At 50.8% G+C, this 64338-nt stretch overlaps 1 protein-coding gene, 1 long non-coding RNA gene and 3 other non-coding genes across 8 annotated transcripts; 1 reads left to right on the top strand and 4 right to left on the bottom strand.

Annotated features, from left to right (window-relative positions):
* Positions 1 to 13861: 13861 nt before the first annotated feature.
* On the bottom strand, positions 13862 to 28606 carry NCL (nucleolin). Of its 2 annotated transcripts, none has more exons than XM_075004303.1 (15): positions 28525 to 28606; positions 27305 to 27400; positions 25708 to 25936; positions 24731 to 24874; positions 23985 to 24161; positions 23661 to 23747; positions 23228 to 23363; positions 19609 to 19745; positions 18768 to 18894; positions 18417 to 18550; positions 17759 to 17885; positions 17400 to 17551; positions 16236 to 16362; positions 14604 to 14818; positions 13862 to 14351 (listed from the first exon to the last, which is right to left on the bottom strand). In XM_075004303.1, exons 1-15 carry the CDS (start codon positions 28525 to 28527, stop codon positions 14272 to 14274), a joined length of 1971 nt encoding a protein of 656 aa, XP_074860404.1. In that variant the 5' UTR covers positions 28528 to 28606; the 3' UTR covers positions 13862 to 14271. The 2 variants fall into 2 exon arrangements, with proteins under 2 accessions (XP_074860404.1, XP_074860405.1); XM_075004304.1 differs by having other exon boundaries at positions 28510 to 28542.
* LOC142018753 (small nucleolar RNA SNORA75) lies at positions 15923 to 16060 on the bottom strand. Its single transcript, XR_012646923.1, has one exon. It is a non-coding gene; the product is annotated as a small nucleolar RNA SNORA75 (small nucleolar RNA).
* LOC142018740 (small nucleolar RNA SNORD82) lies at positions 23442 to 23504 on the bottom strand. Its single transcript, XR_012646911.1, has one exon. It is a non-coding gene; the product is annotated as a small nucleolar RNA SNORD82 (small nucleolar RNA).
* On the bottom strand, positions 23833 to 23910 carry LOC142018741 (small nucleolar RNA SNORD20). Its single transcript, XR_012646912.1, has one exon. It is a non-coding gene; the product is annotated as a small nucleolar RNA SNORD20 (small nucleolar RNA).
* Positions 28607 to 28837: 231 nt separating the features above from the next.
* Positions 28838 to 38806, top strand: LOC142018513 (uncharacterized). Of its 3 annotated transcripts, none has more exons than XR_012646844.1 (3): positions 28838 to 28934; positions 33401 to 33528; positions 37434 to 38806. It is a non-coding gene; the product is annotated as an uncharacterized LOC142018513 (long non-coding RNA). The 3 variants fall into 3 exon arrangements; XR_012646842.1 differs by having other exon boundaries at positions 37429 to 38806; XR_012646843.1 differs by lacking the exon at positions 37434 to 38806 and adding an exon at positions 33930 to 34052.
* Positions 38807 to 64338: the final 25532 nt, after the last annotated feature.

Here is a 64338-nt window from a genome sequence, read left to right as displayed (position 1 = left end):
CAAATATACACTTTACCACAGTCACTCTAACGCAGGGACCCATCCATGCAACAAACCTCGTTGCCAGCTCTGCCCACATATCTACACCAGCAACACCATTACAGGACCTAACCAGATCAGCCACACCATCATGGGTTCATTCAGCTGCACATCTACCAATATAATTTATGCCATTCGCAGGCTTTGTTTAACCCTGAGCTGAGGGCGTCGAATTTTCAGATGAATTGTAGCTCAGAAATTTCTCTTTGGAATCTGGTCCTGAAATTTCTTTGCTGTAGGATAGCTGCTTTTAAGTCTGCTACTGTGTGGCCTGGGAGATTGAAGAGCTCTCCTATGGGTTTTTGTATATTGCCATTTCTGGTATCTGATTTGTGTGCATTTATTCTTTTACATAGAGACTGTCCAGTTTGTCCGATGTATATAGCAAAGGGGCATTGCTGGCACATGATGGCATAAATTATATTGGTAGATGTGCAGCTGAATGAACCCATGATGGTGTGGCTGATCTGGTTAGGTCCTGTAATGGTGTTGCTGGTGTAGATATGTGGGCAGAGCTGGCAACGAGGTTTGTTGCATGGATGGGTCCCTGCGTTAGAGTGACTGTGGTAAAGTGTATATTTGCTGGTTAGGATTTGCTTCAGGTTGGCAGGTTGTCTGTGAGCAAGGACTGGTCTGCCTCCCAAGGCCTATGAAAGTGAGGGATCATTGTCCAGGATGGGTTGTAAATCCCTCGAGGCCCTCAGCTCAGACTTAAATAGAGACTGTGGGTGGCTGGCTAAGTACAAAAGCAGCTTCCCCTCCCTCGGTGTTCACACCTCCAGATCAACTGCTGGTAGTAAGCCTCACCCTTGCTGACTGAGCTAACCTTGTTATCCCCACCCTTGCTCTGGCTTATTTATACCTGGCCCTGCAGATTTCCAAGACTAGCATCTGATGAAGTGAGTCTGTGCTCACGAAACCTCATGCTCAAAACTTTTCTGTTAGTCAAAAAGGTGCCACAGGACCCTTCATTGCTATATTATATTAGTAGATGTGCAGGTAAAGGAGCCCCTGAGGGACAGTTGGTGTTAGGTCCTGTGATGGTGTCACTGGTGTAGATATGTGAGCAGAGTTGGCAGTGAGGACCGTTGCAGAGGCTGGTTCCAGGCCTAGAGTCACTGGTTTGTGATGTGTAGTGGCTGGTGAGGATTTGTTTAAGGTTGGAGGCTGTTTGTAGGTGAGGACAGACCTGCCTCCCAAGGTCTGTGAGAGTGAAAGATCATTGTTCAGGATGGGCTGCAGATCACTGATGATGCGCTGGAGAGGCCTAAGGTGAGGGCTGTACGTGATGGTCAGTGGTGTTCTCTTGTTTTCCTTGTGAGGCCTGTCTTGCAGCAGGTGGCTTCTGGGTTCCCGTCTGGCTCTATCAATCTGTTTCCTCACTTCCTTAGGGGGGTATTGCAGTTTGAGGAAAGCTTGGTGAAGGCCTTGTAGCTGTTTGTCTCTGGCTGATGGATCAGAGCAAATAAGGTTGTACCTTAGTGCCTGGCTGTAAACAATGGATTATGTAGCATGCCCTGGGTGGAAGCTGGAGGCGTGTAGATAAGCATAGCCGTCTGTGGGTTTTCGGTATAGGGTGGTATTTATGTCACAGTCACTTATCTGCCCAGTCGTGTCCAGGAAGTGGATCTCTTGTGTGGACTGGTCCAGGCTAAGGTTGATGGTGGGGCGGAAACTGTTCACATCACAGTGAAACTCTTCAAGGGCGGAGTGTGTGAAGCCCCAGCGTCTGGGCGACCCCAGCTGCATCCCTGGGCCCTGGCTCTCCATGGCAGCCTCAGAGCTAGGGACCCCTGCACTCCCTGCTGTGGTCCTGGCCAACGGGGTCTTCAGTCATGGGGCCCGCAGTGGGTGGGTGTCACTGTGGTTTGTGAGGATCACACGGCCCCAGAGCTCAGCCGCTTGAGGCCAAAGGGGCCCTCACTCCTGGAGGCAGGCTCTCTGCAGGCACCACACAAGCACTCTGGTCTCCAGCCGCCGTGGGCACCTCTTCCCTGCACCCGAGCCAAGGAAAGGGCCGTTTGCCAGCAAACCAAGAGGAGCAGCCCTGGGGGACTTTGGCTCGCAGCAGGCAGGTGATGTTCAGCTCCAGTGGCGTCATTCACCAGCCCAGGCCCGCTGCGGGCAGCCCGGGGCCAGAAGGGAAGCACATGACCTCAATGCCCAGCCAGCTGTCACACGGGTGCTGGGCTGAAGAACGTGTGTGCGTAGGGGGGAGGACCAAAGAAATCTGATGCGGTTCAACAAGGAGAAGTGCAGAGTCCTGCACCTGGGGCAGGAGAATCCCAAGCGTTGTTACAGGCTGGGGACCAACTGGCTCAGCAGCAGTACAATGGAAATGGACCTAGGGGTTATGGTGCATGAAAGGCTGGATATAAGTAAACAGGGTGCCCTTGTAGCCAAGAAGGCTGCCGGCATACTGGGGTGCATTCGGAGGAGCATTGCGAGCTGATCTAAAGAAGTAGTTATTCCTCTTTCTTCAGCACTAGTGAGGCCACATCTGGAATATTGTGTCCAGTTGTGGGTCCCTCAGCATAAAAAGGATTTGGATTTGCTGGAGCAGGTTCAGCAAAGGGCAACAAAAATGATTAAGGGGCTGGAGCACAAGACCTATGAAGATAGGCTGAGGGATTTGGGCTTGTTTAGTTTACAGAAGAGAAGACTGAGGGGTGATTTAATAGCAGCCTTCAACTTCCTGAAGGGGAGCTCTAAAGAGGAGACTGAGAAACTGTTCTCAGTGGTGGCAGATGGCAGAACAAGGAGCAATGGGCTGAAGTTGAAGAGGGAGAGGTGTAGGTTAGCTATTAGGAAAAACTACTTCACCAGGCAGGTGGTGAAGCACTGGAATGTGTTGCCTAGAGAGGTGGTGGATTCTCCATCCCTCGAGGTTTTAATGTCCCGGCTTGACAAGGTCCTGGCTGGGATGACCTAGTGGGGGTTGATCCTACTTGAAGCAGGGGGCTGGACTAGATGACCTCCTGAGGTCCCTTCCAGCCCTATGAGTCTATGATTCTGTAACAGTACCTGCAGGCGCTAAAATGGTTGCGGGGGGTGTCTCTGTGGCTTGCGGGGGGGTGGGGGGTGTCTCCTGCAGTTTCCAGCAGAAATAAGAGGCAACCCAGTCTGGCCTTGAAATCGTCCATCTCAGGCTTCTAAAATTGGTGATGGGCACCAAGGCTGCTGGTTAACCCCTGTCTGGATCACACTGCTGCAGTGAGCCCTGCGAAATCCAGCATAGTGAGCTCAATTCTTGAGGAGGCCATCTAGGGCAAACAGATTTATTTCCCTTAAAAAAAAGGGTTGGTGCTTGTTCCTCCTGAGGTCCCTTCCAGTTCCATGAGATGTGTATCTCCACATACTTTAAATGATGGGATCTGACTTAGCTGTTACCACTCGAGAAAGAGATCTTGGAGTCATTGTGGATAGTTTTCTGAAAACAGCCACTCAATGTGCAGCGGCAGTCAAACAAGCAAACAAAATGGTGGGAATCATGAAGAAAGGAATAGCTAAGACAGAAAATGTGATGTTAGCTCTATATAAATCCATGGCACGCCCACCTCTGGAATACTGTGTACAGATGTGGTCGCCCCATCTCAAAAATGATATATTGGATTTGGAAAAGGGTCAGAAAAGGGCAACAAAAATGATTAAGGGGATGGAGTGTCAGCCATATGAGGAGGGATTAATAAGGCTGGGACTTTTTAGCTTGGAAAAAAGACAATTAAGGGGAGATATGAGAGAGTTATATAAGATCATGGCTGGTGTGGCAAAAGTAAATGTTATTTACTCCTTCTCACAATACAAGAACTAGGGGTCACTGAATGAAATTAACAGGCATCAGGTTTAAAACAAAGAATAGGAAATATTTTTTTCACACAACGTACAGTTAACCTGTGGAACTCCTTGCTGGAGGATGTTGTGAAGGACAAGACTATAGCAGAGTTTTAAGAAAGAGCTAGATAAATTCTCAGGGAATCAGTCCATCAATGGCAATTAGCCAGGATGGGCTTGGAAGGTGTTCCTAGTCTCTGCTTGCTGGAGGCTGGAAATGGGTGGCAGGGAACTGATCATGTGATGAGTCCCTGTTCTGTTCACTCCCTCCAGGGCACCTGGAATTGACCACTATCAGAAGACAGGACATTAGGCTTGATGGACTTATGGTCTGACCCAGTGTAGCTCTTCTTATGTTCCCTGAGCCCATACCCCCTTCTGAACCCTAAACTCCTGCCCACGGCTCAGTCCAGAGCCCTACCCTCCACCAGCCCTGAGCCCACACCCCTGCCCCAGCCTGGTGAAAGCAAGTGAGGATGTGGGGAGAGTGAGTGACAGGAATGGAGTGAGTGGGGCAGGGGTGTTTGGTCTGTGAGCTTAGACAGTTGGCAACCTAAGCCAAGTGTCTGCTCAAGGAACCAGCCTCCTAGCCGGGAACACAGACCTCTGCTCCCAACAGAGCCCCACTCCCTAAAACCCACCTGAATGCAGAGAAGCGGCCACTAGCACCACCCTAGGGAAGTGGCTCGGTGTGATAACTGCCAAGCAGACTCGCCCTGCTGCAGAACCTTCTCCTCCAGGCAGGCAGCAGGAGGGGGGACTGGAAAGCCTCTGAGCCAGGAGGGGAGGGGGCACTTTTGGGGAGCAGCCCCTGTGTGGGATGCCAGCTGCTGCGGGGAAGCAGGAAGAACCCGGAGGGAGTTGCACAGAGCAGGTTGCAGCAGAAGCTCGGGAACCACAGTGAAGCAGGATGCAATGTTGCAGACAGCGCTGGACCAGGTACGTAAGTACTAGAGACACTGGGAACAGCAGCGGCTGTGCGAGCAGTGGGGCAGAGACAAGCAGACACACCCCGCAACCTGAGCCTGGCCCGGAAACTGGCTATTTGCTTGCTTAGCGACCGGACCAGACCGGAGCGGCCAGCCCAGGCACTGGGTGTCAATGTTTAGCTGGACTGCCCCGAGGGGGGCCAAACAGGGACACCCACAGCACACGCTGAGCTGTGCTTGTAGAAGGGGTTTGCAGAGTTTCCCACCAGGCTGCTAAACCCTTGGGTGGTTACTGGGACTAGGCCTGAAACGGGGGCAGTTGCCTTAGGGCCTGGCCCTTTAAAAGGCCCAGGTTGGCTGGTCACCACCACCTCTACAGCAGCAAAGGCTGGAATCCTGGGCCCTTTAAATCACCACTTGAGCCCTGAGTGGTGCTGAAGGGCTGGCGGAGGACAAGCTTCCAGCCCTACCCCGTCTGCCTGAAAACCTGCCCCCTCCCTGATGCTTGGGGCTGACACCGCCCCCCCCCCCCGCACCTTGCTGAGCCAGCAAAGTTGTCAGCCACCTTGATTAGGCCCCACTAGGGCCAGTGCCTAGCAGCTGGCATGCCTGCGGTGCATGTGACGGGCATCGGGGAGGGTCAGTGTGTGCCCCCGTGCAGTGGCTCCATGACTCCCATGGGTGCAGGCAGCGGCATCTCTTGCTCCCAGCTGTACGATGGGCAGAGGGCACAGGCCTCTAAGCACATGTTGGCTTTTGCTGTGCAGGTTCTTTTGGCCGTATGCAGAAGCCGCAGTCAGCTACTGGCTTATGCAGCATCATTATTACAGGGGATCATACGCGAGCCATGAACCCTGCTGGGCAAGGCAGCACTGAGGGCAGCTAGCCAAATGTTCCTAATCCTGTGGTAGGCACAGGTGACCTGGCCCCAGAAAGCCCAGGGGCTGCCACAGAGCTGGTTTGAGACATGCGGGCTGGTTGTCTTTGGGGTCATATTCAGGGCCCCCTCTCACATGGGCCCTGGAGTTACTGGCATGCTGCCTCAGGGCAGAGCCAGGGGACCTTCTCATCCGCCAAGCCTACACTGCCAAGCGGCCGCCCAGTCGAGCCATTTTCCACTGTATGTGGCACATTCCCACAACACCCCTTCCCTTCCTGGCCCTGCTCCAACCCCTCTTTCCCCACTGCATCCTTCCTCCCCATGCTGTGCAACCCAGGGGGCCTGACTCCAGCTGCAGCATTCAAGACCCAGCCCCGCCCAACTCCCTTTCGACAGGCAGTGCAGGGGGCACAGTGTGCCCGTGCCCCGGCTACTCAAAGATACGAGTCCTGGCAGAATTTGGCAACTGTTGCATTTGGAACCATAATAAACTTGCAGAATTCAACTGCACTGACTGAGGCACCAAATTCCCATAGATCTCAATGGGCATTAGGCATCTACGGGTTTTGAGGGTCTGGAGCTAAAATACTTGGACAAGACCACAAGGAGAAGCTGTCCCAGACTAGCCCCTAAGGGCTCCAGCGCTCATTTGCTGATGGCTAGCACCCCTAGAGCCCCACCCCACCAAAATCACAGCTGGCAGAGCAGACCCTGGCATCCACCCAGATGCTGACTTCTCCAGCACCTGCTGGGGGGAATCTGATTGCAGGAACTGGGCCTTAGGTTGGGGGATCTGCCACTGCAAGTCCTGACAGAGCCACAGCGGAAGAGACAGGAGCTTTTTTGCAGAGTGAAAAGTTACAAGGCAGCACTAGCAGCCACGGCTCTCTCCGCTGCTTCAACGATCGGTTACTGCCCCGCTCCCTGCCAAGACCCAGGAGTCCTACACATGAGCATGTGGGGCACCTCACGGGCTGTCCCAATAACTGGGGGGGCTGAAACGAGACCCTCACTCTCAAATGTCACATGCCGAGCCACAGAACCAGCATCACTGAGCCACAATGCCAGCGCTGACCACAGCAGCAAAGGAACCTGCGCTGCACTTTCGCCCGGCGAGCCTGGGAACATACGTTCCTAACCTCTAAATGGCCCAGCCTGAATGAAGACACTTACTCGTTGTTTACCCACTAATCCCCCTGCACGTTAACTGCCCTCTGCATGGTACGAGGTCCATTGCGATGCCCCATCACTTCCGGCCTTGCATTTAGCTGTGACGCGTTGGACACCTTTCCCAGACCTGCTGAGTGCTGTGAGAGCTTGAAAGCTTGTTTCTCTCCCCAGCAGAATCTGGGCCACTAGAACCTCTCGGCTGTCTAATACCCTGGGTACAACATGACAACTGCACCCTTTTGCCTCCCTCGGAAATCGGGGACATTCCACTAACTAGTAATCAGTGGCTAATGCTGCAGCGGACTGAGGCCCCGGATGTACCGTGGAGATCTCTGACCCCCACCGTGATGGGGCTGTTTAGCCAGGAGCAGCTGCTCCTTGGCTCAAGCCTGGCAGTGGCTGCCTGGCTGAAGAGCACGTCAGACCTTAAGGCCATCACCTGCCTGCAAAGAGAGTTGCAAAGGGCATGGGGGCAGGTACAGAAGGCAAGGATGGGACAGTGCCTTTGAAGTCCCTTGTGTCCCATGGTGGCGTTCAGCTTGCACAGACCCTGTGGGGGAGCAGGCGTTATAAAGCCCCAGCTAGGAGCTGAGAGCAGCAGGTGAGAGATGTCACTTAAGTTGCAGGGGGATGGCACCATGCTGCAGCCAACACCCACCCCACCCTTGCCCCTGCACACCCCCACTACCTCCCTTCCCTTCCTGGCCCTGTTCCAACCCCTCCTCCCCCTCAAGCCATGCAACCCAGGGGACTAGTGGGGGGCCTGGCACCAGCGGCAGCATTCAGGACCCACCCCCAACTCAGTGTGGCAACAGGGAGCAGAGGAACCCAGCCTGTCTGCTCCACGTCCCCAGCCACATTCGGGAGAGCAGAGCAGGCTGGGGGTGGGTCTCCACTTCTTGCAGAGTGCAGGGCCACCCTGTGCTGCTGGCACCAGGCACCCCAAAAATGGCCCAGGCTGCCTTGGACCCCTCAAAGTATGGGGACCCAGGTGGCTTCCCTGAACTGTCCTGTGGAGGGGACAACTTTGGCTGTTGAGAGGCGACAATTGAATTCTGTGAACCTGATTCACCATAGCCTTGGTGAACTTTCACGACAGTCCAGTAGTGTCAAGGACCCAAGGTCAGCCGCTGGCAAGTAGCAACAGTATCCCTTCTATGAGAGCGGGGCTAACATTTAATCCTCTGCACTCCCTTGCTGGGGGCTGTGAACATTTCTTGCCCTGAGCAGTGTACTTAGGTTGACCCAGAACTCAGTACAGCCATGACTAATTTGATGGAAGAACCCTTCTGTTGGTCTCAATCCAGCCTCTCAGAGAAGTGCATAAATTATGCTGCAGAAAACATCACCGCCACAAAACAACAGTTCCATCGCCATAGGAAGCAGCTGTGTCGTGACACAGCTGCAGAGGTGTACAGCTGTAGCAGACACCACCTTTTCTGTGTAGTTTCTTCAGTACCACAGAGCTTTCAAACCTCATTCTGCCAAGGTTTTGCCCTACCTCAGGGCCCAGACATACCCTGGTTTTTGGAGCAATGTTTTAAACTCAGTGCCTTAACTCAGTTTGTGGCTAAACACAGCAGAGGTCTGTGTTTTGAGCTGGCCCCTTCCTTCTGGTAAGCTCTGACAATGTCCAGCACTTCCTGTCGCTTTTGATTCTGGTTCTTGGCTTGTCATCTTTGGTGAACTTTTTAGCGCATCAGCTCCTGGAGTTTGAAAAGTTCCCAAGACTACCAGCTTTCATGTGAGCGAAATAGTAAGCACAAAGGTCTACCTGGTTGCCCAGAAAAGCTGGACTATACGGACCCTTAAGGCTCAAACACCTGAAGGCAAAAAAAGGGGATGGCTCATTCAGTGACTGAACAGTCTGTTCGTTCCCTCTGAAGGTCTATCCTGGATCAGTTGGCACAGGTCACAGAGCTAAATGGACCACTGGTTTGAAGCAGTGTCTGTTTTTATGTTTTTAAAGGGAACCTACAATTCATCTTTATTCTCCTGCTTTCTAAAACCACCAGGCGATTTTAAGAGAGGCTGACCCACCAGCTGAGCACATGGGTGTGGCAATCCTGTCTGCTCGGACTGAATTTCTAAATCCCTTCCACCTCCCACCAAAAAACCCACAATGATTTCTCTCCAGCATTGCAAAGAATCAGGAAGTTAAATGAGTGCTCCAACCAGTCCCTTGCTCTGACACGGCTTCCCCTACCCCAGCCCACCACCCGGGTTCTGCCTGCACCCCCCCCACCCCTCATGGCCCCCCCACTCACAGGCTTGGGTTGGAATAGTAAGAACCTGCGCCAAAAATCCCCAGCCAGCTTTTTCCTGCCTTGCTGAGAGCTAATGCTGCCACCTGGTGCTCTTAGAGCAGCAGAGCCTTTTCAACCATTTGAGGCTATTGCTTCTAAGCAGCTGCACATCTTCTAAAATGGCTGAAGCCTAAATTAGCCCACATTCACTAAACCCTCCTTGCAGCCTCCCTGAGGAGTAGGGGCAAAAGCACTCTACTATTTGTTAATGCTGCCACAAGCCCCCTGCAGACTGGTCTCTGCAGCAGGGAGGCAGGAAAATAAGGCAGCACTTCTCCATTCCCCCCAGGGTTTTGGAGGGGAAGACCGCTCCTCAGGGCAGCACTCCCCTCACGTTGCATGCCTGTGCTTTAAGTGCGTGTCACTTTAGTAATACCAGTACGAAAAAAACCCATGCAAACTGAAGTCAGCAGAACCTGCGCATCATCCTCATCACCCACAGGCTCAGCGCTCATTGGTGTCTAACGTCTCCCTCACTATTTTCTTCCATCTGGCCCTCTGCAGTGTGGGGTGGCTTAGTTTCAGTAGACTAGCTCTGCACCAATCTGCTATATCTCCTACCCATTCTCGGGGGGTGGGGGGAGGGGTGTCTGCCTCTCCTGTTGGAACCATCCATTATGCTAAATGCCAGGGTCTTGATTTTTAGTGCATCGTTTATTGTACGGCTATACCCAAATAGCTGTAACTTGTGTGGTAAACCTGCAGAAGGTTCTCTTGAGGCTGTATCTTCCTCTATAATTCCTCGCTGGTGACCTTCTGCATCTATCCGAGTCGTAGGCTCTTTCAATAGCTCCTCTTGAGTGCCAACATCCTTCTATTTGAAATTTTCATCGTCATCCGTGTCTCACAGCTGTATAACTTGCTGCTGAATACACATTTTCAAGCTGCTCAACTTTGTTCCTAAGCTAATCACTTTGCTTTTCCAGATCTTATCCATCACCTTCAAACTCACTCTTGCTTTTAGTGTAGATCATACATCATGTTCCTCCCGACACGTGAACTCCACGTTCTCTTATTCAATCCTGTCTACACCTATTTGCTTATCTCCAAATAAAATTGTTTTTGTTTTATCAATGTTCATGATCAGTCCATACTGCTTCCCTTTATTGTTTAACACATGCACCATTCTCACTAGCCTCTTCATCATCCACAAACCTCAAGTTAATTCTCATCACGTGCACTGATATCCCTTCTACCTCTTCAGTGACTCATGTACATGTTCACAGGCTGACCACTTCAGCTCTGGATTTTAATGGCAGTGCTTTCAGCAGGGCCAGGAGGTACACCAGCAGGTTCTTTAAAACATCGATGAAAGGTGGAGGTGTAATTTTAGCATCAGCTTGCACTAACTTACAAAGGGGAGCTGCTGTTTGAGTGGAGACAAAGCTGCTAGCAACGGTGTGACAGGTCACTCCCTCCCCAGCCCCAAGGATATGCACAGTACTGCAGCTTGCATGCAGAAGAGGCTTTCTTTCAGCACATTAAATTGCAATGTAAAAACATTAGAGATCAGATCAGGCCCTCCTGTGAAAGTCACACTGGAAATGGTATGAATACTTCATAGCGTGGGATTTCTCACAAGTTTTTGCTTTACGTTTCAGAATTTAGGTACAAGGGCAGTTTCTACCACCACTGCCCTTTTGCCGAGGGCAGAAGTTTGGAAGCTACCAGCCTAGTTGTCATTGTACAAATCCATCTGCTGCACTCACTCAGCTCGTGAAAGGAGATTCCTGGACTGGACAGCTGCAAGGCTAATGAAAGTGTCATGTTCTGTAACAGTCCAAGATGCAGCTTTTGCACAGGGAGCACAGATTTCATAGATGAGACATACATTAGTGTTAGGAACAACCCTTTTCTCCAACCCCTTGTTTCTTGCACGGCTCCCTCCCTACTAGAGATCTACACTAGAAATGTACACCAGTGAAACTCCACCCCTGCAGTGTCTCATGCTGTGGCCAGGAGTACTTGTCAGCTCACGAACTTCTCTGCTCTGAGAAGTGCTATCCCCTAGAATAATTAACTGGGTAGAGTTAATCTAAGCAAGGTGTGGATTTTTCACACCCTAGAGGAAGGTATGTTTCCCTAGACTGATATTCACATCTCCCCCTCAAGTTACATCAAATGGCCACAATCACCTTGACTCATGGCCCTGATTTACAACGGATAACCTCTCTTGTCATTTTCCTACATCCATACTTACCTTTGTATTTCCACTCTAGTTTATCTGAAGTGGGTTTTACCCACAAAAGCTTATCCCTGAAGAAACCCGTTAAGTTTCCAAGGTGTTACAGGAACTCCACCTCGTTTTACAGGTACAGCCAAGCAGTATAGACCTGCCTGTAAGCTAAGGGATCACCACATTACATCACGTTCACACCTATTATTCCAACTTCATTGTACAACTCATCTGGAGGACCTCTAAAACGGTCGTTGTATGTCACCCTACTGCGCATAGGGCTTTCAGAGGTACCTCTCAAGAAGCAAATGTACTAGGAATTGCTATGACCTAGCTTCATTGAGGCTTAGGAAAGGAAGAGTCCTTAGGTGCTTGCAGCTGAAGCAGGGGACCCTTTGTAGGCCAGCAAGTTTAGCTCAATATTTTTACACTAACACAGTACAGAATTCATTTTAATACTTAAAACAGCTTCTCTTTTAAAAGAGCTGTTAAGACATCAACACTGGAGTTCACAGAGATTCTCCCCTTACTCCTCCAAAATCGTCCACTTCAGTAGGGCCCATTTCTGATCAGGGCCAGTGTGCATCTGTTTCCAGCATGTGAGCTAATAGCCTTATCCAGCACCACTCAGATACTAGCGATAAATCCCATGAAGAGCCACAGAACATGTCTCTGAAGTTCTAGATCTCAGAGCATAAAGATGCTTTGCAGCAAATTTTATGTGCAAAGTACAGCACAGAACAGGAAACTCCCTCTCAAAATACACAGAAGCCACTTTTCAAACCCTTGGATGGTGTTGAGGAGAGCAGACTAGCCTATGATAGGGCACAGAGCATCTGCTGCTCTTACAGCTTCCATCTTTCTCTAAAACACAGACGTCTAACATTAATTGGTGAATTAAGAACTGGTACTTAAATTGCCCTTAAAGACAAGGGCACTGTGGAGGAAATGCTTAATCTTTAAAAAACAAAAACAAAAAAAAAAAGCCTGAGTACTACACCAAATAATCCAACTTTACAATGAAGCAAATGTTAATTTTACACAAGGAAACTGACAGACTAAGTGTCAGAGGGGTAGGCCAGTTAGTCTAGAAAGTGCCCACAAGGCTTCTTGTTTTTGAAGATACAGACTAACATATTTTGGAGCATAAGCTTTCGTGGGCAAAGACCCACGAAATGATGCCCCTGGCTACAAGGGAAACATAGCTGTAACTGCAAATGGCAGGAGGAATCCAGATTCCGCCACTCATTTGCTCACCCCACTCAAAGAAGATACCTTTTGGTGTTCACAGCTGTTTTTTTCAGACTTCCTATTACCTTGGAAAAGATCCTTACGTGTGGGCTGTAGGCCCAGCGCTTAACATGGGAATTCCTCTCCTTATCTATGCAAATATTAAAGCACTTTAAAATAGGTGTAGTTTCACTATCCTGCCCTGCCCTCTACACCGTGCTATACTACTCAAGTACATGAGCCACACAGAGGTATTTCAGCTCTATCTGCTTGGTATGCAAAGGAATGAAAAAGACGACTTGTTAGAAGAGATTCATGACAGATGGTCAGTCAATGTTCCAGTAAGTGGCTAGGGCAACTGACAGACCTGTCACACTGAGTTCTGCCACAGTAGTGAAAAGCATGTTTCAAGAAGTTCTAAAACTCCCATTGTGTGTTTGGTATAATCCATTAGACAACTTATCTTAACGCTACATGACATCTAAAATCTGAACAGTCTAGATTTATACAATGGATTTGCTCTGTCCAGCTGGCCAAGTTTCATTTAATCTCCATTATTTCAGTTAGGGGAATAGAGACAGGTTTCCGCTCTTCCCTTCTTCTATGTTGGTCCAGGCAGGAAGTCTCAATTCCAAGCCCCACACACTTCACTCCCTATATATTTTATATCAGGCAGTAATAAAACAGGAAAAAGACAGCTGAGGCATCATTAGCTGTCAGAATTAAAAGCAAAGAAGGCAGTGATTCTCTCAGGCATTAAATTCCACCAGTGTGCACGCTTTATATTTAGGTTCTCTTTCCAACCCAGAAGGCTAGAAACTTTCATTGAGTTCAGTTTCCGGAACTATGAATATTGTATATGGGGTATATAAAGCTGCAGCAAGCAACACCACCAGGTTCTTTCACATCAGAACGTACCTTAAAAAAAGATTTGCCCACACCCTAACAATTTTTCTTGGTTAGCTTCTTCCTCTCCTATGCTTTCAGACAGTACAGTTTTAAAATCACAGACCTCTCTCTCTCTCTGTGTGTGTGTGTATATATCTTACCCTCTATCCTGAGCTGCTACATGCCTTCCAAATCGCAACTTCACAGAGCTCTCTGACCAACTGCCACTCAAATGCCCACCCAGAATAGAGCCCTGCATGGGACAGCCTATTTTTTAATTCTGCTCCAACACACTCCTGTTATGACACTACACAGGGCTCTAACAGGAGCACCATGCAGGCCTCTAATCTGGAGCTTGCTTGCTTTCCTGTCCGATTGGTAACACAGAAGCACTTGATGAAGAATGGCAGCAAAACATGCACCAGTTCAGGCCCTTTAATCTGTCTGAGACAGGTGCCGAAGCACAAAAAAAAAAAAAAAAAAAAAAAAAGATAAAACATTCTGCATTTTTACAGCAAAAACCTACAGAAATTTATAGGGGAAAAAAATCTTTTTGTACATGGGGTAAAACGTTATAAATTCAAGACAACTCACAGACAAGGGGAACTCCCATATCTAGCACTCATTTCTTTAAAAAGTTCACTTGACTAGCCAGGTAGACAAGCTGGCTCTCTTTGAAATGATCATTACTTTTCCCAAGCGGCTCACAGTACTGCTTTGCATCTTGGAATGTCCTCAGAAGGCTCCGTGTCCAAACAAGGTGACAGAATAAAAACCCCGGAGTCCTTTCAAATAGTGGGGGAAGGAAGGAAAAGGGAACGCTTAGGCATCAAATTTTATCTTCTTCCCTTGTGGCTTGTGTTCTCCTCCTCCTCTGCCTCCCCGGAAGCCACCTCCTCTACCTGGAAATAAATTGCAGAAGAGATTACAAACCAAAAGTTGTATTTAGTTTGACTTGGAAGTCGGTATCCCCTCCAACCCCATGAGCCTGGAAAGCGACAGCACATGCAAAAGGAAGCATGTTAGTACCCTAAAGTGCCACCACAGAGAAACTGAAAGCAGGTGCCTGGCTTAGTATTGCCAGAGAACAGCTTAGATAAAGTCAAAGGCTGAAGGGGATAACATGCCAAACCTCAGTTATATTTTCTTTGTACCTCCAAATCCTCTGCCGCCGCCCCGTCCACCGAATCCACCTCTGCCACCCCGTCCTCCTCTTCCTCCACGTCCGCCGAATCCACCACCTCGCTGAATATCTCCCTTGGGCTTGGCATAGTCAAGGGTCACTTTGTTTCCATCAATCTCTCCATCCTCCATGGCTTCTTTAGCTGCTTTGGCATCTTCTGGGCAGCTGAAGTCCACAAACCCAAATCTATGCAAGGCAGTGAAAAGCAAGAGTTCACCTTCCACAGTACAGTTCTACCCTACCCCAGCATACCACAGATGCTGAAGAGCAACACAATAATGTATGCATAAAGGAAAAAAAAGGCATGCTGGGAGGTACGGGGGTGTGTGTCTGTTCAATTCAACAATATTTGAAAGCCAGACTTTTAGGATGGTGGGAAGCCAAAGTTTAGTTTGTTAACACTTGCTGCCATCTTTTAACATGCTTTAAGGAGACAGTTACAGAAATGTCTCCTGTACTTAAAAAAAAAAAAAAACACTCATTTGTACATCCATTGTGATGACATTTTAAAAATTGGAAAAGTGAGAAACAATGTAACCAGCTCGAGTGCATAAGGAAAGGTTGGGCCTAAGCTAAATTTCAAAGTAGAATGCTTGCTTCAAGTTCCATACTCAGCTACAGATTAGCTGCATCTTCACAAACCCTTCTGTCCAAATTACGGTGTGTGTAACATTGGACCAGAGATCAAAGTTGTGACACTTACATAGCCCACCAGAGGCTAGACTGGATCAACTGCTACGAACTACATGCTGCGATGGAAGGGGCCAAGAGAATATATGCAACCCCCACATAACTCAAATTTCGCATAAGGTGGGGGAGGGGGACCTCTCCCTCCTCCTCTGGTCCTTGGGGAGCCTGGAGCCAGGTGCAGGACCATCTGGCAAGTTTCCTGGCTCCCTACTCCTCCAAGCCCCCAGTAGCACCTGGGGGTCTGGCTCTCAGCTCCCTGGGACTTGGGGGGAAGCCCCTCAGCCACAGGGAGCAGGAAGCCAGATGCAGTAGTGTGTGGTTCCCCGGGGGGATGTCCCCCACAACTCCCCCCGCCCCACCCAGCAGCAGTGTCCTCCTGGCTTTCCTCAGCTGGGGGAAGCCATAGGAAAACCTTGCTCCTCCAGGCTCCAGCTGCCCATTTCCTCCAGGTGGCTGGAGCCCGGGATTTTGACATTTGTATTAAAGCAGGCATTTACTGTAAAACCAGATCCTCCATGAAAAGCTTTCGATACTAAACCTCTGGCAATTTACAATACCACCCTGCCATGAGTCACACAGTGTTATCGAAGACCACATATACAGTGTTCCACAGCCTTGGCTAATCACCCATCTAAAGCCAGAAGGGGAACATGCCAGCACTGAGCACTTGATATTCTTCTCGTGCGAATCCATAGGCTGCCACTGCTTCTATGGCAGGAAGGAGCTCACTGAGAAGACAGGATGTTATACGTTTACTGCTCACAGGTATAACCGAATATCCATAACTGCATGACCATTTCCTCATGGCAACTTGTCATGTTATGCCAACCCAAGGCCAATTAGGATTTCAATCACTTAATCTCGGCCACTTCCAAGAGGAAGTGAATTATATGACCTCAGGAGTTTACCGTACCCTTTGGATGACCCAGTGTCTCTGTCCATGACTATTCTGGCATTGATAGAGCCCTCAAATGACTCCCTCAATGTCTCTTCTGTGGTGTCCTCAGAAAGACCCTTGACAAACAGTGTTTTGGTTTGTTCTAAAAGAAAAAGAATCCACTTTGGTAAAGTTTCTGCCTTAAGCAAAACACACAAGACAGGTTCTCAGCCAAACGTACACGAAGCCCTTTTATGTTAAAGGCTAGCCAATTAAATGCTGTGGAGTATTGAGATGTCAGATAAAATCCAATATCTACACCAAAACATAAGGTTGCTTTTCTGGGCCACAGCTACAAACATAGAAAAGCCACTTTAGATGTTTTTTGGCCAACGCAGAAAAAGAAAATATATTTCTTTCGAGATTTTTAAAAGAGGGGGAAAAATTAGCAGCTTATTCTGCCAAGACAATCCTCTGGCCTCATTTCCTGACCTGGAAAGAAGCTGTCCTTTTAAGTCTTAAAGCGTCTAAAACAAAAACGGTCACAAAAAACAAGCTTAGTCACAAAAGACAATTATATTTTAGGGATGTAAAATCTCATTTAATTGGTTAACCAACTAACTGGGGCAGAGGGGCAAAGACAAACTGCCTCCAGCCCAAGAAGCCTTCCCAGCTGTACCCCCAGAGGGTGGTACTCTGGCTCAGCTGGAGCTCCCATCTGCTTGGGGTGTGGGCAGTGAGGGGGGAAGATGCAGCCCATTGTGGTCAGAGTAGCCCTGGTGGTCCCTGGCACACTGCGGGCAGAGTCACTCCAGCCCAGGCAGCCCCATCTGTGGCAAGGGGGCCTGTTCAGCTCTCCACCACCCAAACGCTGGCTAGAGTGGCCGTGAAGGGCTGGAGCAACCCCATGTCCACAGTGGGCTGCTCCAGCCCCTGCTGGTTAGCCATTAACATCTCTGTTACAATTAACACAATTTGATAAGTGCTCAACTAACCAGGAGGATTTGAGATTTATCAGTTCTCTCAGTCCTTATATCCAACTCTTAAGTCTCACTCTGGCTTCTCAGATGCTAGAACAGTGAACCAAGAGCAGGTCTAATCCACCCCATTTGTACATGTCCAATGATTTTAGGAGAACAGAACTATGTGCACATAAACTACACCTCAAAACCACGTCAGGATCAAGCATAGGGCACTTACGATTAAATCCGCCTCTCATGTTACCACTGCCTTTCTGTCCAGGTGGTGCACTGAATTCTAGTCTGATTGTTCTGCCTTCAATTTCTGTGTTGTTACAGGAATTCAAAGCTTCTTTAGCATCTTCAAATGTGGAAAATTCTACAAATGCGTATCTAGAAGAAGAGAAAAAGTCTAATCAGATTGGAGATTTGATTCCATATGGGCAGTATGACTAGTTCTGTGCTAATACTCAAATCTTTACTAGAGAGGGCAGGATCACGCAGGTTTTGTCAGTCTGCCATTTCCATTCATTCACTAAAACATAAGATCAAGTGCAGTTACTTCTGAAAGGAACAGAAACGAATCCCACTGTTACGTACCCCTTAGGCTTGCCTTGGTTATTCTGTGGCATTCTGATAGCAGATGCTTTTTCAAACAATTCTTGAAGTGCCTCCTCTGTTGCATTGTATGAAAGATTGTTCACAATTAGAGTCTTTGACTCTCCACCTATCAGGAAAGAAAGGCAGCTCAGAACTGCACACTTACAAGCAAACTATTCTGAACTAAATCAACAGCTTTCAGGAGCCACAGAGAATGGAGATTATGTATCTTCACTTACTATGGTATCTGCCACAGTTACTGCAAACAAGCACAACTCTATCCAATAATCCTCATGCTTAACTAGCATACTGCATGTCAGAGTAACTGGTACCTAGACTAGCTAAACTCTTCAGAGTTAGAAACTCAACTCAGGCAGCTTAAGTATGAGCTGATGAATAATCTCTTACCTACTACTACACAGCAATAGCCATTTGATTTAAAAAAACCCTACAACTATCTAAAATGGTATTAAATTCATAAGGTTGAAAGCTGGAAGAAAAGATGGAGACATACACAAGATTCCCTCCATGCTACCCAAAGGATTTCCAATGAACTGCCACAATTCCCCTGTGATTGGAACACAGTTTATCTAGTCACTTGTTTGTCTGTCTTGGCTATAGTGCACCTTTAGCATATCATAGTAACACGTATAAATACCTTTCTGTGTCTCCTGATAGCTCTTCTCTCCTGTGTAGTCTAAGACAATGGCACGACCCTCGATTTCAATGCCCTGCTTCTCCTCTAGTGCCTTGTCTGCCTCAGCTTCTGTTTTAAACTCTATATAGGCAATCCTAGAATGATAAAGACAGCAGAGGAACAAGCTGTTTTTTTGAAGAGCACTGAATATGCACAAAAAGCTAAAACCCAAACAATACTTTTGGGACAAGTAATATTTAGTTTCACTATTGTCAGCAGATCCCAAAGAGAGCAAAAAGGAATTGACAACACAAGCTCCAGGAAAAAGTTTACATATGAAATAAAATGCCACAAATTGTCACAGCCACATACCCTTTGTTGCTTCCATCCTTGCCAGCCACTAGCCTGATTTCTAGCGCATCTTCAAATACTTCTTTCAATTCATCCTGAGTTATACGGTAAGGCAGATTCTTCACGAAGAGTGTTCGGGCATCTCGCTCTACAAAAAGAAAAAGCTTCTCTAGTGCACTGTAACACAGTGAACTGTTTGATTTAGCCTGCCAGCTTCAGGAAAGCCAAAGTCAGTCATTTATATCACCAGACAACAAGAGAAAGATATATTTGTGCCAGGGACAGTTGTAATTTTACATGCCGAGGTCTAAATCTAGACCTAAAAGGAGAAATCTCTTTACCACATACTGGTTGCTGCTGCTACGAACATTTCCAAGATAACATGAACATTATTTTAAATGTTGTCACCATACTTGAACCATACTTCTAAAATTATCTTATACCACTTTAGTCAAAGAAAAACAGCCTGCTTAAGATTTTTTCAGTCAGCTGGGCGAGTTACATATATCTTTCACTTAAGAGGAGATCTACACACCCTAGGCATGACACCTTTGAAAATCTCAACCCTCAAAAATAACACGGCTCTCATAAATGAGTGTTGAGCTTGGATACCCAGAACTTGTTACATCAACTTTTATTACTTAGTCTAATAGCTTCTTATTAAGAACAAAGCATTTATACCAAAAGTACAATTCCTTCTTTGAATAGTATGAGAGCACAACAAAAATATGGTTTTAAGAAACTGACCATTTCTGCAGGTTTTCCACAACCAGCACTGGCCAGTGGCAGGCAGTCACTGGCCTGGTGACCATAATGTTTATTACTCAGAATTCTAGCAGATACAGGATGAAAATTTTCATACCTTTCTTTGTTTCCTTAATGAGTTCTTTACTCCTTGCTTTCTCCAGTTTGAGTTCCAAACCCATGAATTTCTTCCCATTGAATTCAAGGGATTTATCCAGATCCTCTGCTGATGAAAAGTCTACATAGCCAAACCGCCTGAAAGAAGAGAGCATTTTGTAAGAGTGTGGTTGGTAACGATTATGTCTACACTTCATTCTATACCATGGTCTATTGCAATTAGGGCTTACGGACTTACTGTTTTCAAACCCATGCTTGAGCACCCACGTGGCATTGTAAATTGGAGTTTACAATTGCTGGACTCAGGTCTCACAGACAAGCTAATGCACACACCCTGTAAGATGACCCGGGCTTGGATCAGTATCACAGTGGGACCCCACAGGGCTGAAGCCCTGCTTGCTCACTGATATGAGCCAAAGTCTACACTATGAAATAAAGTTGAACATATCACATCTGTAACACTGGATTTTAGAGTCAAAGTTGAGTATCTGCACCTGCCCATGAAGTCAATTTAGTGCGTCCCCACTAGGCACCAAAATTTGACTGCTGCAGCAGTGCATTGTGGGAACCTATCCCACAGTTCTCTGAGCCCCATTGCATTCTGGGCTTTCACTGCTGCATTATGGGAAAAAAAGTTACCTACAACCCTCTCACACTTCATTGCCTTCAAAACAAAACGCCATTCTGCAGAAGTCTCTTCCCCAGTGAGATATCTGGTTTGTCTGAATCAGACCTTCTAACCATACGTGCCATGATAGCATCTACCTTCATCTTCCCAGACTGCACTGCCCTCATTCCCTCCCTTTGAAGCCAAATGGCCCATTTTCCAAAGGAAATTAGAAGTGGTGAATCCCAGAGCACATTGGTGTCCAGTGGTTAATATCACTCAGAAGAAAAGAAAGACAGAGTGCCTCACTTTCTAGTGGTCAGTCTCTTCCCCCATTGAAAATCAGTGGGCCCCTGAGGGAAGAACACCTACAGAAATGCGTACGGCAGCCATGCGGACTGGCAACAGTGTTCAGGCTACAATAATCTGTGAACCTTTCCCAGTTCTGTGTCATGCCAACTGGAACCTCACCGGTCTCCTGGGAAAAGCACACCTGTACATTTTCTGTAGTTCAGTAGAGCTGGGGTCCCCCCTCAAGGAATATTCTGCCTGCAAATAGCAATGGTACTTTTCTCTGTTCTGACTGTGCCATGCTAAAAGGAACCTCACTGGTCCTCAGGTGAGACACCACTGTGTACAGCAGCCAAGAGGACTGGCAAAGGTGCTCAGGCTCCGAGTATTTGTGCAGCAAACAGGACACCACAAAGACTGAGCAGCTCCCCTGAGCCACGCACAGGGGGTGGGGGTGGATGGCGGCTAGCCTACAATTCACCACTGGCCAGGGCTGGCCCCTCAATCCTCTGGAGCCAGGGATCACGAGGCTCCCATTACCACAGAGTATGCACCAGGCTTGGGGTGGGGGGGGGGGGTGCTCACAATTCAGCATTGGCCAGGGCACCGTGACAACAGCCATCCAGCCCCCAAAAATCTCTGTCATGGGGAGAGACTTCCCCCTACAGACAGGCACCCCGCAAATCTTTCCTGCCTTTGGAGAGTTCACCATGCATAAGCCAGGACATGCTGCTGTCTGGAAACATGGTCCACACTGTGCGGTACACACGTGTTTTTATCATGTGGGGGTCTAGCCACATGGTGTGGTTGGGTGGAAGACAGACCCCTGACTGCACAGGAGGATGGACTGCTGCAGTACAAACATGACCCACAGAAAAGAAAGTTTCTCATCCCCTCAAACAAGCATAACCCCCACAGCCTAGCCACCATGTGGCATGATGGGGCAGGGGCTGGCCTGCCAGCTGCATGGTGCTGGGGGAGCCTAGCCACAGAGGAAGGCTACCATGTACAAATGTGGAGAACAGGGAAAAAAGCAGCTCAGTCTCTCCTGCTATATCCTGTGCAGGGAAGAACCCTTCACCCCACGAAGGACATGATGCCACACTGTCTGGTCCTCGCAGCCAAGCTGCCATGTTGGGGTGGGAGCAAGCCTGCAAGACGAAATGAGTCTCTGGCTCTCCTGATGGTTCCATGCTGGAGCTCTGTAAAGTAGCTAAATGCAATTGCCACGCTGATCATAAAGAAAAATTCAAAATGCTGGGCTTCCCGTTTCCTACTTCCTGCTCCCCTGGAGTACGGCAAAGGGCATCTCGAGGGGCATTGTGCGATGGTTTTCGGGGCTAATAAAAATCAATTTTAACCCTGATTAATCTATACTCTTTCAGCTCCGCATCACGAATTCAATTTTTTTTATTAACTTAGTTAGGAAGTCAGCGGTACAGAAGTCGGTGTTACAGCTGCTTAGAACCTATCTGAGTGCTGGGGTGTAAACACAGAAAAAACACCCAACCAACCATAAAGCCTTAATTTCAACTATCTCCTAGCGCAGACCAGGCTTCACTGACATGTGGGGGTGGAAAAGGGACTTAAATCCAGTCCTAATTCAGGTTTGAACTTGAGTGTACACATTTCATCAGAGCAGCCTTCAAAAAAAGAATTAAAGATTGAAACAGCTTTACAGCAGAAACCATAAAACGAAATGTTCCACAACTCATCGTGGTGTAGGAGCACAGCTCTTTGGACGTGAAATCTATCATGTTGATCGCTTTATTGGGACAGCAAGTTTTTAGACTGGAATTCAAATTCCTTAAGCACAGTTACAGCTCAGCTACAAGGTGAGCTAGTATATGCTTTTAATGCAGCCCTGAGTTCAAATCCAAGTCAGACAACTAGGAAGAATTGTGAAACTTTAAATAATTTCAGAATTCAGAAACTGAATTTCCCTGAGACACTCAAAAAGTAACTCTTTAGAAAGTATTACAGCTTAGATTCAGATGTGTCAAACAAGACTATATCTAAACTGCACAAAATGAAGAGTGCAGCCCTCCTACTTAGTATGACCATGTGACTTGAAGCAGGTCCTGGGACAGGTGTGGGCAAAATGCAGCCCCACCAGGACCCTCAGGCAGGCCCACTGCCTGTGGCACCCCTACACAATCTTGCAGGAAAGCATGACTGCCCACCCTGGGGCTCATAGAGCACATGGTCCTTGCAGTTGACAGTTCTGAGCCTGGCATGGAAAGCAGCGAGCCTGCCTGAGAGTCCAGTTGGTCAGGGGCTACCTTGGTAAGCACCTCTCCACTACAGCCTACACCTGGCATGCCCCCACCCAACCCCAGATCACAACCTCCTCTCCCCCCTACCTGCCCCCATCAGACCATGAACTTCCTCCCCCCAGGGTCAGAATCCCTTTTTGCACCCATACACCTACCCCATCCTGGACACTGAACCCCTCCTGAACCTCAATCCCTGCCCTGAGCTCTCTTCTGAGCCTAGCCTAGATCTCACTCCTCCTCCATTAATAGCACGGGAGAGTGCAGCTACTGACCACTTCTCAAGCTCTGGGACTGCCCCTCCCCAGGGAAAAATTATTGTCCCGGAAAGCGGCCTCTCTTGTTCAGAGTAACGTAAGGCTCAACTTGATCCAACAGTGCCACGCACCATCCAGTGACCATTAACCATACAAAGAGAAAATGGCAGCAGAAAACAGCGAAGAACTTACTTGGAGCCACCAATTCTGACTTGCAGAACTGGAAGGTTTTTCTTGCCGAAGAACTCCTTGATGGCAGCCTTCAGCTCCTCATAGTCCTTGCTGGCGTTCAAGTTTCCCATGAACAGGGAAAAAGCCGAAGCAGTTTCTTTAAGAAAAAGGTTAAGTTCCATGAGGCAAGTTGAAGGATGATTATAGCAAAATGCCTCCAATTTGAAGCAGTATAGCACATCAGACTGAAAGTCACATCAGACTTCAGTATTAAGCCCCTATATTCATCATTTGTGCTAGCAGGACCACATAAAACCCAAAGATTCAAACTGCATAGTGCAAGCTCCCCCGCTATTGCCTTCCCGTATGAAATGTCCTGGAGCACTGCAGTAAAGGGAATCTTGACTTTAGTTACAGTCAAAAGTGCAGATCAAGAAGCACCATGAAAGCTTACCTTCAGTTTTTTTCTTCTTGGCTTCTGGGACGCTTTTTTGCTTGGGCATTTCCTTCTTTCGTTTTCCAGAAACTTCCTTTGCAGATTCTGTGATTCAAGAAAATACACCAGAAGGATTTTAGAATAAAAATACGGCATTCGCTGACAACCTCCCTTTCCACTCCTTGTCATGCTGAATCAGTACTTGACTATCTTGAGAAACTTTCATTGTGATTTTCATCACATCAATTCTAACAGTTCATCACTTCCAGCTTGGGTTTGACATACTTCTTGCTGCTGTATATGGCAGCAGTGATCTATACAAATATGCAACATTCAACTCACCTTCCTCTTCTTCTTCATCATCGTCATCCTCCTCCTCGTCGTCGTCGTCGTCCTCCTCCTCCTCACCTTCGTCATCATCCTCTTCAGAATCTGCCTTTGCTTGCACCGGAACAGCTTTCACTGGAGTAGCTTTCTTTCCTTTGGCTGGGGTTGTATCCATTGCCTCATCTTCAGAGTCTGAAACATCAAAGCAAACGATGCTTCTTGGGAATGCACAACTGGGCAAGGAATGTCCACCATCATTTCCCCTCTGGTAACGTGCCATGCCTCTCACCCTTTCATCTTGTCCATTTCAATTTGTAAGTGCTTTGGGGAAGGAATTCAATGTGCGTTTTACAGAGTTTAACAACTGGATCCTGGACCTGACCGAAGTCACTTAGCCTATATCTGCAACGCAATAAAACACCTGCAGCTGGTCATCTGACACGGGCCAGGCAGGGGCATTTTATTGTCATGTAGATGCACCCCAACTTTCCATTAGGGGAAGACAGTAACAAGGATCACAGAAAATAGGAGTAGGAAATAGCTGTTGAATGCCAACAGACTCTATTTCTAGATGTCACAGATTAGTAACATTAGATCTGATATATGTAAAATAGGGAAACTGGTTTTAACATAAAGAGCTCAATATTATCATCATTTAGTGTCACACCAGCCTCTGTGGGTTCAAGCAACCTCACAATTTACAAGTTTTGTATCAGCACTGTACTAGCTAAGCCTTCTCATAACCTGTGTAGCATACATACCATCCTCCTCTTCATCATCGTCCTCATCCTCGTCCTCATCCTCAGATTCTTGTTTTGCTGGTACTGCCACAGGTTTTGCTGGTGAAGGTTTTTTGACTGCAGGCTTCACAGGCATTACCACTTCCTCCTCCTCCTCAGACTCATCTGTAATGAGAGTTTATCATTTACTTGTCTGCATGCTTTTATAAACAAGCATTTATCCTGTTAATTCAGATTTACTCAAGGAAAGTACTGTGCAATGTTGGTACAGAAAACAGTGGGGGAAAAAAAACCAAGGAATTAATTGTTGGATTGAACCATACACAACAGAGGGCCCCTTCAACTTCCTCCAGACAGCTCTCCTACTCTAACGCAGGGCTGACCCCTTACCTTTCCTATACAGTAAACTCCCGAAATGCACAATTTCAGGTTACACTTAACTCACATTAACACACATTAAGCACAATTCCAATTCCCACTTGCTCCGACCCTGGCTCAACCATTCCTGGACTTGCACCATGTCCTCGGTTCAACGCCCCTCCCCACCCACTTGTACAGCTCTGGCTCATCTCCATCCCAACCTTTTAGCCCTAACCCACCACAGTCTTAACCCTCTGCCTCCCTCCCCATGGCCTCAACCCACCACCAGGCTTAAACCTCCCCAACTGCCCACCTCCCTCCCCCACCACCGGAGCGTACCTCTCGAGAGGAGCTCCAGGTGCTCCTGCTGTTTGCCTGGCTGCAGCACATGCATGCTGCTGGGGAAAAAGCAGCCCCCCTCCTCGACTTATGCAAAATTCAAGTTATGCAAGAGTGAGTGGGAATGTAACCCTTGCATGGCTCAAGGGACTACTGTACTAACCTCATGCCTTGTTTAATAATTGCCATGTGTGCTGAGTTGCAGAATGCTTTGTAATATGGGTAACTAGGAGCTATTTGAGAGAAGGTAATTTTGTTCATAGATAAAGCACTTAACAGAAAAGTGAATTTTGACTTGCCAGAGTCATCTTCATCCTCCTCACTGTCATCATCATCATCGTCGTCCTCTTCTTCCTCCTCCTCTTCCATTTCTATTTTCTTTGCATTTTTCCCATTTTTAGCTCCTTTGGCTGGAGTGGCAACTGCCTTCTTGGCTGGAATAGCAATTGCCTTCTTGGCTTGTGTGGCAGCCTTTTTGCCAAGTGTAACTGCTGCTTTTGGAATTACTACTTTCTTCTGAGGAACAACCTTAGAGACAGAAAGCAACCAAATGAGTGCTTACAACTCATAACTTAGATTATTCTCTCCTTATAACAAATTTACTTCAGATTTACAAACCTACAGCTAGAGTTACCACTACCAAACCAATAAGACCATTCATCAAACTAGCTCCTATGCTGGAGTGTCTAGTCATATGGCAAGGATCGTTCTGTAGAGCCACGCTGGCGGCTCACCATGAACCAAAGGACTGTCCCTCATTTACATAAGTACTATAAATGTCCCTGCTAAATAAGAACTTGTGTCACTTCTACATCTGTTTTTGGCACCCCTCTGCTTCCATATAGAGAACGTTTGGAGATGGTGAGGTTAGCAAATATAAAGAAAAATCAACATATGTACAGAATACTATCAGATGCCTTTTCTGACAGAACTACCTTTTTATGAGAAGTGCCCACACTTAGCTAATTTAAAGACTCTCCCCTATCTAGATGACAAGGCTGGAGAACCCTCAACCCACAGTCCAAATCTGGACCACAGCTGGCCTGAATCTAACCCCTGAGGCTAGGGGCTCCTTTCCCCAGCATCCATCCTGTGGTGGCGTGGAGCACCAAGACTTGCAGGCTGGACAGGCAAACCAGGGTCCAGATTGGCCCCAACAGAATCTGCTGGGTGGAAAACAGGTAGAGGCCCTGCCACTGCTGCTCTTTCTTAACAACCCCAGCTGGGGGAATGGGAGCTCAGTTTGGAAAGGCTTCCCTCCATGTTTTCCCAGCAGTGGTGGGGGGGGAAGGTGGAGGAGGGGGGCAGGGACAGCATGCAGAGGTAAGTACCCCCTCTCGCCCAGATCTCCCCCATGTCCACTGATGTCCCCATGCACCTAACTTCCATTTCAGATCAACCAACCCCAGCCCACTTCTGCACCCTCTCCCCCACACCCCAAACACTAACCTGCTCCTGGCACCCTCCCTCCCATTCAGATCCCTCACCTGCTCCCTTCCTGCACACAGAAATCCCCATTTTTGGTCCCACCCCAGGCCCAAGAAGAGTTCATCTCAGCCACCTACTTCCCGTGGCATGGAAGTATGAGGGGAGTGCGGTATCTCAGTCAGGGGACACACTAACGAGGGTTTTGTGGCCCTCAATGCAAAAAAGGCTCCCCAACCCCTGCTCAATGGGGAAGGAACAAGCAGGAGAATACAATTACTTTACTAGTCAAGAATCCAGCCTTTCCCCAAAAAACTCAGAACTTTACAGTACATCTGAAATCGCTGTCTCGCCTATTGTATTTATTCCCGTATTTCATTCACCCAAAGCTTTGGGGTTGTGTCTCCCAAATGAACAATTTATTCCTTAAGTAACACAGAGCAAACTAGAATGCAGATGTAAAATGAGCACCTCTTCCTCTGAGGAGTCGTCCTCCCCACTATCTTCTACCTCCTTTGGGGGAGGAGGAACAGACACTTTTTTCTGTTTGGCTTGATTCTTCGGACTCTGACGGAGAAAACAGGAACATATATTAAAGTTCACCCACTTAAATTTTCCCCTTCGTAATTTAAAAACGTCTCAGAAGGTAACGTACACTAAACCGCAAAACATTTTGGCCAATTTCCACTTTGATCTTTTAGCAAAACTGCTTCCAAACCGTGCTTGCCCACAGGATGATTTCAGCTGTGGGGGTGTCTGAGTCAGGCGTAGCAGCACCACCTTACGGCATAGAATTTAGAAATCTACTAGACAGGCTCACGCCACTTTATGCCTCTAGCAGTGACCAACACGCTTTTCAGACCACTCAAAATCCCTGCTGGTGAACGCGAGACACGAGTGGAGCGAGGGGGTAGCGTGTTGTTGGAGCAACAGCTGCGACTGGGGGGAAAGCGGCTTTAGAGCCGCACGGAGCGGTTCCCGAGGCCGCTCGCCGTGTGCTGCCAACACGTGCGCAGGACGTTAATGAGGCAGAGCGACGGGGGAGGGAGGGACCCCTCTCCCGCGCTCGGAGCGAACCGCGCCGATCGCCAAGCCCGCCCCATGCCCCAGTGCAGCCGGACACCGGAAGTGCCGCGGTGCGCGGAGCAGGACCACAGCGCCGCGAACCACGCGGGACGTGCAAGGCCCCGTGCCCACTGCCCCGGGAACACCACGTGGCCTCCTCCCCCCCCACGCGGCGCACGCAGCCTGAGGCCTTCCCATCCGGCAGCGCGAGACGCCGGCTCCGCCCCCACTCCCACCCCCCGCGCGCGCGCCGACGGGCCAGCTTCCGCCGCGAGCTCCGAGGGGAGCCTAGAAACCCTCTCCCCGCCCCCCCCCCCCAACGGGCGAAAAGGGGCCTGGAAACCGCTCCGAACCCTGCGGTCCGTTGCGGGGGCGGCAGGCGGCAACCGGCCGCGCAGGCCGGGACAAGCCGCGCGAGGCCTCCGGGAGGGCAGGGATTTAAACCCCCCACCCCACGGGACAGGCAAACCCGGGCCCGGCCCCCGAAGAGCGGCCGCGCGCCCGCTCTGAGGTACGCGGGCTGAAGGGGCCGCCTGGGCCTTCGGCTGGCCGCGCTGGGGCCTGGCCGCGGCGCGCGCCCCTCCAGGCCTAGCGCCCCCGGCGCGCCTCACCTTGGCGATCTTTACCATGATGGCGGGTGGGCTGGTGGACAAGAGCCGTGTGCGACGAGCGGCCTCGGCGGGAGCAGCGACTCGAATGTGCCCCTGCACTGAAGTGAAAGAGCGAGCGCCGCCCTTCCCCCAGTCTCCCTCCCTTGTGCTTTGTCCCGCCCCTCTTCGCCCTGTTAGGCCAATCGACGCACATGTCGCGGTTAGCTCCGCCCGCCCACCCAATCGCCGGACTCAGAGCGCGGCATGCGGCCCAATCCTCGCGGAGGTGCCACTGACCAATTGGAGCGCGTGTTACAGTGAGCGGTCGTACCCGTTGGGTGGAGGGGCAAGGGAACCAATAGGCGACTGCGGCTCCGGCGAGGTTCGAATGCAATGGGGACCACGGGTAAAGGAGCGGCGCACAGCACGTGCTCCAGGGAAACCATGTGCGTACAGGACCTCACGCTGGGAGGAGAGGGTCGGGTCTTTACTCCCTGGCATGGGCTGAGGGCGCATGGGAGGAGTCCATGGCTGGGGCAGGAGATGCACCCACCCTTGGGGGTTTGGCAGCGGGACCACCCAACCCTGGGGATAGGACGGGGATAGAGAGAATTGTGCCAGGAGGACTGGGTTGGAAAGGGTGGTGTCTTCTCTGGTCTGCAGTCTCTTATGCTATTGCCCATCACCAGGATATCTGAATCCCTGGTACATAAAGTCAATAGAAAAGTTCCTTGCAGATTCCATAGTGTGTCAGGCACGTCTCTCACTTCCCAGAATCAAATGTTGACTTTGAATAAAATGTTTGTTTGTTTTTCTTTCAATTTGTGGGATTTTAAGAATACCCTATTTCCCTGTCTCTTCTCCAATCTCTCTTCACCATTATCTTTTTTCCTTCCTTCTCTACTCATCTGCTCTGTGCTCTTTTACTGTCTTACTTTTCTGTGGGGTAAGTGAACCATGCTAGTGAAGGCATGGTTATAGCTTTAGTGTAGATGGAATGTCATGAGTTAGCAACCAGAATACGTACCCGGGTAGCCCAGTTAGCCTAGTCTGTAGTGAAGCCTTTGCCATTACAGGCCACATGTGCCTTACTATCTTTGGCTTTCAGTTCTTCAGTCGCACTGCCCTGGCAGCACAGTCATGGCTGTGGAACATAGGTAATGAGTGTGAGTTCTGCTGGATGGAGCATGCCCTGAGGGAGTCTGGCTTCCTGTCCGGTCTCTTTCTCACCTGGGACCCTGCCCACACTCAGGTTTCACACCTGCTTTGCCCCTGCTGCTGCTCACTGCATCCCTTTTCACCCCAAGAGCTCACCTCCTTACCAGCTGCCTGCCACGTCCCTCACCTCTCCCACTGTTGGATGAAGTGTGAAGGACAAGAGGGACTAAGCTAGTGTTGGGGACCTCCAGAGGAGGCGGGGGAGTGGAATGGAGGAGACAGGGAAAAGTCACTGGACAGCATAGCTGCCACAGGAGGTAGGAATCTTGGGGAAGAGGTGAAGCCAGAATGACGTTGGCCTCTGCTCCAGGGCCTGGTTTGCTTACCTGTGCTCCATGCAATCCTGAGTTCAGACAGCACAAAGTGTAAGAGCCATGGAACATAAGAATGGCTACACTGGGTCAGACCAAAGGTCCATCTAATCTAGTATTGAAACATGGAGATATTCATATCTCATAGACCTTGAGAGGTCATCGAGTCCAGTCCCCTGCACTCGCAGCAGGACTATTGCCACGCCCCACAGATTATTTTTTTAATCTAACCAGCCCCATAACCTTGCCTCACCATGAGCTATTCCTCTACTGTCTTCTAACAGTGGCCAGTGTCAGATTCCCAAAGGAAATAAACAGAACAGTAGTCATCAAGTGATCCATCTCCTCTCACCCGTTCCAGCTGCTGACAAACAGAGGCTAGGGACACCATCCCTGACGATCCTGACTAAAAACCCTTGATTAACCTCTCCACCATGTATACTTGTCCAAGATCTGTTTTCAAACCCTGTTAGTCTTGGCCTCCTCTGGCCAGGAGTTCCATAGGGTGACTGTGCATCGTATGAAGTAGTATGTCCTTTTCTTAGTTGTAAACTTGTTGCCTGTTCATTTTCTCATTTGGTGACCCTGTAGTTCTTGTGCTATGGGAAGAAGTAAATAACTCTTTGTTACTCACTTTCTCCACATTAACCATGACTTTATAGATCTATATCATAGACACCACCACACTTACTCATGTCTTTTCATGCAGATGACAGATTCCATTATACCCGGTAAACAATCTTTGCTTTTGTTGGATCCTATTTTGTAAAAAGACACAAAATTTCACATCAGAACCGGTACAAATCCAGCACATTTTACCTGTCAGCATTATTGGATCTGTTCAGAGTGAAAGACAATCCCTGCCTTAAAGAGCTTATGCTATAAATGTTGACTTCATCTTGAAGTGCAGATATATCCTTAGAACACATGCTGTCAGTAGTTCCTATTACTTCATTTTCTGTGAAATAGTGACATCGCAACCCCCAAGATGTGTTAGTCGCTGACTGTAATCTCCAACTCTGTGGCATTAAGTCCCCACCCACTCTGCACTGGAAGGCTGCAATGTAATGACTTTAACCAAATCGGTGTGAAAGCAGAGAGTGTGATAGAGATGGGAAGGCTGACACACAAATCAGTTAAATAGGCAAGAGGCTGGAGTTTAAATCACTCTCAGTGGGAGGGGTTGTCAGAACCTTGACTTTTAATTTTACTATCATAAAAACAATTTTTTGACACAAAATATAACAGGAGTCAGAGCTTCATGAGCTGAATCATCTAAGCAGATAACTTCAGAAAAGCTGTGCCATGCAAGGTAATGTGATCATAGTCACATTCCTTTGCAGGGGTGATGTATGGGGGAGGCTCTTTTGGGCCTGGCCACTCTGGGAAATGAATAGGACCAGTGCAGTGTTTCCAGAGGATGAGGCAGGGCAGGGGTGGAGCAAGGGAGAAGGTGGGGCTTGGAACAGAAGCAGGGTTGAGGGGAGCATGGAGCTGGTGCCCCCTCTGGAACCCTCCTCACCAGTTTCTATTGTTCCCGTGAGACAAAGGAAAAAAGGAGCTCACATTTTTCCTTGTTGCTGTTATTTTAGTCTTTCTGGGGACTTATAAACTGATGGAAAAGGGCAAAACTGTAATTCACCACAGGGTCGTCTGTACTAGAACACTACATGGTATTGAACCATGCTTTTTAATTATGTTCAGGGGCGTGACACTGGTCAGGTCTGACTCATCACTGCAGAGGAGGAGAAGTTATGGTTAGTATCATGTTAGCGAGTGATGAATAAACTCAGATGCCAGTAGACTTTATCTACAACTAACCCACAAAATGCTGCATATAATTTGTCCTTGTCTATATCAACTTGTTATCAGCTGCATGTGCGTGCCATGAGCCCTCCCTCAACCCCAGGTTTCCACCTAACTTTGCCCTGCCCGTACACTTTCTTCCCTACCTTTGCTCCGCCCTTCTCTGCCCTTGCTCCTCCCCCTTCCCAGCCTTGCTCTGCCCCTTCCTGCTTCTTCTGCCAGAAACAGCATACCACTTCCAGTGAGTGTGGGACCAGTCCCACCCTTCCCCCAGAGATGCACAGCCCAGCTGCTTTAGCTTATGCTGCTCTTGGGCCATGCTAAGAGGCAGGACTGCCCCTCACTCAACGGAAGCTGTGCTGACAGTGAGTGCGGGTGTGTGCTGGGCTTAACATGACCTCCAGCGTATCCCCCCGGGTCACCACTGCTTGCCACCATCAGTCAGCTAGATGAGTGCTACCCGCGCGGAGGCTTATGAGCAGCAAGTGACTCTTTAAGGCGTCACCCGCAGCGCTGTGTGATTTAATTATTAACCAATCAGGTTGCTTTTACTATGTTAGCAATTGTACAGTAAACCCTCAAAATGCGGAATTTCGAGTTGCGCCTAACTCACATTAAAGCGAGTTAAGGGGCAGCTCAGAATCCCACTCGCCCCTGGCCCTGGCTCAACCCCCCCAGGCTCCGCGTGGCCCTGGCTCAGCCACCCCACAGCCCCACTCACCACCCGCAGGCACTCCTGGCCTTGGAGCCCTGGGGAAGCAGCAGCCACGGGTGCTCCCGGCTGTGGTTCAAGGCACCGCGGCCCTGGTTCAACCACCCCCCACTGCGCGTGACTCTGGTTCAACCCCCCTGCAGCCCTAACCCACCACAGTTTTAACCCCCCTGCCCTCCTGCCACGGCCCCAACCCACCACCACGCTTAACCCAAAAGAGTTTCAGGTGGTCACAAGGTTTTTTTAGGAGAACTGCAGTATTGCCACCCTTACTTCTTTCAGCTTTCAGAGCTGGGTGGTCACAATGGCAGCTGCTCACCAAAGGTCCAGCTCTTCAGGCAGCAGCGCAGAAGTAAGGGTAGCAGTACTTCTACTTCTCCACTGCCACTGGCAGCAGCTCTGCCTTCAGACCTGGGCCCCCAGCCAGCGGCCACCACCCTCCAGCTGCCCAGTTTTGAAGGCAGCACCCTTGCCAGCAGCAGCAGCTGCAGCACGAAACTGAGGGCAGCAGTACACAAGCTCCCCTACAAAAATCTTGTGACACCCTCCCCTGCAGCTCCTTTTTGGGTCAGGACCAGTGTTCCCAGTAAACTGTGTGCCTGGGCAGCCACCCCGGAGAGGTGCAGGTGCCCCCGCATCTGATTAGCATTGCGCCCACAGCCCTCACAACCAGCAGCCTGGGCTTCTCCTGGCGCAGCGCATCTGCACATGCTTCCGTGTACAGAAAAATTATTCTGAACAGGAAAACATGGCGGGAACGTTGGTCAGGACCCCTACAATTACCACACTCTGAAATTTCAGATTTAAATAGCTGAGATGATGAAATGTCTGATTTTGAAAAACTTACAACTGTGCAATTCACCAGAATAGGCCGTGAACTTGATACAGCTCCTGGCCCAAGCTATCAACAGAAAGTCCCTGCATGCCCTGGAGCCAAACAGCTGACACCGTTGCCTTCTGAAATCCAGCTTGCCAAGGCACAGGGTGAAAGTGGTGAGTATGGACCAGAGAGCGAACTAACGCCATCATGTGAAACCGGCTGTATGAAAACCCAGATTTGCCTTTCTCCACTTCTGCAACTGTCCCGCTTAGGAATCCTCAGACCTCAGCACTCCAGGAGCCAAGTTAGTAATTGGGACCTCAATGTCCCGAGGTGCCATTCATCCATCTTTAAATGGACAGTACCAGAGTGAAGCCCACGATGCTGCATATTGCAATTACCTTCACATCCGTGGGAGCTGTAGATCCGTTGGATTGATCGCTTTTCCACATAATTAGACTAACTGCTGGCCACGTGTGCTACGTTCACAAGCGAGTGAACTGTAAGCACACCCCAATTGGGTTGACTATATTTGTTAGTCAATCCAACTGATCTACATATATTCCTTTCCCAGAATCGATGCTGTGAACCTGTGGAGATATGGTATCATCCTTGACTATGGTGAAGGTGTCCTGGGTTTGACTCATGCTGTGGACATCAGTTTACGCACGTCTGATGAGTTCCAATAAGAACAAAACCAGTCCCGTACTAATGTGGTTTCATCGGACCCTTATTCTAACAAAGTGGGAGCTGTGCCGTGTGCTGCTGCCATTGCTAAGGGGTGGGCTGCTTTCAAAAGGGTGGGCGGCATAGCTCGGTCAGGCGTGTGATACAGCTGCTGATTTAGCATAGGGGTAGTGATAGCAGCACAAATGTTGTTTTGCCAGCTTATTTCACTCAGGGTACTGGGGTAAGCTAAACTGGTTAAAGAACTTTTTTTTACCACTCCGGGCTGGGTCTGCAGTAGGAGGGTTTGCTGGAATGGCTGTGCTGATCTAGTTAGACCGACAAACCTTTTAAGCATAGTCAACCCTGTGTCTCTTGCTGTCGCTCTCCCAGAGGCAGCAGCAAAGAATGAAAGTAACAGCCTGGCAGCCAGACAGAACTCAAGAGTGTCAGGGACCGGACTGGAGTATTTCTGACTTGATCATTTATTCATAGTGTGTTCTGAGTGGGGAGGGGCACAGACTGTTTTCATGTACCAGCAAATTGTCTTTTGTCTTCACCCAGCCTGCTCGTGAATCAGGGCAGTGAGACGTGATGCTGCTTTGGTAGGAGTGCAATACCCATGTGGAAAGGAAAAAGGTTTTCATTGATCTCCCTGCCCCTGTGTCACCGCGTTAACCCAGTTGCATTGCCTCACTGCTCCAGGCTCTGTGACACCTCTATGATGCTGTATCACCACAGTTGTATTGCACTATCTAGATGTGACTGAATTATCCCTAGGGTTGTTTTCCATTCCCTGTATTGCTGTACCCCCAAACTACTGCAATTAGGGATGTTAATGGCTAACTGGTAGGGGCTGAAGCAGCCGTCCGTGCTCCATGGGAGCAAGGCTGCTTCATCCCCAAGGGACCCATCGTGGGTGAGGTTACTCCCGTGCAGCCGGAACAGCTCCGTCCACCTTGGCAGCCCTGGGAGCATTGCAGGCAGGGCCCTCCCAGCCTGGCCAGAGCAGTTACCACGGGCAGGGGTAGCTCCAGCCCAGCTAAAGCACCCCCCAGCCACTCCCCACCCGTTTAATTGGCTAACTCATTAAATTGATCTGAGGAGGTGGGTCTGTGCCACGAAAGCTCATCACCAAACGAATCATTTTGTTTGTCTTTAAAGTGCCACATTTCTGCTGCTTTGCTTTGTTGGAGTGCAGACTAACACGGCCACCTCTCTGTTATCGTTAAACCTGGTTAGCTAGTTCAGAGGGATTTTACACCCCTAGCTGCAGTACCGCTGTAGCACTTCATTATACTCCATGGCGGTGATGCTATGTCATTACACCCTCAGCAGGGCCATTTCTCTATCTCTGCTTAATGTTATGCCTATGGCAGTACAGCTGTAATGCATAGCACCCTTCGTTCTGTCACTCTACATGCACTGTCTTAGCACCAAAGTATTACTTTACACAGCTGCCTCAAAGTGCTACACTTGGCACTTAATTACCACCATTGCATTTCATCCCTCCCATGGGCAGGGAAGCTGCTGAGTCAGCCAAACAAGCAAGCTGTGGCCGTTCAGGAATTTCCCATGCATGGGAGCATGCTACAGTCTGCTTAGAACAGACCCAGACTTGTCTGCTGAGGTGCTCAGCAGCCACTGCTACAGTTAGGAGGAGTTTGCCCAGGATGTAATGCTCATGGCAGAAGTCATGTACTGCTCAAATTCGTTTCTAAACAGTCTGGCCAAGGTGCCAGCAGGTTGATGCACGTGGTCTTTCTCTACTTGCTTCAGCTCATGTAGGCCTGCCAGACATGGGTTTCATTCTTCAAATATTCATACTTCAAAACATGCCAGTTCCCCACTGCAGGTGGCACAGCCTTTAGCAAACTGTCCTTGAGAATCCTACTGGAGTGGAATGACTGCCTGACAACAGCCATAAGAAAAACTCACAAATATCAGTGCACATCTTTGGCACCTGCAGATGAGTAAACTGAGGCACAGCAGCAAAGTGACTTGCCAATGGCCACAGAGGCAGGCAGTGGCAGTTTGTCTTGGGAGCTCCTGGCTTCCGTTCCAATGCTCAGTCCATTGAGTTACATTAGCTCTGGAGAAACAGGAGACCCGTTTAATGCAACATGATCCATGTGCATTTATACAAAAGCGGGTTATAGCAGAGATCCATTAAATTATGAATGACGTGGAGAAAGTGAATCAGGAAGCATTATTTAACTCTTCACATACAGGAGAACCATGAATCATTCAATGAAATTAATAAGCATCAGGCTTAAAAAAACAAAAGGAAGTCCTACTTCGTGCTACACTGGGTCAACTGGTGGGACTTGCTGTCAGGGGATGTGGTGAAGACCAAAACTATAACTGGGTTCAAAAAATAATTAGCGAAGTTGATGGAAGATAGGTCCATTCATGGTCTTTAGCCAAGATGGTTGGGGATGCAGCGCCATGCTCTGGTTATCCCTTAGCCTCTGTCTGCCGGCCGGTGGGACTGGATGATGAGATGGATCACTCAGTAATAGCCCTGTTCGTTCCTTCTGAGGCATCTGGCATTGGCCATTGTTGGAAGATAGGACACTGAGCTAGGTGGACCATTGGTCTGACCTAGTATGGCCATTGTTCTGTTCTTATGACCGTTGTGTCTCTGACATTATCTGCCAGCAACATCTGCCTCACTCATTCGCTCTCTAGGAATATAATTACGCTGGATCTGCAGTGCTATATTGATTTACATATTTTTGTTCTATTTGTACAGCGCCGGGCACCAGGGGCTGCCCAAGCACTACTGCATTATAAATACAGACCCATACTTTGTAACAGTTTAGGATACCAAGGGAAGAATACTGCAGGCAACTGCAGTTTTAGGGATGCAGGACAGAATTACCTGGCTTGGAATTTGTCTAAAGGAGTGGGATTAGCAGTCTGACTCTTGGAGCGAACCTATGTTAGGTACTTATTTGGCCCTCATTGCTGGAGCATCTAACCTCCCCAGCTGCAAAGTATTCATCTTCACACCACCCCTCCAAGGTAGGGTGGTGCTGTTATTGCTATTTTACAGGTGGAGGCCCAGACAGGCTAATAGACTTTCCTAATCACACAAGAAATCTGTGGCAGAGAGGAAATTGAACTTGGGTCTTCCACTGACCGCTGGTCCAACCTTCTATCTCCAGAAGCGTCAGCTGATCTATGACATCCCGAACAGATCAGGGCCTTGTTTTGATGTCCAATTTGAAAGACGGGCATCTTCATTTATGGGCTTTCTGTATTTACCTCAGTACACTGACAAGGTCTGGCACTGGGTACAAACGAACCACCCGCGGATGAAAAATGCTCACCCTCAAACTGTGTGGCTGGGTTTTTCCACCAGATGGCGACCAAGGGCTTCATTTTGTTTTTGTTTTTTTCAGTGCAGGAACCCCCACGGGGACTGAGAGGCTCAGTTGGGACCGTTTGGCAGATCTCAACTTTGATACACTCTGCAGGGGCACACATGGGGAAGAGAGTCTCCGAGCAGCCAGGCACTCACCTCTGGGAAATCTCTCATCCCACGAACCTGGGAGGGTCTGAAATCAGGGGTATGACGGAAGCGACACAGTTCTGCATTCCATCAAAAAGCAGCCAGGGTCCTGCAAACCCAGTGCCCAATCCCGGGAGCAACCCTAACCACCGTCCATTTGTACCGAACGGGCATCCTGTGCCTCAGGGCGTCTGGGAAGCTGCAACTAAAAACTTGCCACCGCCCCGAGGGCCAAGAACTAAACGAACAGCAGAAGAGGTGGGGAAATGAAAGAGAAGAACCGCTCAGACCCAGCCCTCAACACTCAAATCAATAAAACAACTGCACAGGGGGCATAAAGCTCTCACAGCAACCAGAACTGCTGCAGCCTTGCTGGGGTGTTCATCCTGGAGTGTGGGGAAAGGATAGAGCAGGGGTCATGGACCCACAATGTAGCAGGTCCTACGTCCCCTCCTTGTGGGATTATGCTGGGAAAAGAGGGATGTGCCAATGCTTCTGACCTCAGGTGCTAGGATGGGATGTAAAGAACTGCTCAGGAAGCAGAGACCTAGCTGTGTGTTAGAAATGTCCAGCCATCCGTAAGTCTGTTCAGGACCTCCTAAACAGTCCGAGGTAGGACCCGTACATTTGGTAAGCAGCTCCGTCTTATCATAACTCAAAACAAGGTCAGGGGCTGGTTGTGGCAGGATAATGGGATGTGCGTGGAACCCAATTGTTTCATACCAAACAGAAAAGGAGGTGGGGTGAGAGCGGGGACAGTTATACTCACCCATGAGCAGGGGGCGGCAAGGCCCTGGTGAGCAACCCTTGAGCCACTCCTGTCAGCCACCGTGTGGTCCCCACTTCCTCCGGCCCAGCCACTGCTCATGGAATGCCAGCAGGAGGCCTATGCAGATACCACCGACCCATGGGCCAGGCCTGGGGAGTGCCAGTGGGGGGCCTGCGTGTCTCCTTACTTCTACACCAGGCCCACCAGCAGCTCCCACCACAGGCTGGCCCTGGGGAAAAGTCAGAGGGTGGAATGTGTAGCCCATGCTGCCCTGGGCTACCCCGGTGGAGAAGCAAGTGGCCACCCTCACCCGCTACCCTGAACTCCTCCTCCCAACGCCCTACCCTGACTCCTGCAGCCCCACCCCTTGTCCTGAGCCCCTTGTCACTGCCTGCTCTGACTCCTGCAGCCCCCCCACTCCGACTTCCTGCCCTCAGCCCCCCACACCACCAGCCCTCTACCCTGGAGGACCTGAGCAAGGTCAGCATATCTTCTAGAGCTATTTATACATGCACTGCAAAACAATAAAAATAGCTTTCATCTGTCTATCTCGCCGTACAGCCCCATTTAGATCTATCCATCCCTTCCACTTCCACCAACAGGCCATCCAGCCATTCAGCTGGAACTCCAGAGGCACTGAGGCCAACCGGACCCTGGTTGAAGGCTGGGAGACTTGCCTTTCAGATTTGTGCTGGAGTTGTTGAGCCAGCACTTTACATCAGGTCAGAAATCCCCAAAAAATGAGGAGCCGGTACTCAGCCGGCTCCCCGCCCCGCTTCCCAGCCAGTCCCACGGCTGGGTCTGCTAAGGTGCCGGTACTCAGTACTGGTAAGTACCAGCGCAAAAAAAGCACCGCACAGCTGCAACAATCACATGCCACATTCCGCCTCTTCAGCACTTGGGCCGTTAGCTCGTCGGGTTAGGCTAGGCCCTCGGCTTTGTGCAGGGAAAGGGGCCACGTGCAACTATGGAGCTCTGTTGCAACAAATCAGGGGCCAGCTCTCACTTCCCGGCTGTCCCTCTGGTGACGGCTGCTGGAGCAGACCTACCGGAGCTAGCAAGTGCTAAAATCTGAGGACCCCCGCAGCCTGAGTACATGCCTGGTGCCTCAGATGAGCTCGTACCTGGAGAGGCTTGTCCATTCCGCTGCGGCAGCTGTGCTCTATGATTAGTGCCTGCTCTTGATCAGAGCTAGCAGGGGTACGTCTCCTTAGGCTGCCTATCCAGGCCACGTGAAGCCGTACCGCGACGACAGGGATAGAACCAGAGGACTCCAGGGGCTATGACACGGTTGCAATACCTCTGCTTTCCGACAGCAGTGGCGCACACCTGCTCCTCCGCTGGAACTTAAGGCCTTGTTGTCCCCTCCACGGTGATTTGCACCTAAGAGAGCAGCAGCTTGGCGCGGGGGGGGACAGGACTTGCCTTGCCATCACCTGGAAGAAGTCAGGGGTTTGGTCCCCTGAAATAAGCGGAAGCCACATCCACCGGGATTCTTTATGGAGGGGCAAAAAGCCGTGAGGGCACCAGCCTGGACTTCAGGAGACCTAGAGTCCATTCCTGGCACTGCTCCGCACTTGGTGTGACCCTGGGCAAGTCCCTTAGCCTCTCTGGGCTCCTGGTCCCCATCTGCAAGGGGAGGATAATACTGGGGGTGGGGGAGATACTGCAGGAACGAGGGCTGGATATGCTCTGATACAGCCCCACCAACTGAGCCGAGGTAGCAGGAACTCTCCTGTGTGCACACTGCTGCAATCATTAATACAGTCCCCCCTTGCACCAGGGTCAGCACCTGCTCAGACAGAAGAAGACCCCCTCCTGTGTCACTCCCCTGCCACGTGCAGCTCAGCACCCCTCTAAGATCACACTGAGTTATGACAGAGTCAGTGCAAATTTTGTTTTAGTCTGATAAAAGAGCCCCTCATCCATCGTGATGCTGAACAATGGGGCAAAGGGCCCCCAGAACCATCACCCCTGGGACCTTCCTGGGCTGGGCCCATCAGTTCATTCCCCTTACACCCCATCCCCTGCAGCCAGCATGAGTTTCAGCCCAAAGGCCTGTTCTGCTCCCAGCATGGCAGTAGAAAGGCAGGTTGTTCAGTGGTCAGGTCCCAGGAGGGTCTGGCAGGAAGAGAGGAGTGAAAGATGGCTGGACAAGCTGGCCCCAGCATAGAGACACCTCCTAAGACAGCCCTGGGGCTGGATGGTACCACTGAGGGTGCTGCTGGCCACCTTGGGGTCACCATTGTTCCTGCTCATTCCTACACTTTACAGCTGATGAGGGGCATCAGCCATTAAACCAAATTCAGTGAGGAGGTGGAAAACTCTCCAGAGCTACATCCCTCACTCCGATACTGTCCAGCCAAAGCACTGGCCAGAAGCTGGTGTTTGGTTGGTTATTTCTCTGATTTCAACAGCCAGATCCTAGACATGTGAACTCCCTCTCGTGCAAATGGAGAGGCTCTGCATGTGGGAGCGGCTGGGTCCAGGGTCCCTGAGTGGATGGGGAGTCCTAGGCAGCTGCCAAGCCAGGGCAGGATGAACGGTGCACAGGTTTCCCCTGGGGATGGAGCATTCTGATCGCTTTCAAAGGCCAAGTCTGGGAGCCTCTCTCTCAGAGACACTATAAACCTGGGGCCCAGTAAAGATACTGGATTCATGGCTCTTTACAATTTGTAACCCACTCCTCCTCCTTTCTCCCCTGACTGCAGGGCTTTTGGCAGGCCACTTGATCACAGACTCATAGAATCCTAAGGCTGGAAGGGACCTTAGGAGGTCATCTAGTCCAGCCCCCTGCCTAAAGCAGGATCAGCCCTGATCGTGAACGGTCTCTTGCCCACGTGCGAATGCCTTATGTGTGAGGATCTGTTCCACCGTGTACTGAGCTGGGGCCCGGATTTCATCTCCGAGACCTGAAGAACTCTGTGTAAACTCCAGAGTTTGTGGCTTCCACTGACAGAAGCTGATTCATGGAAAGGTTGGCTCAGTGGCCTCGTTTCAGACTGAGAGAGCTGGGTGGCTCGGGACTGACTACGCTCTACCTCCGGGTGGCACTCTTAGCTCTTGCCTTCCCTTCGGCAGCAGAGCCAGCTTCGAGCAGTGCGTTGGGCTCAGGTTCAAACCCTCCAGGGATTAAAAGTAATCTTTAATTACAGATTGTGTCACATGACGGAACCTCCAGGAACCCGTCCAACCAAACCTGGCGCCCCTCTTGTGGCCTCTTTCCTCTTGGGACCAAAGAGCCTCTCCCCTCCGTTCCAGGCAGAAAACCGACCCAGGACTTATGAGGCGGAGTCAGACGGCACGGCCAGCTGAACTCTTCTAGGGGGCCTAGGGATAGTAGATCTGGCGGGCCTTTCTCAGCTCCAGGGTGGAGGCAGACATGAGAAGGGCTGGGATGGTCTGGGCAGGAGGTGGGGGTGCAGGAACAGGCTAGAGATCTGGGTGAGATGTAGGATGCAGGATGGGGTTGGGGATGCTGAAGCTGGGTGGGTGGTGGGATGCAGGGTCTGGGCTGGAGGTGGGGTACAGGATTGGGTGGGAGGTGGGGGGCAGGGTTTGGGCTGGAGGCAGGGTTCAGGAATGGATGGAAGGTGAGGGTGTAGGATCTGGGCTGGAGGTGGGGTACAGGAGTAGATGGGAGGTGGGGGTCTGGGGTCTGGGCTGGAGGTGGGGTACAGGAGTGGACGGGAATGGGCGTACAGAGTCTAGGCTGGAGGCAGGATGCAGGAGTGGATGGGAGGTGGCGTACAGGGTCTGGGCTGGAGGTGGGGTACAGGAGTGGGAGAAATGTTCCCTGTCCTCCTGTTCCCTCTCCTGACCCACAGGAAGCACCATTCCTGCTCGCCTGGCTGCAGAGCTGGCAGTCTGTTCTACCTCACAAGCCAGTAACAGAACAGTGGGCTAAGCTCGGATTGCAGAGGCGACTGGCAGGAAGAGATGGATCCCACAGGGAGCTGGTGGTGCCAACAGCGTCAAACGACTATCTTCTCCTGGCTAGACTGGAGGCAGATTTGATCTGACTCTTTCAGGGGCCCACTCTGGTGTTTTCACCCTCACTTCTCTGGTTGCAATGGCAGGAGAGCTTCAATAATGTCAGAAATGACAGGCCAGGCAAATTACAGGCCAGGAGGGGAAGGCGCTCTTGGCTCGAGCTGCTTCCAGCCTGGGAACTCCCCATTTGCAGTAGCTGCTAATTCTTCCATTTCAAGCCACAGCCCTTTGCTCTCTGACCCCACATTCAGCATCCCATCAGCCAGCCGGGGTGCCACAGAAAGCCCAGCTGCGGAGAACACCTGGCGCCGGGAGAGAAAGAGCCAGCCTCTCAGACAGCCTGAGCAATCAGAGATAGAGGGCAGCCCAGAGTGTCAGGCGGGTAAGTGACAGCTGCTAGGAAGGGATGCTCAGAATGGCATGAAATTGACAAGCATCTAGGGGGTGGGAGGAAACACTGGCATGGAATCAAAGGGTCTGTCGGGGAACAGAGTGGAAATGATGTTTTTAGGGTTGGCGTGAGGCTGAGAGTCCCTAGTTTATGGCTCGTTCTTGAGGGGAGTGTAGGTTACCCAGGGACCATCGTGTGTATCACCAGCTGTGGTGGGAAGCATTTAAGGGAGCCGCCAGTTTCCGTTCTGGGAGCACTTCCCTTAGTCCTAGCTCAGCGGAAGCCAGGTCAGCCCGCTGCCTCCCAAACAGTATCACCCGCCATCTGTCAGCCACCTCTGCAGCTTCCGGGAGCGCATGTCTGTGCCCTCAGCAAATAATAACCGGTAATTAACCATATTCAGTGCACACGTCCTATGTCGCCTCTGTGCCTGGCCCTTCCTGCCTGCGTCTTATCTTTGCTCACCAGCATCTTGCAACACCCTCGTGATCACATGGACCGAACCTTTATCCAGGCAGCACACAAGGAAGAGTAATGCCAAGGAGCTGATGAGGAACAGATATGATGACAAGTATCAGAGAGGGAGCTGTGTTAGGCTGCATCTTCAAAACAACAAGAAGTCCTGTGGCATCTTATAGACTAACAGATATTTTGGAGCAGAATCTTTCGTGGGCAAAGACCCGCTTTGTCAGATGCATGAGTGGCGGGGGGGGGGGTGGTTCAGAGGAGGATTTAAAGAGGGAGGTATGATATGATATGATGGGAACTCCTGTGGGTCAGAATGAACCTGCCAAGAGATGTCAGCAAGAGAATGCCTTCAGGTGATGAACAAGGAACCGGGCATAGGTGGCCAAACAGTTGCAGCTGGGCTGAGGTCTACAGGGGCAGGAGATGGAGGAATCACAAGACTCCCCCATTCCTTAAGTCCACACGCCAAAGTGTGCCGTCATGACAGGCCAAAGTCTGTGTGACTGCCCAGGCAGAGGGCCTGATCCGAAGCCTACTGAACTCACCTGAAAGCTGCCATTGGCTTCACTGGGCTTCAGGTCGGATATGGGCCAGGGGCAGGAGGGAGCTGGCCCAGAGGTGACATGTGGAAGCTGGAGGAAGGAAAGGGAGTGGGACGGACAGGAGGGAAGGTGGAGGAGGTGGAGACTCACGCTATACGTTGTGCTGCTGCCAGAAAGAGCAGAGCTGGGCACAGCTGCAGGGAAGGGATCTGAGTCCCTTTTGAGTCCAGAGCTGGGTACAGCTAACACCGCCGGCCCTCGCTGAGGTCTGAGCGCAGCTTATAGGACTTGGTGCACGGAGGTGGGGACTGCAGCTGGACAACATGTAGCAGCTCAGCGCCAGGTGGACAGATCTCACCCTGCAGCCCAGACAGGAGAAGCAGGAGCTGAAACTTCACTTCCACAGGTCTGCATCCATCCAATGAATGCAGCCGAAACTGTCTGGGGAGGCTATTGAGAGTCCCTGGGCCCGGGGCAGCCAGGAAAGGGGCACAAGGAGGTCAGCTTCTCCTACACACTATGCAATGGTCATTAAAGACCCATGTGGGAAGAACCTGGGAGAGAGACCTCAGCACTGCTGTTATGTCACATAGGAGCCCCTTTGCCATTGACCTGGGTCCAGGCCCCGTTGCCCATGACTGGCAGGTGCCACCTGATGGCCGTGGTGTGGAATCTGAGTGTGAGCCCTCCACCCAACCTTAGGCCCAGTTACGTTGGGCTGGAATTTAAGGCGGTCCCATCTGCAGTGTAGTTGCCTCCAAGCAGGGCGGCCCATTCACAGCATGGCTGGCCCAGACCCGAAGACAGCTCTGTTCCGATTGGCTATGTTGATGGGACCGTGACTGGCCTGCTCAGGGTTCTGGAACACAGTGAGGACTTCAACCATGAGTTCATCAGGCCAGAGGGCAAGTCTATAAGGTGCCACAAGACTTCTCGTTGTTCTCCAGGCTGTAACCGACTCCCCTGAGCCAGGCAGAGACACGACTTCAAGCCCAGCTGCCTGACCTGGTTTTCGGTCCACGCTTGCAACAAGAACCATGCAGGCCCACAGCCCAGAGTCCCACACACAGTTACTGCTGTACAGAAGGCCCGGCCTGGGACATGTTTGCTAACCTTCGCGTGGGTCTCAGGGACCTGATCCTGTGGCCACTGAACACAGCAGCAAAACTCTCACTGAGTGGGACCAGGATCAGAGCCTCAGGGCTGAGCCCAGCTGGTGTGAATTGGCACTGCTCCATTGACTACCGTGGAGCTACCTGGATTTCCACCCTCCAAGGTCTGACCCTGTACTAGTGTGGCAGGTGCTATGCTGCTTTCCCTCCAGGCGCATGAAAAGCGACAAACACCAGTGACTAGGCGTGCATGAAGGGCAGATGGAAGGAGTGAGGGTGTGTGTGGGCAAGAAAGGAAATGGGGAATATAAGGTAGTTCTTCCAGCTCACGGGTAACAAGCTGCAGATACCTGCATCCTCCTCCACTTGGCACATGGACCAGGACGGGAGGTCGGGGGGGACAGGGTGCGTGTGTGTGTAAAGAACTGATGCAAAGAGCCGTCAGAGGAAGCCATTCGCAACCATCTTGTCTCTCATCTTTTCCATCCGCATGCAGAATAAATTTTGTGATGCACACTGAGAAATGTGCACCACCCGTAGAAACACAAACCTGGCTGTGGGAGCTCTGCTAATCAGCCAGGCACCATTGGACTCTCTCCTGAGTGGCTGCGCAAGCAGCTGGCCTATAGGGTTCCCAGTGCTCTGCATCAAACTGTACTGGGCTTGCAAACACACAGGCATGCTCCCGAGAGCCTGCCATGAGCACCACAGTGGTTAACTAACCCCTCATGTGCACCCGCCCTGTGGACAGGCTCCATGGTCTGCCCCGTGGTGGGGGCAGAGATGCTGGCTGATGTAGGCAGCGGGGTAACAGGCCCAGCCTTGCCGGTGACGAGCGGCGGAGGCACATGCAGCTGTGGCTTGTGATCTGTACGTGGTGAGAGCTGGAAAGGCCCCTCTGCTGCCGTTGGAGCCATGCACCCTCGTGCCTTTCATCTGCTCTTCGTACCACAGGCAGCAGCAGGGCCTGGCCCTGGGGGCCGGGAGGGAGTGCTCACAGCCCTGGGCTGGGTGCTTCAGACACCGCTTGTGACACCAGCAGAAGGTCTCCCATTGCCTGGCTTGGTTTTTGCCTTCCTCCGCAGTGGGTGAGTAGAGGCTGCTGAGCAGGATTAGCTGGGTGCATCTCACATTCTCCTTCCCCAGCCCCTGCAGTGGCCTGGGCACTGGTGCCCCTCAGCCCCTCCTAGCCTGCCTGGGGCAAAGAGTGAGTGCTTGGGGGCTGCAACCCTTCGGTGTTGGGGGCGGGGGCGGGTGACCCAGGATGTCGGTGAGTCTGGTTCTGACTGTCCCCCCTGCTCCCAGCACTCTGACTGGCTGCTGCTTCTGGCAGCCCCAATGCCCTGGTTCCAAACCCACCAGTCCAATCACCCTGCCCCATCTACCAGCACCTGCCGCTCCAGTGCCCTCTCCCTGCTCTGCCTCCGGCCTGTACCTCTGCTGGGCTGCCCTGCTCCCTCCCACGGCTCTATTCCAGCCTCCCTGTCCTGTGTCTGCCCCCACTGCCCTGAGCACAGCCCCCCAGCCCCCCGAGCTGCTGCCGGGATGGGGGCCAGGTGCTCGGGCTGCATAGGGCACCAGAATTCATACAGATGGCCCTGCTTGCTTCCAAGGGGCTGTTTTGCTCCCCACAAAGCCTGTGTGGCCTGTCCTGCCTGAGGGTGCCAGGCGGGCCTCACAGCAACTGCTTTGCCTGCAGAGCCAAGGCCCTTTGCTAATCTCAGATCCCCCCCACCCTGCCTAGCTGTCATTTCCCTGCAGCATGGAGGTGTAAATGGGACGTCAGCTTCTGTGTGAGATCCCTCATCCCCGCCCTCCATCCTCCCAGGCTCGCTTCATTGCAGCTCCTCATGCGCCTGTCCCACGGGGTCCCTTCCCAACACTCAGCCCCTGCTCCGCTGTGGCAAATCTAACAGGCCTGTGGCTGCCGGCTCCATCCCCTAGGCTGTGTCAGGTCAGGCCAACCTGCGCCCAGGGATCCCTTGCCGGGAGCTCAGTTTGTTCACAGCTTTTTGAAACGCTCTGTCAGTTTATGCCCTACTTGCTCCGGCGAGCTGCTGTCCCCAGCCTCGCGTGCCTTTAGCCCTGCAGCTGGCGGCCTGTGCTACTCAGTCACAGAGTCATAGACAGATAGGACTGGAAGGGACCTCCAGAAGTCCAGTCTATGCCCCTACCCTCACAGCAGGACTGAGCCCCCTCTAGGCCACCCCGACAGGTATTTGTACAACCTACTCTTAAAAATCTCCAATGATGGAGATTCCACAACCTCCCCAGGCAACTTATTCCAGCACTTGACCATCCTGACAGGAAATTTTTCCTAGAGTCCAACCTACATCTCCCTTATGGCAACCTAACTCCATTGCTCTTTGTCCTGTCCTTAGAGGTTGAAGAAAACAAGTTTTCTCCCTCCTTGGAACAACCTTTTATGTACTTGAAAACCGCCACCATGTCCTCTCTCAGCCTTCTCTTCCCCTGACTAAACCAACCCATTCTGTTCAGTTTTGCCTCAGAGATTGCATTTTGTACAGCATTGATCTTTTTGTTGTGCTTCATAGAATCATAGAACACTAGGACTGGAAGGGACCTCGAGAGGCCATCGAGTCCAGCCCCCTGCCCCAATGGCAGGACCAAGTTCTGTCTAAACCATCCCTGACAGATATCTATCTAACCTGTTCTTAAATGTCTCCAGCGATGGAGATTCCACAACCTCCCTTGGCAATTTATTCCACTGTTTGACCACCCTGACAGTTAGGAACTTTTTCCTGATGTCCAACCTAAACCTCCCTTGCTGCAGTTTAAGCCCATTGCCTCTTGTTCTATCCTCAGAGGCCAAGAAGAACAAGTTTTCTCCCTCCTCCTTATGACTCCCTTTTAGACACCTGAAAACCGCTATCATGTCTCCCCTCACTCTTCTCTTTTCCAAACTAAACAAGCCCAATTCTTTCAGCCTTTCTTCATAGGTCACATTCTCTAGACCTTTAATCATTCTTGTTGCTCTTTTCTGGATCCTCTCTAATTTCTCCACATCTTTCTTGAACTTCTACAGAGACAAATTAGGACAACTTCTCTGGATTTTCTGCAGAATGGACAGAGTTTCCAGACTGGACACGCTCTTCTCCTCGGGCTAATCAGTGTGGAGTGGAGGAAAGAATTACTTCTTGCCTCTTATTTACAATACTCCTGCCAATGCCTCCCAGGAAGGTTTGCGTGTTTGGTTGTTTTTTCCAACAGCATCATACTGTTGAGTCATATTTAGCTTGTGGTCCACTATGACCCCTAAGCCCCTTTCTGCAGTGCTCCTTCCTAGGAGTCTCTTCCCATTTTGTATGTGTGAAAATGATTGCTCCTTCCTACCTGGAGTATTTGCATTTGTCCGTATTGAATTTCATCCTGTTTTCCTCAGACCATTTCTACAGATCCTTCCGAATTCTGACCCTGTCCTCCAAAGCACGTGCAACCCCTCCCAGCTTGGTATCCATAAAGCCGACATGTGGGCTCCCCATGCGTGCTCTAAAACATCGATGAAGATACTGAGCAGAACTGGACCCAGGACTGGTCCCTGCACCTGACTCGTTCACCCTTCTGGCTGGACTGAGAACCACAGATCACGCCTGCGCTCTGGCCAGGGAAGAGTTGGCTTGTGCTGCATGGTAGGAGTCAGAGGGCAGGAACTTGGAGGTGAGAGAACAAGGGGGCAGTTGAGGATTGAGAGGGCATTGGCAAAGCTGTGCGTGCTGAGAGGTGGAGGGCCAACGGCTGGGATAGCAGAGGGCTGTGTGGCAGGTGGAGGTTGGGGGAGCCAGGGGACACTGGGTGTCAGGACAGTTGAATGCAGGGGTTCTAGTGAAGCAGCCCCTGGTCCCTGCCCATACTGGGCCTGCCCCTTGACAGTGTCTTGCTTTCACACCTGCTTCCTTCGGCCTGGCATCAAAGCTGCAGAACAGCAGCTGCTGAACCTCCCCTGCACCCGACTCACACCCTCTGCTCTCCCCTTTGGAATGAAACTACTGCACTTTAGTCGCTCCTCCGGCAACCAGCCTCCCCGGTTGCCTCTGTTGTCTCCTTCTGCACCAGCACACCCTGCTCAGCCTTCTCCCTGAGGTGCCTGGCAATACCACCTTCTCCTGCTCCTGCTCTCCGCAGCCTCTCGGGCACAGGTTGCTGTTCTTCTCTAATGTTCCGAGGCTCGCCAGAGGGCTGGTCCTCAGAATACTGCTGCGCACCACTGTGGTTAGCTTCTCCCAGAAATTACTTGTGTCCAATCCCCTTGTGCATCTGTTACCCTGCCTGGGCCCAATTCCCTTCTCACGCTGGTGCAACATAACTATCGCAGCTGGGGCGATTACGCTGCTGTGGGTGTGAGAATGGACGAGCAAGGAGACTGACAGGAGTGGGATTGTTTTCTTCCAGAGGGGAGGGAGAAGAGGGTACTTGATAAAAGTGTGAGAAATGACAGGGGCAGAGCAGGGAGATCCAGACCTCCCAAAACAGGAGCCAGGTGCCAGCCAATAAAACACAAAGGATGGAAGTTCAAACCGGACCAAAGGCTGTATTTTTTCACACCGTGTGATTGGCCTCTGGAACTCCCGGCCACCTATTACTGAGGCCAAAAACATCCCAGGATGCAGAAAAAGGGACTGGATTTTTATACGGTGATAAAACATATCCAGTGATTTGTTCATGACAGCTGCATTCTGGAAGGGATGTGAAAGCTTCTGCTTCTGTGCTTATGCCAATCTCTATTGGAATTCAGGCTAAGACCTGTGCAGGGGGCTGGGATGCAGATTACCCCACATCTGCTACTCTGGGGTTCTCACACCTTCCTCTGGAGCATCTGGCATGGGTCACTGTCAGAGACAGGACACTGGGTGGCTGGAACTTAGGTCTGCCCCACTCTGGCAATCCCCAGGAGGAGAATCTTCCCATAGTCCTGTGAGTGGCTGTCTCAATGCACGCTGTGAAAGGGGTGAGGCGAACAGCTCTGGAGCCTGGAGCCTTTCATAGAGCAGGCACAGGTAGCCACACAGCAAACTTCCTCTGTAGCAGTCCTAGAACAGAGATGGACACAAACAGCACCTCTGTCAGAAGTGGCAGCCAAAACACCGGTGCCCAGTCCCAGGGAGCGACTGTGTATTGCATGGACTAGGCAAAGTGATTATGGCAGAGAGAAAACTCCCATGATACTTGCCACTGCTCCCCGCTCCATAACTGGGTCTGCAAAGCTGCAGCATTTCTTCAAAGACTGAACAGCAAACCCTTCATTACACCCCCAAAGAAACAACGTGTAAAATGTTGTGTAACACCGCTCCCAGGCACCTCCAACCTTCACAGCATTGCCATTTCTCCCGCTCTTGCTGGTCTGTAGCCACTGGTTGCATTTGTCTTAAATTAGATTGTAAGGTGTTTGGGGCAGGGGCCAGGCTTCCTTGTGTGTTTGTCCAATGCCTGGCACAGTGGAGTTAGGCTCTTCCCTTGGGAGTTGGGCACTTCATTGCCTTTCCTGCCCTTAAAAATACCCCCATCAAACACAGTGATCACTCATAATTCTGCCCCAGAAGGACTGCCATCTTCAAGCCCAGTCCCTGGCCTCTGACTTGTACTAATGAGAGGACTCATCACCAGCTCCTTTCATACACCGAACAGCTGTCAGATGGAGACCCCTTTTGGCAGCTGCTCAGCAGGGGCCAGATCCAATCCAGAGAGGTGGCAGTGGAAGGGTCTGCCCTTAGCACCCCGCACCCAACAGCACGTGGGTCGCGCCGGAGCCAGCTGCTAGCACTGGCTTTGAAGCAGGGAGGCGACTACAGAGAGGCCTATCTGGACAGAGTTCCTTGGTAAGGAGATAAAGGCTTTGTTTAATCTGACCTTCTCCCCATGCTCTGTCTTCATGTTGGACACCAGCCTTCCCAAGGGCTGGTTATGGCTCACGGGGGAGGTGGCTGGGGCTTGGCAACAGGGGACGGATCACTTGAAATTTCCCTGTTCTGTTCATTCCCTCTGGGGCACCTGGCACTGGCCACTGTCAGAAGACAGGACCCTGGGCTAGGTGGACCTTTGGTCTGACCCAGTGTGGCCATTATGGTGGTGATGCAGGTGCTACTGACAGACGAGGGCTGAGATGCCTCAGTCCTGGAACCTGCTTCCCTCCCGTCCTTGGGTCGTCCAGGGCAAGATGGCTCAGGGGTGAACAACTCCCCAGGCAGAGAACCCATCCGGGCTTCTCCTGAGCACAGGGAGCTATGGATGTAGTGGGAGCTTCCAGGTTGGCTGATGGACACATCCCACCGAAGCCCCAGCCTCACTGCAGCTACACCAGTGGGTCAACATTTCACCCCTGCCTTTCACATGGGTGTGGGGTCGGTTCAGGGCACTCCCAGTGTCACTCCACCACAAACAACACTGATTATTCAAGCTGCTGGCGCAGGATTCAGATGCCTCTTTAGGCTCATCTAAACGAGGAACATGTTCCATGCGTGGTCAGATGCTTGCGAAATGGGCCACGTTTTGTTACAAGCCAAATTGCCCATTTGCAAGGCACAAAACGCCGACAGATTCGAGTTCCAAGTAGCTTTGCCTTTTTTGGGAGAATTTCAGCCGCACTGGTTGGGCAGCTGACACTTATGGGCTTTGAAGTGATCATTTCCTTTTCACAACAGCAATACCAACTCTGATGCAGGAGAGCACTTAAGCATATGCTTCACTTTAAGAATAGGCTTCAGTCCCACCGAAGCCACTTGGACTTAAGCAGGCGCTTACGTACTTTGTTGAATACAGAGTCTGGAGGGGGTTTCACTTCTGCCTCCAGCTGGCTGCAATATGCCAGCACTGAAGGGCCAAGATCCCTATAATACTCTGCAAGATTCTGACCGCAGTCTTTGTTCAAGCATCAGAGAGGGAGCTGAGTTAGTCTGTATCTTCAAAAACAACAAGAAGTCCCATGGCACCTTATAGACTAACATATTTTGGAATATCAGCTTTTGTGGGCAAAGACCCCCTTCATCAGATGTATGAGTGGGGAGGGGGAGGCTCAGAGGAGGATATAAAGAGGGGGTCTCAGTGAAGGGGAGGGCCAGAGCTGACAAGGTCTGTTCAGTCAGGGTGGAAATGGCCCATTATCAGCAGATAATGGAAAAGAGAAACGGAAAGAGAAATTTCAGAGCTGCAATTCATTTGCAAATTTGACTCCCTCAGCCAAGGATTGAACAGAGACTGGGAGTGATTGGCCCATTACAAAAGCAGTTTCTCTGCTCTGGATGTTCACACCTCCACGTTAGCATCTGACAATGGGCCACAACCCCCCAGTGAACTGACTTGTCTTCTCCTCTTTTGAAATTCACTACTCCACATTAACTGCTGATAATGGGCCATTTCCCCCCTGACTGAATAGACCTTGTCAGCTCTGGCCCTCCCCTGAACTGAGACCCCCTCTTCAAACCCTCTTCTGAAACCTTCCCCTTCCCCACTCATGCACCTGATGAAGCGGGTCTTTGCCCATGAAAGCTTATGCCCCCAAATACCTGTTAGTCCATAAGATGCCACAGGACTTCTTGTAGTCTTTGTTCAGAAGCTTTACCATATGCCCAAAAAAGCAGGCCCGGAGGCTTAACTGAACAATAGTCAAGGCAGGGCACAGAAAGCAAAACAGACCTTCGTTTGTGTAACGAGGCATAAAACAAGAGCTGAGACCTTGGGTGTAAAAACAGTAATTGGGACTTATCTTGAATTATAGACCCATACCTCGCTGAAAAGGGGCCTTGAAGTCTGTGCCCCAGTTGAGGGAGAAGTAAGAGTGTGTCTTCCTCGAATACCAACCTGAGTTCAGGAAAAGGTCTAACAGAACAGGGAAATTTCAAGTGATCCGTCCCCTGTTGCTGAGCCCCAACCACCTCCCCCATGAGCCGTAACCAGCCCTTGAGAAGGCTGGTGTCCAACATAATGACAGAGGTCTAAAGCATGAGTGAGGGCGTCCACCCCTCCCAGACGCCAATCGGAGCCTTGAAAGGGCAATACCAGCCTTGGGGGCTGGCCTAAATGACCCCATGAGGTCCCTTCCAGCCCTGTGATTCTGTGAAAGGGCTCTGATAGCTGATAGCGGTGTACTACTGCGAATGGACGCTCTGCTTATTGTTCTCTTTGTCTCAAGAGCATCTGGGAATGTACCTGCAGAAAAAGCTGCGGGGAGGTCCCACTCGGCATTCCCAAAGACCTGGAATTGGAATTTAACCTGTCTTCTGCAAGAGAAAACTTCAGGGCTAACACCTGTATATTAACAGGCATGTAAACCTGAGCCAAAGGGTGTGCTTAGGTAATATTTAGACTCTTAGCTTATTGTGCTCATTATGTCTTGCTCATAGCACCGATCCAGGGACTCTCTCCACCCATCGGCACCCTATATAATTCATTGCAGTCAGCTGTTTGTCAGTCGCACTGAACCTAACAAGCCAAGTGCCACTGCACCAGCTGTGCGTAATAACGGCCTGGTGCTTGAATTGACACGGTGTCAAACTTCTTCTCCTTCAGGCACCCTACACTAGGGAGAACCAGGATGCTGGTTGCAAGATCTGTCTCTGAGGCCATGCATACGTGGTTGGCTCTAGGCCTCAGCACCTATACATCATGCAGCCACAGATCGCACACAAAGCCCAGGGAACGTGCCACCAGCCACGTCCTAATGCTTTGTTAAATGCCCTGCTAACAGCCAGCACGTCTGGGCGTGTTTCAGAACCACAGCTTCTGTGAGATGTTCAGCCGAGACTCAGCATCATGTGTCAGCAGCTCATGGCACGCCCAAGTGGCTTTGGGGAGCGTCAGGGAGAACAGGCATTCACCAGACTCAGCCTCCCCCCGAAACCAGACAGGGCAAGTGAAGGGAGATTTACTGTGCACCAGCCTCTTCCCCCCAACCTAAACTGCATCTTCTGGCTGTTTGCTGTGGCTGGCACGTGCCCAGCCAGCGGGCTGCTTCGGTTTTGGCTTCACAGCAGGCCTGATCCTATTAGCAGACAGTGTTTTAGGGCTGGTGGAGTACAACACTCAACTGATTTCACTTTTTTTTTTAATTACTGAGAGTTTTTCTGAAACAAACTTCAGCACTTCCAAATATTACACATCTCCAGGTCAGCCCTTGGGCCTGGATATTGGTGTGAGAACCAGGCTGTGTGGTACACAAACCCTGCGGTTTGTGTGTGTGTTACCTTCTTCCCCTGCCAGTGCAAGGCAATGCAGAATATGCCAGCAGGGGACCAGGCAGCCACCGTGTGAGGTTAGAGGAATAAAAGCAGGTTTAAGAGATCTTAAATGCCCCAGGAGAGATCAGGGCTCCATCATGCTGGGTGCTGCGCAGACATGTAGCGTGGGGCAGCCTGCACCCTAAAGAGCATCTAATTGAAATGGACAAGAAGGAAATCATGTGGGGAGAAGAGGAAAAATTGTTTCCCCCATTTCACAGTTGTGGAATTGAGGTGGGGAGAGGTTATGTGACTTGCCCAAGTCAGAGAGCAAGGCAGTTGCAGAGCTGGAATGGAGATCAGATCTCCTGAGGCCCAGTTCAGGGTCTGACCCCTGTAAGACTGGCCTTTCAGTGGCTCACTATGCTTGTTTCTAGCTCCTCATATCTGCGTGTTCCAGCTAATACCGTAAATTATTACACTTGAAAGAATTTCTTTTGAAATGGAATGTACTTCCCCAGAGCTGATGCTATTCACTGACTTCCTTTGTTTCACTTGAGGACCCAGACTTGTCATTTCCAGAGCAACAGGGTAAGTGTGATAATCTTTTATTTGGCGAGCTTCTGTTGGCAGACAGTACTAACTTTCAAGCACCACAGGGCACTTTTCCCTGCCCCAGACCTCAAGAGCTTGGTCCAATAAAAGATAACGGCTTCATCTGCCTTGTCTCTTTCACATCCTGGGACCAGCAGGGCTGCAGCAGCACTGGCGGCACCTTGTCATTTCAGGTCAGTTTTACTTCCTGGTTTGCACCAGCTGGGAAGCTTGGTTTGCAGCAGGAGTTGCAAACACCCCCAGGGAGGGGGCTGGTTAGCTCTGAAAAAAAATTGTCCTCATTGGAATGGAAAAAAAAAAACCAATCCATCAAACAGAGAAAACTTTTCTGTTGATATCCATGTTGTTAAAAAAAAAAAAAATCCCTGAGCCCTGCCTTAAACTACCCAGCTGGGTCCTATGAACCAGAGACAAGCAGGTTATTGAGCTGTTTGGACCCTGAGAGAGCGAAGGAAGAACATTGCTTGGAAAAAAAAAAAGTGTTTTCCTGCCACCTCCCCCCTCATCTCCTTCCCTCCTGGACGGGAGAATTGCAGCGGAAGGTTAGAACAGAGCAGCGTTTATATCCGGGCTCATAATGCCCATTTGACTTGTACAGCCAACAACCAACCTGATTTACTCACCCAACTGGGCAATTACCTACTTTGTGCGATTGGTTGTAAACCCTCTATAGCCTGCTTGCCCGGCGGCTGTGCTTTTTGAAGCACATGGCAAAAAAGGAGCTCAATTCCCTCTTAAGGAAGGCTAGTGCAAAACGAGATCATTTGTATCAGTAGCGAAAAAGGCAGAGCTGAATTACAGCTCTGGCTGGCCGGAGGGTGCGAGCCCCAGGTGGGAGAAGGATGCCTCAGGGAGAGCCAAAGGGTATAACTAGACTGAATGGGATGTGACTGAGCAGGGGGGTGGTTTAGCCAGGATGCCAGGCATGCAGTGGTCAGTCGGACTAGGGAGCAGAGAATCCCATTGTGTGGAGTCTATTAGAAGTGGTGTCAGGGCTGCTCCCCACTCTGACACTCTGAGTGCAGAATGTGGGGGCTTGGAAGAGACCTTAAAAATACCTTGCCACTGTAGGCCTCTGCTTAAAAGCTTCCCTAGCTCACAGACTCCCTGATCCTGGGAGGTAGCTGCCACCACCAAAGTGAGAATCCCCTTTAAAACCCAGGAAGCCATAACTGGGATGTCTCCATGTGGGGTATCCCCAAGCTCTTAACCCTCCCTTAGGAGAGAGCTTGAAAACGGAGAGGAAGAAATTGAGCTCCAATCTGATAGCCGACCTTTCAGTGGTGGGCATGTGTATACACAGCCCCTTCTCTAGGACACAGGAGTCAAATTATTGTCTTAAAATGTGATTTGTTAACAAAATGAGAGATATATGTACCAAAGCGCACTTGGTTTCTGAGTGTTACAGAGCAACTGAAAAAAAAAGGGCAGATTATAGCACAGAGAATTGCATCCTTCGGGTTCTGCTTAAAAGTTACAGTGTATAGGGGAATACATAAGCCAGCCTGAGAAGACACACATCTCATCGACTTGGAAGGGACCTCAGGAGGTCATTGAGTCCAGTCCCCTGCCCTCTTGGCAGGACCAAGAACCACCTCTCTCTCTGTTTGCTGTTTTTTTAAATTTTAAATCTATTTTGCCCCAGATCCCTAAATGGCCCCCTCAGGGATTGAGCTCACAACCGTGGGTTTGGCAGGCCAATGCTCAAACCACCGAGCGTACCCTGTCTGGCTGAAAATGAACAATAAACTGATCCTGTCTGACAAAACATTTCCTTTCTGCTTACATAGCCGTATGCCCAGATCTGCTGGTTATTTACTGAATTCCTTGAACCTGCTTGGGCTTAAGTATCTCTGTGTCTCTCTCCTCCAGCCACAAAAAAGGAGGGCACCTCAGCAGGTAACTGCTTCAATTCCAAACGTCCTGCTCTCTTCCAATGGGTCACTTGGCTGCATGCCAGCAGTGAACCCCCCCCCCACACACCCCCGGTTTTAACCCTTTCCAGGTATCCATTCATGACAAGTGACCGTGGCAATAGACTGCAGGGAGCAACTCCACATGAGCAGTATTGGCTGTAGGGAGGCGGGAGTAGATTTTACTTCTCCAACACCCTGCTGGGGCACGGCTGCAAGTTGCAGGCCGGATGTATCTCAGTGCCACCCCCCAGCGCTTGAGTGGGGAAACTCCTTTGGCAGGACTGGCCCATTCTCAGGCTCCAGCAGCCTCACAGGTGGGGTGGGCAGAGGATGACCCTGCCCAGGTTTGCGCTTTAACAGCTGGTAAGTGAGCATTTCAGTTTAGCAGGACATGCTCGTGAAGGCTTAATGGTGTGTGTTTTAAAGCAAAGAGATTTTAACACCAGATTACACAGGTGGACCTGTGAACTGGAATTTATTTTCAAGCTTGATCCCTATCATCATGGGCTCAATGAAGGTCTCGATTGTTTTATATATATGGAGCTATGCATCTCATAGAGCTGGAGGGGACCTTGGGAGGTCATGGAGTCCAGCTGCCTGCCCTCTTGGCAGGACGAAGCACCACTGTTTTATTTTTCCAATTTAGCTTGCCCTAGATGACCCCCTCAAGGATGGAGCTCACAACCCTGGGTGTAGCAAGACAAGGGGCAAACCACTGAGCTGTCCTTTCCCCCCACCTCACCTCACCTCACCTCTTCCCTCCCCTTTGCTCCACCCCCTCTGGGGCACCTGGCACTGGCCACTGTCAGGCTGCTGGGCGAGATGGACCTTTGGTCTGACCCAGTAATGGCCGTTCTTATGTTATGTTCTTATCTTGCGCGTTATAAGGACAATTTCCCCACCTTTGATATTCCCAGTGATGGCAGGTAACCCACTTCACTCAACAGACATTTGCAGAGGGCTCTTTTCCCCTTTCCCCCCTACTATCCCCCATCTAGCTGATGCGCCGGGTTTTGGGGTTTTTTTCCTTTTTTTCTCTCTTTTTAAAACTCTTTTTCTCTGTGTTATCAGTTTGTCTCCAGAGCGGAAGAAGTGGGTGTGTCCCACGAAAGCTCATCATCTACTAAACACTGTTGTTAGTCTTTAAGGTGCTGCAGGACTGCTGGCTATGCTTTGTGAAGGTACCCACTAACATAGCTACTCTCTGGGGCTGGTCCTGAGCGTGTTGGGAGGAGGTAGGGAGGGGAGAAATAGAGGTTCTGGCTCTGCCAAGCCTTCGCCGTCTGTAACCTCTGCAACCTCAGGCTGCCACCTTTGAAGCTGGGAAACAGCCAGGAGAAGAGAGTGTCCCTGTTCTAGGCAGAGTGCCGAGAGGCTGCGGTCCTGGATCTGAGGGCGTGGACAACAGTGCAAGCTGGCCACCGAGCAGCCTCAGGCAGATGGACTGCTGTCCACTGCTCTTCAAGGCAGGAGGACAGCTGCGGGCATCAGGCGCAGCAAATGCACTGAGGCACTCTGAGCCGAGGCACAGCCGGCCCAGAAGGCCGTGGAACGGCCGTTCCTGCCACCCGTGCGGTGAGTGGGCTGGGGAGGCGACCACCTGCGGCTGCTGCTACCACCGCTGCGCCCAGCCTCCAGCCCAGGGAGTCCTCCCTCGCCTGTCCATCGGATGGGTGCAGTGGCCACCACGGGCCCCCAAAAGCACAGGGCCGGGGGCAGCCACCCTACGGTCGGGACAGCCCCGGCTGACCGTCTCATCCAGCCTGCCCGTTCATTCCTTCCGTGAGCTCTTCGGGCCAGAGATTTACGTCTGTGCCCACATAATGACACTCCATCAAGCAGAGAGAGCCCTTTATGGCACGCCGCGCGGCGCAGAGGGAGCAGGTCCCGCCAGGCCCGCTCGCCTCCCATCTCGCTGTATATATTCCACAACTGGGTGGCCGCTTTGGCATCTTTACGACTCAGGCTGCTCCTGGCAGGGAGGAATGCCAGCGCGCCTGTGATTAACTCTGCTCACAACCGGCGGCTTCTGCGCGGTCAGAACAAAAGGGGACCATTTATTCCCCGCAGATGGATGGGCTGAGTTGCCAAGCACCTAGGCCTAGGCCAAGGGCGGTGAGTTACAGTCTGGGCGTGGGCAGCTCCTGCTGAGTAACAGCACCTTGCACTGGATGATTTCCAAGCCCTTTGTTCTCACTTGCTAATGGAGACTCCCAGGTACCCGCCTTGGGAGGGAGGCAAGTGTTCAGAGATAGGGAAACCGAGGCACAGACAGATGAGGTGACAATGAGGCAATGACACAGTCAAGAAAAGAACCCAGGAGTCCTGAGCCTAGCCCAGCACTCTAACCACTAGCTCATACTTCCTCTCGTGGCTGGGCAGGCCAACAGAGGTCCCCCTTCCCTGCACTAGAACAGGGGTGTTCTCTGAGGTAGGTGTTGTTGCGTAGTGTTAGGGGCTTTGCTGGGTTTGGCTGTGCAGCCCCTGCTCACCTGGGCACAGCTTTCAGAGTTTCCTCTGCAGCTCACACCCCTGCACCCTTAGCGTCTGCACCTGGAGGACCCCGGCAGGCCCCTGCATTTGGAGAACCCCTTCAGGGGCCTCCTCTCCCCAGAATGGATTGGACAGGCTGTTTCTGGTTCCTATGCTGACAAGTCTGTTCTATGCTGTGTCCCTGTTGACTAATAAGCCTTCTTTTCTCCCTGCCGAATGCAAGTCACACCTGACTTCAGATGGGGTGCTGTGCCTGGTGAACCACCCACTCCGTGATATCTGGTGGCAGAAGTGGGATGATCCTTTGGTGGCTTTGCTCACAGGGCCTGGAGCTGTCTCCTTGCTGGAATCTATTTCCCTCCATCTGCTGAATGTCCCAATAGCTTTGACTAATTTCCCCATCATGTGGCCAGGGAATCTGACTGGCTGGTAAGCCCCTCCCTCCCATCTTGTTTGCTGAATTTCCACGGGGCTGCTTCCACTGTGACATTGCACAGAAACTCACCTCTGCTGCCATCGCTTATCAAATAACCTTCAGTTCACACCAGTTGTCACAGCCTCAGAATATTAGGAAGGGGTCACATTCGCTCTAAGCACCTCAGCTGCTGCAGCCACGGATGAACAGCTATCAGTGGACGGGTAGGGTTATTTCTAATCCCGCTGTCCACCCCTCCCCCACGCCCATCTCCCCAAACTCTCCCAGGCCCCTAACAATGCCAGAAGACAAAAGGCCTGAGTTTCAGCTACATTCATGACCCATGGCTGTGCTCTGGCAGTGTACAGGGGCCTTTGCAGAGGATCCTTGTCCAATTGGGATCCAGCTAGCTTAAGGGCTCCTTGCCAGTCCTCCTGCACTGGGATACAGGGAGAATCAGGCCTGGGGCGGTGAAGGTGCAGGGTGAAATGCATTGCACTGCAGCTGTTCCCTTCATCCTTAGGTCATAGAAAGCAAAGCTTAAGCTAGAGCAGCCTCAGGACTGCTCTAACTTATACCTAGGGCTGGGTATGGTCTGGGCTAGCTCCAGAGTGCCACAATTCCACCCTCCTTGTTATTCTTCCAGATGCAAGGATGCAGTAACTGAGAACTGGTCCCAGATATTTTTCTTGACTCCAGCTTTATGCTATTAGGTTTCAAAAAGAAAGAAAGAAAGAAAGAAAGAAAGAAAGAAAGTTAATTATTGCTGTGGTTTGTTTCTATCTCTAGACCCTGTTCCCTGAATCCTGCCTAACCAATTTCTTATATAGTTGCACAACACCTCTGGACCCCATGCCCACCTCCTAGAGCCCCGCATCCCCCAGTTCTTGTCCCTTCCTCTGCGTTCTGTCCTCCCTGCCTGCACCATCCATCAGAACCTCAGGCTTCTCTCCCTGAAGGCAGCGTAAGAGTTCCTCTTCTGCTTCAAGAGCCTGGGCTCTGGCCACGCTGCTAAGTGGCACTTGTTTCTTAGTTCTGAGCTGGGGCTGTGGGGCGGAAAGCTGGGCCCTGCCAGTTGCTGGCATTTCTGCCTGCTCTTTGGACACAGGAGATCTTGAGAGGCTAATCCCCCGCTGGAGAGCCAGTCGGCAGTGGAAAGGGCCTTTCCGTCAAACAGGAGGAGGCTGCTGAAACTCTGACACTGAGCTCCCTGCCTGGGAAATCTATTACAGGTGAATTGCAAACGCCACTCTGCCTTTCCCACCTTCACCCAGCGCTCACCGCTCCCTGCTCATTCCCAGCCAGCTGCGGGGACTGTGAAGCTGCACCATTCAGTCTGTCAGTGAGTGTACCGGTGTTCCTGAGCGAGAGCGATTTGCCCTGGCCAGACAGGCGCAATGCAGAGGCTGGGAAAGCTGCCTCCGGAGGTGCCAAAACACCCCGCTCCTTGCATCCAGCTCCAGAGTCCAGACCCTCAGCTCCTGTCTGCTATCACAGTGCAGCGCACACACGCGGCTCTGCCGATGCCGCTCGGAGGGGGAAACTGAGGCACCGACAGGACTTAGTCAATGAATCAGTGGCTGGCTGTGTCCAGAGAGAGCCCAGGACTAGAGCAGAGAGGCGGTGCGGATGGAGCAGCTGGCAGGGAAAGACAGGACTGGAGTCAGCTCAGGAGTGAAGGGCATTACCAGAGCTCTGTGCCAGGAGCCCTGGGCAGATAGAGTGGACGGGAGGGAGGGCAGGGAGTAGAAACGAGGGGCATCGTGAGAGTCATGACGCAATGGCTGAAATGGGCATAAAATCCAGGAACTGGGGAGGACAGGCAACGGGAAGGTGCCTCCTGCACGTAGGCGTTGTGTAGAATTACGCCATTGAGCTGAGCTAGCTGGGGTCCTTTGCAAAGCAGGTCCCAGAGGTGGGGGAAGGGGAACCATCACTTACAGGGACGTACCCACCCAGGCCCCAGTCCTGCTGTCGGCTCCATACACCTGTGTAGCGCTGTGCCCCGCATATGGGTCACCCTCGCTGGATCTCTGGGCAGGACCCTGCAGTTTCGCACCAATTCAAACTCCCTCCTGCTCCTGGCCAAGACCATTCGTCAACTGAGAGGGAGGTTATCGATTCCCCTCCAGCCGCTGTGAAGGCATGTGAGCCAGGGACGCAGACCGCCGGTCATCGCGAGACGCCGGCTCTTCGCACCAGCCTCAGGAGACTGTGGAGCTAGCAGGCAGTGGACCAGCATTGGAGTCAGCACTAGGTCAGCCAGGATGAAACCTTAAGGAGCAATCTGGGGTTCCTGAATCACGCCACGTTTGTCCTCTCACTTCCCCTTCCTGTTGCTGACCCGCCCGTCCCTGGTGGCTCTGGGTTTGGAAGTTCAACTCGCCCTGCGCCTGTCTTGCCACTAGATGTGGAAAGTCTGCATAGTGCCCTCATTATGTGGCCTCTGCTGAGCCTGCTGGCCAAGCGGCCGGTCACTATCAACAGCAACAAGAAGTCCTGTGGCACCTTATAGACTAATGGATATTCTGGAGCACGAGCAAAGACCCGCTTCATCAGATGCGTGAGTGGGGGGGTTCCAGAGGAGGGTTTAAAGAGGGGGTCTCAGTCAAGGGGAGGGCCAGAGCTGACAAGGCCTATTCAGTCAGGGAGGATGTGGCCCATTATCGGCAGTTAACGTGGAGGTGTGAACACCACGAGAGGAGAAATCAAGTCAGTTCGGTCGGGGGATGTTAGATGTTAGCAAAGCCCACGAAAGCTGATGCTCCAAAATATCTGTTAGTCTATAAGGTGCCACAGGACTTCTCGTTCTTCTTTTTAGGGAAACCCACTTCTAGCACAGGAGAGGGGGCCGCCCAGCGTTGAGCCTGGCGCAGGGCCTAGAGGGGTCCACCCAACAGCCTGTGGGCCTAGGGTTGCCATCTGTCTGGTTTTTACCCGGGCAGCCCAATTTTGAGCTTCTACATCCTGGCATTATTTAGGGTTGCCAAGTGCCTGGTTTTCACTGGAAAGTCCATTCATACGGGGGCCAGGGCCAGGGCTGGATTCTCCATTCGTCCAAGAGAGGCTGTGTCTGGAGCCCACGAAAAAGTTTAGGGCCTAAGAAAACCTCATAATTGATTTGAAAATGGGGAAGGAAAGCTGCTAAATCAGACTCAGTAACATCAGACAGACACGGCTCTGAAGAAGTGGGTCTATCCCACGAAAGTTCATCACCTAATACATTATTTTGTTAGTCTTTAAAGTGCTACTTGACTGCTTTTTTGTTTTGATAGAATACAGACTAACACGGCTACCTCTCTGTCACTAATTAACATCAGGCAGGTGGCTCCCCATTAGACTCTGACAAAGGCTCACATGCCCCTGTCTGATCTAACTTGTTTTTCCCTCTTTTGGTAAGTACTGTTGATACTGGGCCATTTCCACCTTGCTGAATAGACCTTGTCAGCTCTGGCCCTCCCTCTTACTGGGACCCCACTCTTTAAATACCCCTCTGAAACCACCTCCCACTCATGCATCTGATGAAGCGGGTCTTTGCCCATGAAAGCTTATGCTCCAAAATACCTGTTAGTCTATAAGGTGCCACAAGACTTCTTGTTGATCCCATTACCAAGTTACTTTGTGGAGGGTTACCATATCCGACCTTTCCAAAAAGAGGGCATCCCTGAGAGGGCGTGTATCTGTATCAGTACATACCAACTCATGTTATATTAATATACTACACATATTATACCACGCTAATACAATAGTGACAGAGAGGTCACCAGGTTAGTCCGTGTTCTAACAAAACAAACCAGCAGTCGTGTAGCAGTTTAAAGACTAGCCAAATGATTTATTAACTGATGAGCTTTCCCGGAACAGACCCACTTCTTCAGATAGATAGGGACACAGATACACTCCCTTCCAGGACTCCCTCCTTTTCATGAGCCTATAAATTTAGACCCTCCTCTGGAACTCCCATTCATGCATCTGACAAAGTGGGTCTTTGCCCACGAACGCTTATGCTCCAAAATATCTGTTGGTCTATAAGGTGCCACAGGGCTTCTCCTTGTTTTTGAAGACACAGACTAACTCGGCTCCCCTCTGATACTCCCTCCTAGGGGTATCCTCTTTTTTTTACATGGTAACCCTAAGTTTGCAACTCTTTTTGTTAGCAAGATTCCAGGTTACATCACCAAATGCCATTTTTCTCAAAAGCTCATTCTCAATGGCAAGTAGTACAAGGGAAGAAAGAGCCTGTTCATATGTTTGTTTGGCCTTTCGATTAGTGTTGGATTCCAGGCCAGTGGTCTCCATTAAGTTGTAGAATTTGTTCGGGGACGGGTATGGGCATTAAGGCCAGACCTCTGCAGGCTGGCTAACCGGAGTCGGGGGAAGGGAGACAGGAATGACAAAGGCCCCACGGCAGTGGTTGATGCCATTGGATCTTTGCTATCTGGTGCGGTTCAGGGTCCTAAGAGTCAATGGGTGTGCTCAGAAGTACAGGCTGAACATCTCTCGCCTGGCATCCTCAGGACCTGACTGGGGATGGACGAGAGAATTTTCCAGACCATGGGAGGTCAGTGTTGTCTAGCACATTACCAACGCTTCCCCAGTTTACTGGGCTCTTAGAAGACATTGAGGGGTAAATAAATAACAGCACAGAACACTGAGAGCCAGGCCTGGTGGCTGGAAACAAACTTTATGGGACCGCAGGAAACTTGGTCGAGACTGTGATAAGCGATCACTTGGCTAACTAAAATCATGCCGGATTATGGAGTTTGCCAGATGAGAAAGTTCCAGATTAGAGAGGTTCGACCTGTAGCAAGCGTTAGGTGTGAAGTTAGGTGTTTGTAGGATGAAGATCTCATTTTCTAGTTCTTTGAAGGCTGGATCTGTCTACAAACTCTGAAGCCCTGTGTTAATATGTTCTGGGCTTC

This window comes from Carettochelys insculpta, chromosome 10 (assembly GCF_033958435.1).
Source record: "Carettochelys insculpta isolate YL-2023 chromosome 10, ASM3395843v1, whole genome shotgun sequence".
In the NCBI taxonomy this organism is placed as follows: domain Eukaryota; kingdom Metazoa; phylum Chordata; order Testudines; family Carettochelyidae; genus Carettochelys; species Carettochelys insculpta.
The sequence above is the reverse complement of the archived record's forward strand: the minus strand, read 5'-3'. Positions and strand labels throughout refer to the sequence as shown.

Coding starts and splice junctions, on each gene's coding strand:
- NCL (XM_075004304.1), bottom strand. Junction 23,364..23,660: donor CAAGAAGAAAAAAACTGAAG/GTAAGCTTTCAT, acceptor TTTTTCTTAAAG/AAACTGCTTCGGCTTTTTCC. Junction 18,551..18,767: donor AAGGATGGAAGCAACAAAGG/GTATGTGGCTGT, acceptor TTATCATTCTAG/GATTGCCTATATAGAGTTTA.